The following is a 69,366-nucleotide window of genomic DNA, read 5'->3' as shown; positions in this document are numbered from 1 at the left end:
CTGACCAGTAAAACTAGCTGGTAAAAAAATGTTTTTATTCAGCTAGTGGTCAAAGAGAAACACAAGCAATAAAATCTCCCTTGTAGAGTGGATCTATTTCATCTGAGCAGAAAATTAATCTTTTGCTATGGTTTGAACTGAACAGTTTCCTGAAGGTCCACTGGTGGATGCTTCTTAAAAGGGCCTGGTGAGGTTTTGAACTGTGGAAATCCAGTAGCTCTAATGAGGATCTACGGGCTTTGAGGCACTGCGGAGCCAGACTGGATTTGAACCTAGCAGCAGCAGCAGGGTCTCCCAGGATAAGTCCCTGAAGTTGTCTGGCTCAGCTTGTGTGGCAGCAGATTCAGAAGGTTTTCAGCTTAGTGCTGTTTTGCTGTGGGCTGACTAATCCCTTCCAGGACAGTGTAGTGGAAGTGCCTGTTCATAACAGATTTACTTTTGATGGCAAAGAACTGGCAGTAGTGACCCAGCTTACCAGAAATTGTCAAGCCAGTTGGATCATCAAGGACATGGTGCCAGTATGGCATGGGTGAAATATCAGGACTTCTCTTTTTTTTTTCCTTTGTCTCTTACTGCATTAATGTTACCAGGCATTGGCCATAAATACAGTGTGTTTTATGGTCCAAACAGCAAAGTCAGAGCAATCTCTGCTGAAAAAATTGCTGTTCTGCTGCCTAGATTTAAGGGGGGTTGGGGAAAGCTCTATAAAATCATCTGGGAATCATAATAGCCCAAATCTTTTACCAGCAGTATTTGCAGGGCTAACTAACTCTATGTGCAGATGTTAGGCTTTATGGGCAAGACATCTCAACACTATGGGTGTACACCCAGCTGAGTGAAGTTACTTCTCCAGCATGCAAACCTCACAGCAGTGTGTGCAAGCCCAGCCTGTGTGGTGATTCAGCCTGCCTGCATCATGCAGTGATTCTGTGCCTTCAGTCTCTCCAGCCAGCTCCCCTGGCAGATGACCTGGCTGAGGCAGCCACAGCAGGCAGGTGTTTGCATTCCTTTGCCTGTGCCTGTGATTGCTTGCAGGTGGAAATGAAGTTATTTTTGTGATTGAAGCAGTATTTATTAGTCCTGTGCTAGCCTGGCACCTGTGCAAGCTGTGTGTGGTTGTGTAGGGGTGCTCTTCTGTGAGATGAGTAGTCAAAGTCTTGTCCAGAATACAGGAAAAAGGAAGATCCTCTTATGTGTTATGCTTTGTTGTGGTGGTTTTTTTAATATTGGAGCTGAAGGAGCCATTTTCTTTCTTTTCCTTAGCATGGCAGCTCCTTCTTCTGGAGGGGTTAGTGTAGGCTTCTCTGATTTCTGCCCCAGAAAGCAGTGTGCTGCACTCCTTGTTGGCTACAGAGAGCTAGAGTGCTTTTTTTGTTTAGCTGTTCTCTTTCCTGCTGCTGAGATCTTGGCAGTAAAGGATATGAGATGAGGAACCAGCTGAGATTAACCTTAGTGGTGGCTTCTGCTCCCTTTCTGCTGAGAGCAGTTATGGACTTGGTGTCCTGCTAAGTAAGAGAGGAATAAAGTACCATGCATCTGTGCACTGTGCTACCAGACTGAGAGAGTGCTGATGGTCTTGGGAAGTCCTGGGTGTATTTGAATTACTGATGGTGTCCAACAGCTTTGTAATATTTTCACTTGATGCCCAGTTGTGCAGCAGTTGTGATACATGTTGAATAACAGAAGTTGGTTGGCAGGCCTGCTTCATGGATTAAATCCTCCATTTACAGCCAGCAGAGTCCCCAGAAGAGCTTGTATCTGGGTTGGTGGTGTTGGTTGATGTATTGCACTATATGCTGATTTGAGGCAAGTGTCTTTGCACTGTTTTCCTCTGACTGGTTTTGTATTATGATTAACAGGATGCTTGGCCACATACCTGCTGATCCCTTCTCTGCTCTCAGTGACCTGAACTGAGACATTCTGACAGGTGAAGTTTCTCTTTTAGCTCCAACAAAAGGCAGGAGCCTCCGAAGACTCCAACCACTCCCAAAATCACCACCTTCCCTCCGGCGCCCGTCACCTGCGATGCTGTCCGCAACAAATGCAGAGAAATGCTGACAACAGCTCTACAGGCTGATGGTAAGTGCTGGGGGAAACCCTGCATTGCCTAAAGTGCTTCACAGCTCCTGGTGCATTCTGACAGAGTTCTGGCAGGTCAGTGCCAGCTCCTCTTAGATATTCTCTTCTGGAGCAGCCTTGTCAAAGGATTATTGCCATCAGCTCAATCTAGCCACTGGTCATCCCTTTGACAAACTGGCTAGCATTGCAGCATTTTTAGACACTTGCACATGGACCTGGCTGTAAAGTGAAGCTGTCATCTCTGCTTACCCTTGGGGCACAAAATGAAGCTGTAACTCAATACATGGAATTGGCTGGTAATGGTGCTTATGCCAGTCACCATCTGCTCTTAGACTCCCCTGCCTTTGCAGACTTGAGCCCCTTAAAAACTGTGTGCCTCTGTGGATCTGGGGTGGAACAGGTCTGTTTTGTGCTCAGACTATGCCATCTAAAATGAGAGGCAACTGCAGGTGCTCAGTATCTCTGAAAGTCAGATTTTAAACACCTTAAGCTGAACACATACTTGTGTCTAAATTGCTGATCCCTTTGGAAAATTGGGGTCTAAGCACTGCAGAGTTTTATTAATTTGGAGCCAAGGAATGTAGACAGCAGATGGAGAAGTTCACAAAGTCTTTATTTCTAGCCTTCCTGTGCGCATGCATGTGTTTATATATGCTGCATTAAATATTTGTATAACTCTTAGAGAAACCCTTTCCATATGAAGTCTGGGAAGGAGTCCCCTTGAGTCTTGCTAAGCTCAGCCCTGTTCTGCCCTATCTTCCCTGCTTTATGGTGTTGGTTACCATACCTGGTGTCCAAACTCATAGCAGTTATTGCTCTCTATATGATGCTGTTTAACTGCCGTGTGAAAGAAGAGGGGAGGGGCAGACAGAGTCCTGAGGTAAGAAGAGAAATGAAGGCTTGATGCAGTTGCTGCATGCTTTTTTGGGCCCTGACAGATTGTTGCTCTGAGTAGAGCTACTTCTCATTGTCACCAATATCTGATGAGACTCAATTCCTGCCTATATATGTTTGATTTCAACTATACCAAGAATATACTGGAAAACTGTATGTTCTGAGGCCAAGGTTCTTGTTAGCTTTGTCTAGTGCAGTCCATCTCCTAGAGAGGCAGAGGGCATAGACTGGCTGGATTGGTCTATTTTCATCACTGCCCTTGTCAAAAGGGTCAAAGGGTAGCTAGAGCAAAGGCCAAGATGCCATTTGATGGAAAGCGCTTGTAAATCAAAATAGCAAACTATCTAGATTTGTGTCTCAGAAATACTGAGCCTTGGGACCCCTTGCGTGGCTGGAAGTCATTGACCTCATGTTTCTCTTGTCTTACAGATGACTATATTGCCATTGGTGCTGACTGTGAGCACATAGCAGCCCAGATTGAAGAATATATCCTTACTGTATGGGGCTTCCTCAAGGGCCTGCATGTCTCCAGGCCATGAAATGAATGTGCTCTGAGGAAAAAATGGGACAGTCTTTCTTTGCATAAATGTTCTGCTGCAACTCTGCTTGTCAGGGTTCTGGGTCTGGTTCCAGCTCTGCTTGGCTGACTCCTGGGACACTAAGGAACCACCAGTGTGGTGTTGGGAGCTCAGGGCAGACCCCTTGCTGGTGTGATGGACATGGTTATTTCCTTCCTGTTCGCACCATAATGGACTGTAATCCCCAGTTTGTCCTTCCCATCAGCATGATATTTCCTGCTCTCAGCTCTGCTTCCAGATACATGCAACTTCCCTGTGCCTCCCTGTGGAGGAGAGTGTGCTGATATACACAAAAGCGATGGGAAGGATGGGGCAATGAGGATTAAGCTGCATGTTGATTTGAGATAAGGCAGGAACTTGCTTGGTTTGGGGGGCTGTGGGGTAGGAGGTGCAGCTGGGTTCTCTTAGTGGAGGGTTTTGTGGCTACCTTGCTGAAAGAGCAGGTTGAAGAACCTGAGCATAACTGAAAATAAATATTATTTCCAGCACAGTGAAAAAGCCAGAACTGAAAGCCCATGGACCCTGGGATGGTATAAGCCTGCTCTCAAATACAGCATTAACCTCCTGGAGCAGACACTATTGTTGGGTCCCAGCACCCTCATCTGTGTCCTGGCAGCAGTTAACACTCCCTGCTGTTCATGAGTGGTGTAGAAAGTGCTCAGGGGTCTCTGGGTTGGTTACAGACTCCTTGACTATGATGTACGCATATACCAAGATGTCAAGAACACTGACATGAAATACAAAAACCGAGTGAGGAGCCGCATCTCAAATCTGAAGGACTCCAAAAATCCTGAGCTGAAAAAGAATGTGTTGTGTGGGGCGATTACCCCTGAGCAGATCGCGGTGATGACCTCGGAGGTGAGGAAGCCTGAGGAGCAGGGTTTGCTGCTTACAGGGGATGTGTCCTGTGGTTTAGCTTGAAGCAAGGGGCTCGTCAGCTGCTGGGGTTGCAGATTTCTCAGCAGCTGCTGCCAGAGTGCATGGGGAGTGAGCTAGCAATGGGGTTTGCAACATGGAGAGTAGTCTGTTGGTACTTCAGATCATCATGGGGGCCTAGGTATGAACCAGAAACAGGGAATGAAAGTTTTTCTGTCTTTATACCCATCTGTTAGCCCATCCTGTCCTGTTGACTCTTTCCACTGTAGTGGGTGTGGTGGTGAAACTGGACAGATGTGATTTTATTGCTTTTTTTGAAAGGAAATGGCCAGTAATGAGCTGAAAGAGATCAGGAAAGCCATGACGAAAGAAGCAATCCGGGAGCATCAGATGGCCAAGACAGGAGGGACGCAGACTGACCTCTTCACCTGTGGGAAATGCAAGAAGAAGAACTGCACCTACACCCAGGTTAGTCTTCCTGCTCTTACAGCTTCCACACTGTTGACCTCTGCACAGGACATGATCTGTCACGGTCACGAGCTCTTACTGCTCCGTGACAGGCCCTGTGGCACAGCACAAATTTTGCCAATGATGGAGAGAACCTTTTTGTACACTCAAGGCTCTCTAAAACATACTGCTTTTGCACAATGATTTTGCACCCATTTCCTTGGAGCTTGTGTAACTTTTATTTGGCTCATTTGTACATGAACAGGGGTTGTGCAGTCCCGAGGAAGCTTTCAAAAGTAGAGTAGTGCTGCTTGCTGTGCAGCTCAGGAGAGCTGCACATCGAAAGCAGGTACTGGGAATGTGGATATTCAGACAAGAAAGGAGTGGGTAGTGTGGAGGAGAGAGACTGCAGAAACCGAGGCGGGCATGTTGATGGTATTAAAAGTGCAAATTAAGAATGTAGGTCAGCTGTGGCTGGACAAATCTCAATTAATTTAAAATCAAACAACATGAAGCAGGTGAAACATAAGGAATAAAGGAAGCAGTGATGTGAACAGGCAGAGGGGATTTTTCTTCTCGATGGACAGCTGCTGGAAGCCTTGTGCATTACCAGTGCTTTTTAGTTCCCATGTTCGCGCCAGGCATCTGGAGATAAATGTGCCTTTGCTGTGAGTCAGTGTTTTAGAATGCGCAGATACCCAAAAATGCACCAGCAACCACGCGATTGCTACTGAGTGGGTGCGCACAAACTGCATGTGCAAGCGGCGAGTGAAACTCCTTCATATGCTTGGACTTGACATGCAAATGCAGATGAGAGCCAGGCAGCTGACCAGGGATTTTCCTTTGGCTCAGCAGCAGTCTTGCATCCCACAGGCTGGCTCAGGCGAGAGACCTTGTTCTGTGAGTGCGTCCCAGTTAAGTCAGCTGTAAGCACTGCCTGGGCTGTCTCGCTTGCCTCAGCAGCACAAGGCACTCTGTCTCCACCTGTAGTGGACTGGAGTCCGACTGCCTGTAATTGGGGCAGGTGATGACAGTGTCTTCTAAATAGAAATATCAGAAGGTTTTCTGTATTTTTGTCAGTTTTCCAGTGAAATCACTGTTTGGTGACTGAGATGTTTTAAGTTCCAAGTAGATGAACTGGCATTTATGAAGTGTTGGAAGCCAGGCAGTAACATTGGGTGAGAATTACAGAATTTATCTATCCAGCATGCTTGCAAAACATGCTTAATTTGCATCATGCGAATACTGTGACTCTTGCGTATTGGGTAATTACACATGTAGATCACCATAATTACCCCTTGGCATAGTTCTGCTGACTTGCACAGGGTGTGCCAGTATTTTGAGTGTAGATCTGCATTGTGGTATTCAAATGCCATGAAAATCTGATTTTTAGCAAAGTATGTGTTGCTGGCAAGAGCCTGTCAGAGGCAGCAGTCACATCTGGGTTAAATATCAAGAGTTCCTTCATAGCTCAAATATAAAACAGACTGGAAATGTGCAGAACCTGGTAACCCACAGTGTGTTCCTGTGAGGCCAGGACATAGGACTGGTCTGTAAATGGGAATGGCTTGAGTGGGTTTTTTGTATGTGTCGCATGTGCTGGATGGGCTGGGGATTTTGTCGTCTCGCTGCTGGCTGCCTCCCTTCCCTGGGGACGGCACAGGGAGGGACTGGCTGTGGGTATGTCTACCTCTGGAGCCATCTGCGAGTGATGGGCAGCAGAGAGGGTGAGGAGAGAAATCTGCCCTAAAACATGTTACTCTGGGTAGTGTCAGGAGGGAGAGAGAGGTCACGAGATGTGTGTAAAACAATAACCAGACTTTTACAGGGAAGCTCCTTTTGCCCTCCCAAGCCTCAGTCTCTCATTGATTTCTGACAGTGTGACCCCAGCACAAATCCCTGGTGGCCAGAGGGACAGGGAGCTCCCTGTGACGCCCCCAACCTGCCACGGGGTCCTGTGTGATGCTCAGCTCTCATTTCCCTCATGTTCTCCTCCAGGTGCAGACCCGCAGCTCCGATGAGCCCATGACCACCTTCGTCGTGTGCAACGAGTGTGGGAATCGCTGGAAGGTAGCGCACCAAGGATATTACTGGCACTGAGGGGTGTTAGGGTAGCTGCACCCACGATGCTGCAGACGCTTAGCTGCTGCCCTCAGAGGTGCTTGCCAAATGCTGACTGGCTCTAGCAAGTGATCTTTCCTCCCAGCACAGAGGCAAGAGCTCCTGGGTTCATCCCATCTCTGCAGACCAGCTGGGGTCAAGTCTCACTTTCACATTCCCTGCCTCCCTCCTCACATCCCCTCTTCTGCCATGATCAGCTTCACAGTGCTTTCCATGCTCCCTCTGCCCCCTGAGAGATGGTGGTGATGACATTCAGGATTTTAAAACTGCTCTTTTATACTGCGCACAGAGCTCGGGGGTGAGCAGAAATCTCCTGGTCAAAGGCGAGCAGAAATGGCACCGCTACCAAGTGCCAAAGAGCCACAACCGATAGATTGAAACGGGAGCTCTGTTTGACCCCTACTCTGGGGGCTGAGCCCTGCCTCTGCAGAATTCCCAAGCCCTGGCCAGCTTCAGAAACAAGACCATCACCTGGATCCCAATCTTCTTCTAGGCAGCACGCGCATGACCTGCAACTCCCCTTGGCAGTGAGGTTTTCTAATCGGGGTTTAAACTCCCTTCTCTTGCAGTTCTGCTGATATGTGCCATGGCCCGAGAGCGGCAGCCAAACGCAGATCAGAGCGCAACCTCCATACGCCAGCTCCCACGGCAATTGTGTATTGTGTCCCAAGTGAGTTTGCATTGTCACGCGCTGAGAGAGCAGCTGCGGGGAGGCCTGCCTCTCCGCTTGGGTCTCAGTGGAGAGCCACGGCTGTGGGCTGACAGGTTGGCAGGAGAGCTCACTAAACACACTTAGTTGTTATTTTCTCATCTAAGCGAGTATGGTCACTTTTTCTTCAAAACTAATATTAAACATTTTTGTCAGTTTCTGACTTTTATTTGAACTGTGTGTGTGCAGCTCTTTGCTTTTTGTGGTGTGGAACTGCATGGGAGCTTTACAGATGGTCAATGTCCAGGTGGATGAGGACTGAACAGTGCCTGGACCACCAGAAAGCGAGAAGGCACTTGTAGGTACATGCTCAGTGTGTGAAGGCTTGTTCCTAGTCAACTCATGAAATCTAAAACACTGGGCCAAGTCCTGGGGTGGCTGGGTGCACAGTACCGGTCTTCCTCACCTGGCTGAGGAGAGCTGTTGATGGAACAGCTTTTGAGGCACAGATCAGATGCTGCTTTCCATCTTGGCAGCATTCATTTGATTTTTGTAGTGATGTGTACCTTGTCATCTTGGGCCTTTAAATGCCAACAGCATAGGCTGCTGTGAAGATGAGAATGTGCTGCCCAGGTTGTAACAGACTGAAAGCAGGGTGACACCAGCCACAAAAAAAGTCCCAAACTTGATCTGGGAGAACAGGACAGGGAGGAAGGTGTGCTAGGCCCATGTGAGGTTAGCATTTCCTAGCATTCCATCCCCCTGTGGAAGGAGACCCTTGTAGCCAAGGGCTCCCTTGCTCCCCAGCTGGGAGCAGGGAAGATCAGGGCTGTTGCAGGGATGGGTCTGGCAGCTTGGTGCTATTCCTCGGTGCTATTCCTTGATGTGGCCATCATGCAGGGAACCTGGGAATGGTGGATACAGGAAGGAGGTGGAGGGAATCTGCTGGCTGGTGGGGGTGTTAAAAGGGAGCCCCAGGCACTTTCCTGCTTGTGTATGCTCTGCTCTTAGCTTGACAGCTGAAAGGCAGCCTGAATTTTCAGAAGGACTTGCTGGAGAGGCTCAGGAGGAGGGGGAAATGCTGCAAATACAGGAAATTTTCCAGAGGCTTGGACCTGGAGGAGGTAGGGGTTACAAGTATTGGTGGGAGCTGTTAGCTCTAGAAACAGATGAGATTTGGAGTGAGCTCAGAGCTAGTGCTTGGAAGGATTGAGATAAAGGAGCTAGTAGCAAAGCAACTAGGTGCCTCAGGTGCCACATCTGCAAACATGACCTTGTGAAGGGGACCTGCAGGATCAGGCTCTTTCTGGGAGGTAACTAGAACCTGGTGGGGAAATTCTGTCTGTCCTCATAACAGCTTTCAGCCTGAGACTTAAAATCCCTCTTCTCTCCTTTTCCTAGCCTTTAACTGGGCTGATGCAGGATTTGGGGGACCCCAGTAAGGCCTCTGAGCTTGAGGCTGCTCAGGAGCAGTCCTGTGCACTGCAGCTCTTGTGCTGACAAGCAGTGCAGGAGCATGTGCCGTCCCATCTCTTATGGCATTGCTCCCCTGTTCCAGAGTGAAAAACAAGTATTTCCACTGGCTTTTCAGCATGCCAGACAGCAGACATTCAACAGAGACCTTGGAGATGTTTAGAGCAGAGTGAGCAGCCACAAGAAAGCAATGGAAAAACGTGCTCGCAGCCCCTTTGAGGGCTGTGCTTCTCTGGAGGCAGGGATCCCAAGAGGATCCTTTGCTCAGGGCTTTCACTTTACAGGGTGTAGCCAAGTCTCCCAAGAAGGAAAAGATTCAAAGATGCTGACAACTCGTTTAAGCCTCACAAGTCTTGTGGCGAATGGGATTATTCAAGCCAGGCTTGGTAGGGAACAGTGTCCTTGCAGTAATGCTTAAAAAAAGCTTCAGGATCTGAAACCCAAGCTGGCCAAGGCATTCTGGCTCGTGCGCTGTGAACAGGAGCCAGCTAATTACCAGTTGCTGTTGCCTTTCTTCTTGTGTTACTGTCAGGAGGGGAGTTGAGCTTGGGTACAGTTTGACAGTCCTGAATTAGGTAGGGAGAGTCTCAAGCAGAAGGAGCCCCTCAGAAGTGAGAGAAAAGTACTGTGTCTCGGGGCATTTTACAGTGCTATTTTCTGGGATAACACCAGGGAGGGGAAGGCCACTGGATAAAGAGGTGTCTCAGAAGTAAAGATTTGCTTACGAGGTGTTTAATGCTAGGATTGGGAGCAAGAGACAAACTAGATTATCTGGGGGCAGCGGGGTCTTCCCTGGACTGAGACCTCCATGGTGTGCAGAGGCTCTGACACCCCTGCTGCACTCCGGAATGGCTTCAGGGCTGTTCAACCTCCCACCCTCAAGATATTTCCTTTACCCACAGAACAAACCAAGCACCCAGAACTAAAACCTCCCCAGCACAGGGTGGGGATGCTGTGGGGCTGTAGCTGTGCAGGCTTGGCACTTGCAGGGGAAAACCTGCCAATAACAACCAAATAATAACAATACCGACATTCCTGAACAAATGAGCTATCTCTGGTCTCTCTCAAAAATACATTTTCTTGAATTGTGTTTCCAGCTTGGCAAACAACACTAACTTTACTGACATGAATTTCCACGCAGTCATGCCACTAGGAAGGAAGGAAACAAAAAAGCCGAGTGAATTTTTTGGTTTGTTTGTTTAAAAAATATCTTCAATAAAAAGAACGAGTGCCCTTTCTTTTTTCTTTGAAAGGGATGAAGAGAGAAGAAGGAGGGGAAGGGGTAGATAAATAGGAAACCACAGGCTGCTCTGGGTCAGGAAAGGCAAAGACTAGCATTGGTCTTCTGCAGCAGGGCTGAGCCGGTGCGTGGCCAAGCTGGGTGGCAGGACCCTGGCGTTGGCTTCGTTTCACTGCAGAGGGCAGGGGCTGCTGGCAGAAATGTTTTAATTCTGGGTGCTGGGCTTCAGTAAACCATTCCTCACGCCATACAAAACCCACATAGATATTTCAGATCTTCCCTGTGACATTTCCCATCCCATGTAGAGCCCTGCCTGCCCGCTGCTCGGTGCCAAACTGCTCCTGAGGGACCAGGGCAGACCCCCGGGATTCTCCCTGCTGGCGGGGCAGGCATGGGCCAGCCGGGAGCCTTTGCTTTTGGGGGTCCTGGTGCCTGTGGGTTTCTGCGGGAAGGTAAATAACACCTACATGGCCTGCGAGCATGTTTTCCCCTTCCCTGAGGTCCATAAACTGAGGGTGCAGGATGCTCTGGGTTTGGGGTGACAAGCATGTGGTGTCCCGGGGCTGGACTGGTGCTGACGTGTGCGATGGGGACCAGTGGAGGGGGCAGCTGTAGGGCAGCCCCTGCCCACCCTCTGAGCACATCCTCATGATCCCACAGTCCCTTCTGGCCCCTCCAGAGGCCCTTGGACAGCTTTGGAGATGGGGGGCCATGGCCCCAGGGTGCTGCCTGCCCTCTGCTCCATCCAGCCGGGCTGCAGCACTGCTCCCCATGCTGTCGGCCGCTTCAAACAGATGGAGGAGTGATGTAAACCTGACAAGTTTTTATATGTACAGAGATGCTTGCCAAACCCCCCCTCCCACCCCTCGAGTCCCCCAATAAAAGCCAACAAAAGAAGCATTTAAAATAAAAAAAAAAAAAAAACAAACAACAACAATCGACCTCCCCCCCACCCCCAAAAAACCCCCAACCCAGTCCCCAAGTGGGTCTCAGGTGGGAAACGGGGACATGCCGTGTCCCCAGGTGTGGTGGAGAGGGGATTTAAAGTGACCTCTTCAAAACGGGGTGCGGGTGGAGCCAGGGAGGGGGAGCCGGGCCCCAGGCGCTCTTCCGCGCGCTTCCCCGGCTCGCTCCGGCCAGCGGCGGGGACGGGGCAGGGGTTCAGTAGTACGAGCCGGCCTGGGCTGTGCTGCCGCAGCGGCATCAGCCCCGGGGACAGTCCTGGAGAACGGCCCAGAAACCGGGGTGACGGTTCATAGGTAAAAAGCTAAAAACTTGGGGAGGGGGCTGGCAGGGAGGGCAGCGGAGGGAAGGAGGCACCGAGGTGTCCCCCCCCTCACGCCAGCCACCACATCCCTGCCGACGTCCCCGTGGCCGGCGGGCGCCCTTAGGACTCCGAGGAGGAGCGGGAGACGCTCTGGAGCAGCGATCTGTATATGGCAGAGTTCAGGAAGCGAGGGTAGGAGTCTCTGTGCATGAGCGTGTAGATCTGGAGCTGCGCGTCGTCGAAGGTGTGCGAGGACGGCTCCTGCATCTTGCGGTTGATGACCTCCCGCACCCGCGAGTCCAGGCTCACCTGGGTGGCAGGGAGAGAAATGGGGGGGGGGGCGGGTTGAGGGACCCCCAACGACAAAACCCCAGTCCCAGCACCCACCCCTGCACAGGCTCTCTTGGGAAATTGGGTATCAACGCGGCACCGTGGCCAGATGCGGGGAGACCACAGCGTGTTCCACCCTGGAGTATATGTGCACCGGAGCCAGGGTGTTTTGGAGAGAGCTGCGGAGAGGTCTCTGGGTCCTCCCTGTGTCCCCTTGCTGGGCAGAGGGAGGTGGGATGGGGTGCTCCCCCCCCTGGGTGCCCCCACTTTGGGGGGATGCTCTGAGCTGGGATGCAGCATCTCCTCAGCCCGCTGGTGCCCTCGTGAGGTTTTGGCCCCGCAGCACAACCTGGCCCGTGGTCCCGCTGCCGGCCGCGTCCCGGGGTGGTTTTGGGGGGCTGGGGTTGCCGTCCCCTCCACCGTCCACAAGCATAAAGCAAACCCGTTACCCTGCCAAACTCATCCCCAAATACCCAGCCATCCCAGCCCCAAATACCCACCCCATCCCCAAATTGCTGCAGGGCTGCAGCTGGGACAGAGCCATCTCCCTAAAGAACACCCCCCCACACCCCATTTTAGCCTGAGCCACCCCCCAGGCGTTCTGCCCCGTACCTCCTTGGGCGAGAGGATGGAGATGTAGTCCTCGTAGATCATCCTGGCCTTCTCGTCGATGGTGTGCTTGTTGCACTCGTTTTTGAGCTCCTCGCACGCTAGCCAGAAGAGCATGTTCTCCTCGCTGTACTCAGTCCGCAAGAACTCCCGAAAGACGTTGCGACCCGCCGGGCTCTTCATCAGCTTGTCGAAGGACTGTGCCCAGCCCCGCACCTCCTCCGGAGTGGGTTTGGCGCTGCCAGATCCCGGTGGGAAGGCAAAGGGACAGCGTTACGGTCAGCCGGGTTCCCCGCTGCGTCGTCCCTCCCCGAGCGGCTCGGCCGTGCTCATCCCTGGTCCCATCCCAGAGGGACTGTGCCCGAACCCATCCCCAGTGCTCATGCCGAGGCCATTTCTGCTCAGGTTCTGGTTATCACGGAGGCTTTGGGAGTTCACTCACAGCATCTGTCCCGGCTCCACTTGGCCGGGCTGTAGCGCGGGCTTGGTTTCGGCTGAATTTCCCAAACTGAGGCATATTTTGGTGCCGGCTTTGGAAAAACCCAAAAGGGAGCAAAAGCCCTTCCTTTGCAGAGCTGCAGCTCTGAGCCAGCCAGGGAGAGACTGACCTTGGTTCATCATCCCCAACAGCTGGGGGAGGCAGGGAAGCTGCTCCCCAGCAAATAGCCATTACCTGCAAATAGCCACCACCTGCTAGAGCAGGGCAGGAGCAATCATTATCAGCAGCTAATTAGCATGTCTGACCCCCTAATGCTGCTGTGCCAGGCACTCCAAAGAGCACCCACAGCTGGGCTGGGGGGGGAGGGTCATACCCGTCCCCCAGGGAGTGGGTGCTCGGTGCAGGGCATCCCCAGAGCAGGGTGCTTGCAGGATGAGGCTCTGCCCTTGGGACACGGCCTGAAAGCTGCTGAGGTCCTTGCGTGCCTCAGTTTCCCTTTGCAAAGGGCCTGAGGGCCAGAATTGCAGAGTGCTGCAGCCCGTGGCTCCGGGCTCCCCGTTTCTCGGTGGGAACCAGGGACATGCTGCTGGAAGCGGCGCCGGGAACCCCCAAGTCCTGGTGCCCCGCTCCTGCTCCCCATATGTGCACCAGCAGGCAGGATGCGGGGCTGGGTGCCACGGAGGGTGGCAGCGGGGACCGTGACATGTTGTGCTGTGCAATGCCAGTCCCCCCCCACCTGCCCCCCCCGGCACTGCCCCTGCGCTCACCACGCTTCACAGTTTGGGATGGTCTCCAGTTTGGTCTCCCGGGACGCCCTCCATGCTCGCTCCCGGTCCTCGTTCCTAACGGGGAGAAGGAAAGGTAGTCAGGGGCGTTGGGGATGCACCCAGACCCCCACCTTGACCCCCCCAGCTGGCCCTGGCCACCAAATCTCCTCCATGGGCACCAGCATCCCCCCCCGTCCCTGCCAAGATCCTCCCCAGCACCCTGCCCGTCCCAGCACCCGCTGTGCCGGCAGCACCCCGGCTCCCTTGTGCAATTTTTGCCATCGTCGTGCAAGGGGGTTTCCTGCGCTCCGGCACCGCCGTGGCCCTGGACCCGCTCCACCGGGACGTGTGCCAGGACCAAGCCAGAGCTGGAGCGGCTGCGGAGCCGGGCAGCAGTAGCCGGCAGAGGTCAGTGCCGGCTCGGCCCACGGCAAAGCTGTCACGAACCGCCACGAATAAACACCAATAAATAAATAAATGAGGGCAGCTGCAGGGCCTACGGCTGCAGCCGTCGGGGCTCAGCACCGCGGTCCGCTCAGATCCCATGCCTGGTTATCCCGGTATCCAGCTGGTGCTGGCACTGGCTCGCCAAGGAAGCTGGTGGCCGGGATAGATGGAGAAAAGCGAAGTGCCGGACCCTGCACCCCCCAGGACACCCCAGCACCGGTCCAGCCCAGAGGCCGGGCGCGGGATGGAGGTGCTGGGGCTCGGGGGTGCCGGCATCCCCTGTGTCCCCCCCCATCCTTCACCTCCAGGGGTGCCGGTGGTGCAAGGGGAGAGCGGCCTCCAGCCAACTTCCCTCGAATTTCGGTGCCCAGCACTGACCGCAGCGCTTCCTGCTTGCGACACCGTCCCTCGCCGCTCGCACAAGATTAAATGTGCAAACTTCTCCCCCGGCAGCAAGGGCGGCTGGGGCGGGCGAAAGCTGCAGGCACATCCCTGCCCACGCTGGCCCCGGCGCTCGCTGCCTGGCACGCTTGAGCCCCAAAAATGGTTGGCACTGGCCACTGCTTGCTTCGGGAGCGGGATACGGAAGGGATTTCTGCCCTGTCTGCTCATGGCCTCTTGCAGAGATGGAGGAGGGACACAGGGAAGGGTCGCCCTGCCCACGACCAAATGCCACCGAGCCCTGGGCAGTGCCTGGGAGGAAGATGTTCAGGGCAGGCTGGGAGGGAAGCCGATCGCCACCCTCGCTGCCTTGCAAATGCAAGAAAAAGAGACGGAATCAGGCGAGATGGGGCCCCAAGAACACAGTGGGGGTTTGCACAGGGCCGATGCATCAGTGCTGGGGATGCGCCGTGGGTTTGCGTGGGGCTGACACGGCTGCTGGGGATGTACCGCGTGTTTGCACGGGGCTCAGCTCCACGGTTTGTTGCTCCCCCAAGCTCAGCACTACCAGTGGCTGTAAAGCCCAAAGCTGCTGCAAAGCCCGAAGCCGTCAACAATCTCAGAAAGGGCTGACGCTGAGGATGGAGAAGAGCAGACGGGCTCTCCAAAATCTGGGCTATCTGAGAATAAGGAGCTGGGGATCCTCGGAGAGGATGGGAGATGCAGCTGCAGGCAAGCGGCTGCTTATGTCCTTGGCTTTGGGCAGCACTGGGAGGCCAGGGCCAGACTCTGCTGCTCCAAGGCAGAGCTACCTGGGAGGGCTCCCACGGACGAGGGGGGGTCCACCTCGGGCAGCACACTGCAGCTGCAAGAAGGCAGCGTGACGCTCAGCAAGGAAACCTAGCTCTCCTCCTGACCCAACCTGCCTGAAACAGGCAGGAAAATCCTCCTGCCTGCACAGTGCTGCACCCAGGGGTCCCGCTGCCCAGCCTCGTCACCCTGCCCGGGCACGGTCGGGTGCCGTGGGAGGGTGGGCTGGGGAGGCAGAGGTTGGGCAGCTTGGCTAAGCACTGCGCTGTCTGCAGCTTCCCCCGCGCAGCCGGGCTGGGGACATCCAGCCCCGGGAGAGCCGTTAGCGCAGCGGGGTTCCCGGTGCCGCTTTCTGCTCTATATATTTTAAAACATTCGGCCGACGGGCAGGAGTCAGGGTGCAGTGAGGCGAGGCTCGGGCTCACCAGGCTCCGCATTGGGGGGAGAGCAACACACCGCAGCACCACCGATGCCCATCTGCTCCAAAACACCATTTACACCTTTTCTAACCGCAGCACCCAATTCGCTCTCAATTCCCAACCCAACACAAGCACACAAGCGGCCCGGAGGCTCGGCTCGGTGAGCGGGACCGGCTCCATCCCAGCCGCCCTCCCGCACCCACTGCCTGCGGGCACTGCGAGCCGCAAAGGGCTGCAGAGCACCCAGGGGTTGGGGGCTGCTGCGGGACCCCATCTCCCTCGGGAACCCCATCTGCCTGCTCCGGCAGCAGCCGTATCCAAGCGCTTGGTGCCACAGAAAGCACGGAGCGACCCAGCAACACGCGGGCGACCCTCGCGCCTCCCCTGCTTACGGGACCCTTGAATATCAAACGACGATATTGGGTGGGCGATGCTCGCCGCCCCGCGGGACCCTCGGGCCGGGGTGGGTGGTGGGACGTACCACGAGCAACTGCAGCAGCAGCACCAGCAGAAGCAGCAGGCGTTGGGGCGGTGGTTGCTGGCGGGTTGCACCGTTGTCGGAGAAGTCTCATGCCGGGACATCGGAAGGGGTGTCTCTGCGGACGCGGGTCCTGCGTACTGAAAAGCAGGAGGGCAGGGAGCGGGTGAGCGAACGATTATCTCCCACCAAGCGCGAGCAGCCCGAGGGAAACGAGGGACCCCCGTGCAGTGACTTGCTGGGATTTAGTTTTGGCTCCCGCTTGCCATCCCGGCCACCGGCCAGCCTCGAGCTGGTCACCGCCTCACCTGCGTCCCAGCCTCATACACGGTGGACGGGGTTGGGTCGTGCTTCGGGGGCTCTTCTGCTGCTCTCCGCTCCTCCCAGTCCACGGGTGAGCCGTGCCGCCGAGACCCCCCGGCTAACGTCCCTGCCGCCTCCTGGACGGAGCCTGCGGGGAGGGAGAGGAGCGGCACCACGTTACCTTCGCAGAGGGACCCCCCCCAGCTTCGAGCGGTTCGGGGAGGGGGCTGCTCCATGCTGGGGAAAGCCCTTTTGCAGGTGGCAAGCTGGGGCATGGCAGGCAGACAGAAAAGTGTGCAAGAAAAGGAAGCGAGAAGGAAAGGAGGAGGGGAAACACGGCTGCAGAGGCTCTGCCAGCCCCACGCTTCGCCCAGGACCCCCTTTCCCACGCTTTGGCAGTGCTACCGAGCCCCACAGACACCAGCGGGGCCGGGCAGGTTGTGGGGGTCAGCGCCGGCCTCGTGCACCCCCGGCCGTACCCCGTGCCATGGGGAAGCAAAGCCAGACCCCCGCCCGGCGTCTTCAGGGCCGGGATGGGGAAGTCGGAGCCGCTCCACGGCATCATGTGAGTGGAAGGAAACGGGGGGTGTGTGTGTGTGTGTGGGTAGTTTTCACAGCTCCCAGCACTAAACCAAAATTTGCCCCGTGCCAAGCGTTGGCCGAGTCCGGCGCTCTGCACCATTGCTGCAGAATAATCCCCCCATGCCCTGCCTGCACCATCAGCCCAGGCTGGAGCAGGGATGCTCCTGGGCAGAAGCGGTGCTGGGTGCTGAGCACCCACCTCCATGCAGGTGGTGGTAAGGATGCGGTCACAGCCAGCTCTGCCTCCCTGTGCCCCTCCGAGGGCGGCAGGCAGCAATCACAGTCCTTCTTCTGCCAGAAGGAAGGAACAGGAGAGGGGGGCAGCGGGCAGGGAGAGCCCCCGGCCGCCTCGACCCCAGCATCCCTGTCTTGAGCTGCCCCAGGTCTCATCATTTCCCCAGCACGGCCACCGCCTGGCAGCGCTTCTCGTCAGCTCCTCGCCTGGGCCCTTGCAAACCCTCCCGCCGGCTCCCATCGCTCCCGCAGGAACGAAAAAGGAGAGAGTCTGTGTTTCGCTCCCAATTGTCCCTATTTATAGCTCCGAGTGCTGGCAGGATGGCTGTGACCTTGTCACCCAGCTCGGCAGCAGGCTCAGCTCCCTCTCGCACCGCGCTGCCCTCAGGTCCATTTAACCTCCCCACTTTTTTCCTTTTCCTTTGCTTTCCCTGGCCTGACCATCTTCTCCTCCTGGCACCCGCTCTTCTCCCTGCCCACCCAGGGTGACATCCCGCTTCCGAGCCCGCTCACCCCACGGTGCCCAGTGCTGCTGGGGGGGCTGCAGCCCCACAGTGGTACGGGGATAGCCAGGCTTCGGGCACGGCTCCCAGCGGGGCCGCAGCACTAATTACAGCAACCGGTGATGAGGTTGTGGGAAACGGGGCGAGCAGGAGGAAAACCTGAAGGCTGGGAAAACCCTGCTTCCTCCCAGTCCACCCCAAAGCAAAGGCAGCCCCGGCTCTGCCATGGCCCCGGGATGTCGAGCGGGCGAGGGACAGGGACGTGGGGACAGCGCGTGGCATTGCTCCAGGGGGACTTCCAGGCATTTTGCTTCTGCAGCTGGTGCTAGACCTCGGCCAGAGCAGACCCGCAAGCGGCTGAGCCAAAACACCCCGGAGAGGCGGCGGGATGGAGCGGCATCCCCCAGCAAGGAGCGTCCCCTCCCCACGTCCATGGCGTGCCCTCAGCACCTGGCCAGATGCAGGATCGGCTCGCTGCTCATCCTGGGTGCTGTGGCACCCACCTCGGCTGCGTGGGCTGCACCAAGGGAGCCGGGGAAGAGAAGGGAGGCATGGGGCCACAAAGGGTCCCCCCCCGGCTCACGGCACCGAAAGGCAACACCGGCGCGCTCCGGATCGGCGCCGAAGGGCGATGCCATCGCGCTCTGGATTTGCGGGGCCGGTTTCCCACCCCTGAACGCCCCCGTAGCCCCCCAGCCCACCATGCTGGCGGGGGGGGCCGCGTGCCACGGGGCCGTTTCCGTCTGCACCGGGGCCGGCGGATAAGGAAGTGCCGGCGGGTGGTGGAAGCCTATGAGCGCCGGAGAGAAGGCGAGGGCGCGCGCGTGAGGCCGTGAAAAGAGGAAGGATGACAAAAAAGGGGACGTTTCCCCAGCGGAGAGAAGAAACGCCCCAAAAGTTGCCCTCGCCCCAACCCCGGGAGCTCCGGGAGCCCCCCGGGAGCTTTTGCCATCATCGCCTGGTGCCTGCAGCACCCTGGCTGGGAGTCCCCATGTGCTGGGTTTCCCCGGGACCGCGCCGGCTCACGCGGCCGTGACGTCCCCGCCGAGCCTGGCGCCGCCCCGTCCTCTCCCCAAACGGGAGAGGGGGGACCCCCCCACGCAACTGGACAAGACGAGTGCTCCCTAAAATGACTTTCAAAGGGAAACCTCCTCTTCCATCCACCTGGCTGCTCCCTGCGCCGGGGCGCTGGGTCAGCTCCATCCCACGCAGCCGCCCGCGAAGCGCCCCGTGCCCGGCTTAACCCCGGCCAAAGCAGTCACCAAAACGGCCCTGTGCCAGCTGCGGTGGGAGCCGTGGCATCGAGGTGCCCACACGGGCAAAAACCAAGGCGATGCTAAATACCGGCCATGGGAATGACACCGCTCCACGCATCCCACTTTCCCCCAGTGCCGCGGCCGGGGACGATGCCCTGAGCAGCACGGCATCCCCCTTCGGCCACCCCCGCCTCTGCAAAGCGGGGCACAAACCGGTGCCTACCCCCGGCGCAGCCTGTGCCGAACCCCCGGCGTGCCCACCCGACCCCGTGCCGTGGCTGCTGGGAGAACCCGGGGGGAGGACACGGGGGGAGCCAGCGGCGTTGTGTCCATACCTGCAGCCTGGCCATCACGCTGCGGCGGCGGGTGCCAGCCAGGGTGACCCCGGCCGGCTCAGGGGGTGCGCGGCATCGCCGGGTCTGAGGGCAGGGAGATGGGAGAGAAAAGAAGAGAGAAAGAGAAAAGAAAAGCGGCCGAACACATCCTCTCACAGGAAAGGGAGTGGTAAGGGAAGTGGCAAACTCAACCGAAGAGTTCAGACCTTTTTTGGGAAAGCCCCGGCAGGGCCCGGCTGCTCTCCTCGCCGCTCCGCCGCGGGGCCAGCCGCCCCGACGGGGCAGGAGCGGGACAGAGCGAGTCCCGCCGGTGGCCGAGCCGGGTCGTCCTCCCGATTCCCACCCCTCGGCCGGATCCGGCGGCTGCCGCAGGCACGAGGGCAGCTGAGCCGGGGGTCCCCGACCAGGACTGGCACTGACCCCCCCATGCCGGCTGCAGCCAGGCATCTCGGAGATAGCCCGGCCACGCCGGCACTGGAACAACCCCACGGCCAAGGAATGGGCTTTGCCGAGGAGTGACGGGCAGGATACGTCCCCAGGGTGGGCACGGGCCGGTTCCCAGTACCCAGCTGAAGCCGCTTGGAAGCGAGGGTGCTTTCCGCCACGCCGAGCCCTGGGCGTCCCCGGGGCTCCGGTGCTGCCCGTGGGGTGAGGATGCCAGCTCGGCAGCGAGGTGGGCAACGAGGGAAGGGGGCCGGTGGCCGAGGGTGGGCTGAGTCAGAGCCTCCCGCAGTGCCTCCCGGCAGCATCGTTCCTGCCACGCGGGGATGTGCCAGTCCGCCTGCCGCACAGAGCGAAGCCCGGCTCCCTCGGCCAAGAGTGACTCACAAACAAAGTTGTTCGGTTTTTTTTCCTCTTCAGAAAAAAAAAAAAAAAAAAGGAGAGAGAGAGAGAGAGAGAAATCAGACGCCCAACCTCTGTTTCCTTGATTAAACGTGCCCTCAGCACCGCTGCGGGCAGAGGGGGGCTCCGGCCCTGGCACCACACCAGCGACCGAAACTGGTTTGTGGTCTCTGCCGGTGGCTGCCCCTCGCTCGCACGGGCTCACCGCAGGTGGAAAAGGGGAGAAAAGGGGAAAAAGAGGGAGGGGGGGATGCTGACACCCCCCTGCGTGCTCCCGTGGGGCCGCGGGGCTGGGCCAGGCGCCCGGTTGCGGCACGTGCCCGTTATCAGCCTGGTCCAGCATCTCCCTCGGCGCAGCCGCTTCCCTCGCCTTCCCGGAGGATGCCGAGCTGTTATCTCCTCTCTTTCCAACAGCGCGTACCCCGGCACCCAAAAACCAACGCAGTCACACCGCCACCGTCCTCAACTCCACCCCGTCTGGATGGAAACCCCCCCCATCACCCAAAAGTCACCCTCCGCTTCGGCAGCTCCTTTTTCTGCCAACACCCACCCCACCATCACTGCTGTCCTCACGGGCGCTCAGCGGGGCTCTGTTTCTCTGGTCACCTGAACCTCATCTATTTTCCAGATGGTTTTCCAGGATTCCCTTTGCCGCTGCTGGGCAGGGCCAGCTCCAAGAGCTGGAGGCTGCCAGGATGCGGCCACGCTCCCACGGAGGACCCCCCGGCACCCCCAGCTCGCCGGCCGTGGGGCACCCACTGACACAGAGGGTATTTTTATTCTCTGGCCACCTCCAGTCATGGTATGAGGTCTCCATCCCAGGAGGGACCTCCCCTTCGTATTTTATGGGTCAAAACCTGGAGGGCAGCTTTGCTGCTCATCACAGACCCCCGTGGGGATTGCTCGGCCGGGGCGATGCACAAATCCCCCCCCCCCGGTACCGGCGAAGACACCATCCCCGGCCAAGCTGCCGGCACGGCTGAGCCCCCGCTACACACCAGCCATGCCTTGGTGGGGACCAGCGCCGGATCCGGCCCCTCTCCGTGCCTCGGAGGAGCTGGAAAACACCCGTTGCCTGCGAGACCGGCCACGCTGGATCAGTACGAGCAGATCTCGGCTGCCCCGGCTGCCTGCTGCTGGATTCTCTAGTGTCTAATAAGGGTTCAGCCCAGCCTGCAGCTTCCCCATCTCCTCCCTGCTTTTCTCCCGGGAGGGACCCAGCACCTCCGACCTCTGCCAAATTTGGCTGAAACCGGCCACCGAGCGCAACCAGACGCGAGCCAGCCCCGCGGGCGGCCCGGGGAGGCGATGGGGGGGGCCGGCACCCCACGGGCCCCCCTCTGCCAGGGTTACCCCGTGGGCAGGCACCGTCACCGAGCCCCACAGCTGCCGGCCGCCCCCGCAGCCTGCCCCAGCCACCTGCCAGCGGCACAGGAAGTTTTGGGAGCTATTTTTAGACCCAGCTTTCCCCCCCCTCCACCCCACTTTAGCAATCTATTAAAAAAAAGACCAAATTGGTGAGGCTCAAGCCTCCCGACTCTGCAGGGATGGGGTTGGGCTAACCCCGATACTACCGGCATCGAGGTGCCAGCAGTCCCGGGCACCGGCCGGGTCGGGATCCCCGGGTCGTGCCGGGACGAGGGGGTGGCGATGCTCACGTGGCCGCGTCCCCGCCGAGCGCATTGCTGTTGCTGATAACGCCAGCAGATGTGCCCGCGCACGTGGCGGAGGCGGCGGTGAGCGGATGCCTTTGGGGGAGTTCCTTTGCCCGGCCGTGATTTTTCTGCCATCCCTCGAGACTGGAAAAGCAGGTCCTGGCGATGGGAACCGGGAGATGCCGCAGCGTGTCCCAACACCTCCCCGGTCCTTCACACCGCGAGGGCCGACAGCCCCGTGGGCACCTCTCCTGCCAGTATGAGGATGATGCCAGGGTCCTTCTCCAGACCGGCCGTATCCTCTGCTTCCTGCCCCTCTCCTCGACTGTAGCCGGGGTCTAGTTCTGCACCGAGCATCCTCCGAGCCAAATCCCACCGCGAGCCTTCCCGAAAGGATCACATGAACCTCTCCAGCACCTGCTGGAAAGAGGTGAGCGGACCTGCGGCTCTGTCCCGGCACGGCCACCCACCGCGGGCTGCCGGGTGGCACGGTGGGCACAGCATTGCCAGCACCCGCCCCTCCGGCCCCGGCTCTTGCACTGAAATGCAGTTAATAGTTTCACAGCGTAAAAATAGCACCCACGACAATCAGCTGGGGGATTTAATAAGGCAAGCCCTGACAATTATGTTTCTATTAGTAGAGGTATCGCGGCGTTTTTAAGGCATTTGGTAATGATCCATGGGAAAGGACAAGAAAGATCACGGTAATCGATACTCAGCAGGGGCTACACCACACGGACGGAGCCCAGCGGCTGATGGAAGGGAAGAGGAAAAGGAGGGATAGGGCATCAGCATGGCTGGGGTAAGAGCTCAGCCGGGTGGGTGGCAGGGTGCTCCTTGTCCACGGGGTGCTTCCAGCCCAGGACCCGCTCGTCCCCATCCCAGCACACGCCAGTGCAGGCAGCACCGTGTCCCCCCGGGGACCACGGGGCAGAGGAGGGGGCATTAGTGGTAATTTGGGGGATAGGGATGCTAGGAGGATCCGAGGAATTGCCCTTTCCGAGGAAATGAGGAACCAGACAGAGAATCAAGCCAGGATCGGGATGAAAAGGAGGAACCTTGCATCACGGGGGAAATGCTGGATCAAAGGGGTCGCTTACCGCAGCTCCGGGCACTCCCTGACGTGGCTGACGGGTGATTTTTCTCCCCAGCCCCGGCATGAGACCAAACCCTGCCGGCTGCATCCGGAGACCCGCGCCAGCACGGGAACCGCCGGCCGTGCACAGGGAGATTTGGGAGCCTGCGCCGGCACGGGCGGGAGGTGGGTCTGGCCGCGCCGAGGACAGGTCTGGCCCTGCTCTCCAGCCACGCTCCCTGCCCAAAACGTGGCCCCGCATGGCATTGATGTGGTCAGGGCAGGGCTGAGCCCGGCAGCCGGCTCAACCAGCGGTGGGACCGGCCGGGCTGGGGTTACACCAGCACGATGGCTGGGGACAAGGGGGACCACCCCCGAACGCTGTACCCTGGGGATATTTGCCCGCAGCTTTTCATTCACCCGGACAGCTGTGGGCCCCGCTGCCTGCACGCTGCCAGTCCTGACGGATGTTTTTTGAGGTCTGGCTTCAGGCACATGTCACATCTCGCTGGTGAGCACCCAGGGCTGGGATGTCCCCCCGGCTCCAGACCCAGTGCCACCACGGGTCCCTGGACCAGAGCTTGCAGAGGCGAGCTGTTGCTTGTACCAGTAAGAAAACTTCCTCCCGCATCAGACTTTGGTCCTATGTTAAAACAGCGACGCACTGCAGAAGGAGTTCCCCAGGAGATTGTCCTGCAGGCAAATACCCAGGGCAAGGGGAATTTGGTGACCCAACGCCCTTTCCCAGCTCCGGAGCATCCCAAGGGACATAGGTGATCCCTGTGCTGTGGTCACCGCAGCCTCACGGGCGCCGGGGCAGCAGTGATGCTCTGCCCTGCCCCAGCCGTGACAAGCAACGGAGAGCTCTGCGAGCAACTCGTGTCCTCCGAGACCAGCCGTGCCGGTTATTTAAAACCTGACCAAAGGGGAAGAAAGACGGTGGGGTTCGGCTCAGCCATCCCTGGGGAGGAGCTGGCAGCGGGGGGGAGGAAGGAAACGCTGTCACCCTGCGTGGCCCCTGTGCCACAGAGGTGGCCGCCAGCCGCGGGACAGTGCCAGCCAGCCACAGCCGCTGCATCCCTCTCCGGCCAGGCACGCTGCTGCCTGGACAGGGCTGTGGGAGATGGCCGAGGCGGCAGGAGCCTGGCCATGGGTGGATGCCCATCGCAGGCATTCTGGGCTCAGATCGTGGTCGTGGGCCTCGCTGGGGATCTCAGCGAGAACCCCGATGTGACAGGCTGCGGTGATGCCCTTTGCCGAGCCCTCGGGATGCTGCAGGGCTCGGCTGCACCATTGGAGGACACAGGAGCTCGCCTGCCACCACTGTCACGGCAATACATTTCCCTGGCTCTAAACCCCCTTTGCGAGCTCTCTCCTCGTGGTGAAACCCACACCAGGCTTGCAGGCAGCATCTTTCCTTGTTTCTTCTTGTTTTCCAAGGCTAGCTTGAAGCTCTCCCTTCCTTTTCCGGGGTTCCTGCCCTCTAATGCCAATATGTACCTGTTTGCTCTTCTCCTGCCCTTTGCACTTAAATGCTGCTTGGGCATTTGCCTTCTGTCGGAGGAAACTACTTAAGCCCTGGGTGGGTTCATGCCTGCAGGAGGGGAAGCAATTGGAAAACCCAAACCCTTAACCCCAAACCCCTTTGCTGGCTCCCCAATCCCCTCAATACTGAACGAGCAGTAAATCCAGCTCCCGGAGTGGGCTGCCAGTGCACCCACAGCCTGTTCCCTGCACCCAGAGCCACGGCCATGCACGGGGACATCGGGGGCTCCGCTCTCCCTGTGCCCGTTGCTGTCCTGGATCCTCCGTGGCCTTTCTGCCTCCGGAGTGGGCAAGTGCTGACAAGCAAGTCTGGAGCGTGGCAAAGCTGGGCCCCCAAACCCAGCAGATCTTCACAGTCTGAGCAAAGAGCCCTCAAAAGGTCAACTGAGGCTGTTTCCAAGCGGTTAGAGAACTGGAAGGGCAGCTTGTTATAAAACTCTACCATGCATTTTCCTGCTGTCAGGAAACCCCCTTTTTTCCATGTCTAAGATGAATGTTAAAGCTGAACCCCAAAGGACTTTGTTGTTGCTTGCTGCTCCACCCTCCCCCTGGTTAAATCTCTGCTTCCACAAAACGGCCAAAGGCAGGAGGTTTTGCGGGACAGGTGAGCGGCAGAGCACTCCCACCTCTCCCAGTAAACTCATCTGGGACAGCCAAGGTCCCACAGACCCGGAGGAGCCGATGGGGTGGGCTGCGGCATCACCCTCCGTGCCCATCCCAGCGGCCAGGGAGGGGGGAAGTCACAGGCGGGAGGTCTTTGCCACCAGTCCCTGCCAAAGAAGGAACCCAGTGGATTTCCAGCCAAAAATAATAGAAATAAAATAATTCTCTGTGCTCCCAGAGAGCGCTTTCAGAGAAGGGCAAAGGGTCGATCAAAACTCAGGGGTTGCTGCTTTGTTTTACACAGCGGTCTGGATCCAGCAAGAGCCAGGATTTTGCCTTCGCTATAGTTTTACCCCCAAGCCACCCATTCCCGCGTTCCCAGGTCCCATGCAGCACCCGGCCAGGGGACAGACTCACCCCGCAACTTTTGGACTGGCACGGCCACAGCCCACCCCCAGCAAGGCACTGAGCCGGCGGCTCCTGCGGCGCACGCACAGCTGGATTTAAGGCATCTGATCCCTAAAAAAAGTTATGGGTGTCCTGAAACCCGTGGGTGTGGTGGGGAGAGCCGGCTGGTGGAGTTATTTGCTGCAAGCAATGCTGCAGCTCAATGCTACCGTTGCACGGCCGCTGCAATACGGATTCGGGACTTTCTGCAGGTCACCCTCCCTGTGCTGCGTGGGGCAAGCTGCGGCAGAGCAGCTGGGGAAAGAAATGGGCTGGCCAAGCCCAGTACTGATGGAAACGAGCTGGAGGAAGCTCATGCAGTGCTGGGTGCAGGGTGGTATGAAAAGGGAGATGCTTGTGGGGCTGGATGCCCATTCCCTGAGCCGGCTGGAGCAGGGGCGGTGGTGGCCACCGCAGAGCAGCTTCCCAGTCTGCGACAGGGCTGCTGGAGTCCCTGTGAGCCGTCGAGTTCAGTTTCTTCCCCTCTTACACCACAGAAGATATCGGACGCTCTTCCCCCACCCTGTCCCCTCCACGGGCGAAAACTATGTTGTAACACGTTGGGGGATGAAAATAACTGGTGCTAAAGTCCAGTACCTTTTCTTCCCCCCCGAATTAAGAGGTAGCTATGAAATAATGCATATAAACAACTGGCTTAGATCCACCCTGCTCTGAAGAGCTTTTGTAATGGAAATGCATAGAGAGATGTGCAGAGACGAATAAGGAACTGAGTAATAGGAAGTCTCGGCGAAGGCCGTGGGCACCGGCTCACCCGGAAGCCGCTGTTATTCCAGGCAAGAGCCCGAAGCACCGAACCCCGAGAGCGCGTGGCACGGCGGCACAGGGGTGGCGATGCCTGCCGGCCTCCCTCTGCCGCGGCTGCTCTGCTTTTGGGGTGCTCGGGCATGGCCAGGGGGTTGGTACAAGAAACCAGCCTGAGGAGCAGGAGGAGCTGGAAGGGAAAGGCAGGGCATCCCGCGGGATGGCTAAGGAGCGGCGCCGGCACCGAGCGTGGCTCTTAACCTCCTCTTGAGCTGACTTTCCATAATAATTTTATCCAGAGGATAAAAATTTGGAAAAAAAGAGGAAAAGCCACAGCAGGTTGAGCTCACGCTCTGCAGAGGTCGAGGAGCGGCGCAGCGGCCGCTTTGCCACTCCGGACCTGTTGCTCGCAGGGAAGAGCCCTGAGCACTGAGCTCACCCACCTCCTTTGAACGAGCCCAGCTGAAACTCAACATGCTGTAGCCCAAGTCCAGCCTAAAAGTGAGACTACAACCGAAGATAAGCAAAGACGGGAGAGGATGCACTTGGGGAGGTGGCAGAGATGTGCTGCTCCCGCACCTCAGGCAGACTCAGCATTAATTACTCTGCCAAGGTATTTTTCTCCCTTACCCTCTCTGGGTTTGAGTTGCATTATCTGATTATCTGCCTTCAGTTCCTTCTTTTTTTTAATAACAATACCAAAATGGGCACCCGCACCCTGATTGAGATATATTCGTGTCACTAAATTCCTGCTTCTCCACTATAATCTTATGAGGTGGAGTTTGTTTAATTGCTGAAGAACACGACTGTATTTTGATTAGCGGCTTGAGTCATTTGTGGGGAAGGGCTGACGCGGAGGAGCTAAAATCCTTGTAGGGAAATCTGATGTGGCGCTCTCCCTTGGGAGATATTCTGAAATATGTGCCCACTGGGGCGACCCGTTTTCCCAAAGAAAACGATATCCACCAGGCCAGCAAACGCCACGAGCTCCGCTCATCCAGCGTGACACGGGACGAGCGTCTCTATCGACGGGGATGGTGGAGACGCATCCAGAGGGGAATGAACTCCCCTCGCAGCAGGGAAATCCCTCCCACTCACTTAACACTTTTTGTTTAGTTTCTTAAATAAGGCCATGGATCTGCGCCAGAGCAGCCTCATGGAAGCGGCGGGGAGAGGGAGGTTCCCGGGGGAACCTCTCCGTGCCCAGAGACGCGCCGTGATCCACACGCGGAGCAGCTCCCACGGCCGCGCCTGGCCCTCTCCATCCCTCGGCCGCGGGGACGCGACGCCGAGTCGCGGCATCCCGCGACGCTGCCCACACGATGGGCTCGTGTTGGGCGATGGTCGAATGTCACATCCTTACGGGGGAAAGCCACATCCCAGACACCGTCGAGCCAAGTCCCTCTACCCAACATTTTGGCCATGCCGCTGCTGGAGGACCCGTCGGGGACCGGAGCCCGCCATCGCCCTGACCTCAGCCAACCTCCCCGAACCTCGGTTGCTTCCCGCTGTCCTGGCCGGCCGGGTCAGGGCTCCCGATGGCTACTGCTCTGCGTGACGAGGCATGGCACCCTTCTGCATCAGGGGTACAGGGAGCTGCACAGGGAGGGAGCCTGCCTGGCCGAGCCGGTGCATGGATGCTCCAGCACCGCCCTGGCACCCACCTGTGGGTGCAGGAAGGGCCGGGGCAGCCCTGGGCCGAGGAGGGGGGGAGATCCTCCCTGCAAGCTCCCCCTCCGGGCCGGGCAAACCCCGGTGCAGCCGGCCCTGCGGCTGGAGGATGCCCCCCTCCTTCCTCCTCCATCCTCCTCCTCCTTCTCCTGGCAGGAGCCCTGCCCTCCCCCGGGGTGATGCGGCGGGGACGGCCCCCTCCCTGTTCGCTGCTCGGGGTCCCCCCCAGCCCCGCGGGTCCCCACGGAGCATCCCTCTGCCCTCCACCCCCCGCCACACACACACCCCCCCAGCCCTCGCACATGGGGCCGGCGACAGGCAGCAGCCGGACAGACAGACAGACACAGCCCGACCTCGCCATCAACCCCGGCGCTCCGCGGTGCTCGGTGCGTGGCCGGGAAGAGGAACCGGGGCGGGGGGGGGGAGAAAACGTGTAAAAGGGAGGATGCCCGGGGCGGGGGGCACACGCAGAAGGGAGCGTGCAAAAGGGGGGGGGGAGAGGGGACACGGACACACACACACACGACACAACGTGCAAAGCGCAGCCCTCGGGGAGGCAGCCTGGGTTGGGTACCGGCTGAGGGAGGGGGCGATGGGCCCGTGTGTCCCCGTTCTCCGTCCCGTGTGGCCCCCCCCCCCCCCCACTCCAGCCAACCCGCCCCGCCCCGTGGCATCCCACGGGCGGCGGCGGCCCCGGGCCGGGGCGCGGGGTACTCACGGGTCGGGCATCCGCGCTGCTGCCGCCGTCCGCGGCCGCCGGTGTCTCCCCTCCCCGGCCACCCACCCACCCACCCACCCCCCCCACTCCGCGGCCGCCGCCTCTGCGCTGCCTCCGGGCTCGGCACCGGAGGGAGAAGGAGAGGCAGCGGGAGCGGAGCGGAGAGGAGCGGCTGCACTGCGCACGCGTCCCCCGGCCCCTGCGATTGACTTCCTAAAGCAATTGCAGCTTTGGCACTTCCTCACGTCAAAACACACACACACACACGCACACGCACACACACCCAGCGCCCAGTATGGGCACCCAGCACCGGTACTTGCTGCACGCACCCTGCGCTGGAACCGTGCACCCAGTACTGGCAGCCTGCGCCCAAGGCTGGCATCCAGTAGCAGCAACACGTAGCCGGTGCTGGCAACCTGCACCGGTGCCGTGCACCCAGTACTGGCATCCAGTACCAGCGCCGTGCACCCAGTACTGGCATCCAGTACCAGCGCCGTGCACCCAGTACTGCTACGCCGCACCAGCACCAGCCACCCAATACTGGCATCCGGTACTGGCACCCTGCACCAGCACCACGCACCCAGTACTGGCATCCAGTACCAGTGCTACGCACCCAGTACTGCCACACTGCACCAGCACCAGTCACCCAATACTGGCATCCAGTACTGGCACCATGCACCCTGCACCAGCACCATGCACCCAGCACCGGCACCACGCTCCCAGTACTGGCATCCAGTACCAGCGCCGTGCACCCAGTACTGGCATCCAGTACCAGCACCAGCCACCCAATACTGGCATCCAGTACTGGCACCATGCACCAGCACCACGCACCCAGTACTGGCATCCAGTACCAGCGCTATGCTCCCAGTACTGGCATGCTGCACCAGCACCAGCCACCCAATACTGGCATCCGGTACTGGCACCCTGCATCAGCACCACACTTCCAATACTGGCATCCAGTACCAGCACTATGCACCCAGTACTGGCACCCTGCACCAGCATCAGCCACCCAATACTGGATGCCAGTACTGGCACCATGCACTCAGCACCAGCACCTACTGCATGCACCTTGCACCAGCACCGTGCCCCCAATACTGGCATCCAGTACCAGCACTATGCACCCAGTATTGGCACCCAGCACTGGCACCCAGCACCCAGTACCCCATACTGGCACCCTGCATCAGCACCCAGTACCAAATACTGGCACCCTGCACCAGCACTGGAGGTCCCCTCTGCCCCTGCGGGGTCCTTGCCCATCCCTGGAGCGTGGGGCAAGGCTGCCTGTGGAGTTGCCCCCGGGACTGCTTCCCTGCTAAGGGTCCCTTCCGAGGAGTGGCCTTCCCTAAATCAGTGGTTCCTCTGCTTTTTTTTTTTTTTTTTCAAAAAGGGGGGAATTATGCATCGCTAAAAATAAAGGGTGATAAAACTTTGGGAGAGAAAGGAGGCATAAAAATTTCATGATCTTGCCAGCCAGGGAAATTATCCCACTTTATTATTTAAAACCTCATTAAAACCCATTTCCCTGGGAGAGACAATGATCAAACCACTGTCTATTTCAATCCTCGAGACGTTCACTCTGCTACATGGGGAACGTGTTTAAAATAGGCCCCTACGTGTGACAGCTCAGCGGAAAACACCAACCCCGACCCCCTGCCCATGTGAGCAGCATCTCCAAGCTGATCCGGGCGGCATCGCACGGCACCCCCTGCGCCTCCCCCCATTTCAATCCAATACTCTGGATTTTCCTCTTTTTACCCATCTGGCTCACACCAGTGGGAGCTACAGAGGAGGATCCCAGGGAGGATCTGCCCAAGGACCTCTGCGGACGAAGCAGGCTCCTTCCTCTGATTGCAACTTTTCCAAATCTTCGGAGCAGCTCCAGTGGGGAGCCAGGGCTGCCAGGCTGCTCCCTCCTGCCGTGTGACCCGGCCGCCAGCCCTCCCAATTTGCTTTAGCGGTTCATTTAACTGGAAGCTCACAAATGCCCATAAAGGCTCCCACGTCTTCTGGAACTGCTTTGTAGTGTGTGTTTGGGATTTTTAGAAATCCCCATGAACATTTGGGCTTGTGATTCCTTGTGATTCTCGAGCCAGTCTGTCCCTTCGGATGGTGAAAAGACCACGAGTGTTTGGTTTAAAAGAAGTCACCTTGTTAAAAACAAAGTGTGGATTGGGAGGAAACGTTTGGTCGGAGCTCCCAAATCACCTGCAAAGTGGTGCTGTTCAATGAGTAGCCAAACTCAGCGCAGTTTGCGCTCACAGTGCCACAGCCAGGCCTAGCCACCTCCTCTTTAAATACACGCAGTGGGGAGGGAAACGCATCTTTTCGAGCAATCACAAACGCTCCGATAAATAACCGGGGACACTGCTCCAATTCAGCTTGGAGTTTGGAAAGCTGCTTTCCCCCAGCGCCAGCCTGGGCTGTGAAGCAGGGATGGGAGCAGGAGCTCCTGGGAAGAACAGGCAGAATCCTGCCCGCGCTCGGAGGTACGGAGAAAGGACACGGCAGCCTCTCTTCAACCACGAATCGGTGGCAGAGTCCCGCACCAACCTCTCCGTCTGCGCCCCACGCTGTTACCGCATCCCCTGGCTCTCTCTCCCACCCAAACCCTTCCCGGCCTTTTCCCTCTCCGGCGGTTTTCCAGCCCCTCTCCCCGTCCCCGGCTCCCGGCGCTGCAGTAGCGGGACCCGCCCGCAGGTGCCGCCCGACTCCGCCGGCAGCGGCTCGGCGGGGCCCCGGTTCGGTGTGCCCCCCCCCGTCAGCCCCCGGCCACTCGGCCGGTGGGGAGAAGAAAGGCGTTCTGCGGGGCAGAGAGCGGAGACTTTCACCCAGCGTTGCAGGGAAGCTCCAGCCCAAGTGCACTTGGGCAGCCGGGGCATCATCCGGCTGGGTGCTGCTGTCGTGTCCCTTTGGTACCCGATAGGCATTTCCGAAAGCTCCGGAAAGCTGAGAGCGGGGCCTTGGGTGGGTGTTTTCTCTAACTTTTCGGACGGTGTTGCTGTAAGACAGTGCTGTGTGAGCAGAGGTGATCTCTGCCTGGAGAGAGTATAGCCCAAAGCAAGCACCTGCAAAGCTGGTTTTCCTCCTCACGGAGAAGTCCGGTAGCTCCAGGCGGGATGCTAGGGACCAGGAAGCCTCTTCTGCTGAGTACCTGAGAGGAGTCAGCCTGTGTCACGACTGAGATACAGCAAGGCTCCCGATGGGTCTGCAAAGCAGCATTTGATGGAGAAATCCCGTCAACGGTTGCTCAACACCCATCTCCAAAGCACTCTGCAGCATCAGCCTCGCTGGTGCGGCAGAATGGGCTGATCCCTCCCAGGGTGTTTCCAGCTTGTGTGCTCCTGGAGAGAGGCTGGCAGGTAATGAAAGAGGATGTATGAAGGCTGCTGAGATGTTTTGCTTTAGAAAAGCCTCTTTCTCCCACCAGCTACCTGGGCCTTTTAAAGCTTTCTAAGCAGCAGAGGGTAGTTTGACTGGAGTGACCAGAAAAGATGCACCTGGGCCTGGAGCTTGGAGGAAACAACAGTACTTGAGCTACTACAGCCCAAGTGGGAGTTACAGGAGAAGCAACTCAGCTGTCACCGCTCAGGAAGCGCTTGTCAGAGCTGAGATTGTAAAGGTCATGTTCATCCTGTCCCTGAATATGTATCTCCTGTCTGCTGAGGGCAGCGCGAGGACGCAGCGAGGTGATGCTCACCTCACAGGCTGTGGGTGCAAGGAGCTGGCACGTGTGGGTGCAGGAAGCAGAGCTGTCCTGGAGACCAGCCCTGCTCCGGGGTGTAAATCCACCCTGTGTGTCTCAGTCGCAGAGCTGTCTCTGCAGAATACCTGGTTTGGGCTCTGCAGTCCCATCACAGCTAAATTATTGCCTTTTGAGAAATACCTGTGCACCCTTTTCAGCTTTTTTTTGCTCGTTTAAGGCTCCAGAGCTTCCTGAGGAATGTCAGAGCCACATTTCCCGTACTGATCTCTACCTTAGCTATCAGGTGTGCTAGAAACCCGCGTATCTCCATGGCTCCCCGTGACTGCTCACATGCTGACTTAAGAGTCATTCTGGTTGGGGTCAGGCTTTTCCCACAGGAGCCTGAAGTGTAAAGATTGTCTCTCCAGTACTCAAGCTTGAAGATAAAGCAACAACTTGAAGTTCTGGAGTGTGGCGCTCTGCAGGTTGTAGAGCAAAGTTTAAAAGGGAATTTTGCACTACCAGGAGCAACACAACTATAAATTCTATCACATTTAGAGGGCAAAGGTTCGGTTATTTTGATTTCCTAATGTAACAGAGCTTATGCAATCACATTGTATATCAGCGCACTCATATTCTTCCAAATTCTTCTCTTTAAAAACTTTTTAACCCTTTGGCCAGTTTTATCCAAAACTGATAGAGGTATAAAGCTCAGTTCCTGCATTTACAAACAGCTGGGTAAAGAATGACCCTGCCAGGGCTGCAACTGTGAGAAAGACCAACACATGCTGTCAGACTTTATTAGACACTAGAGAATCTGCACAGCTCCGACATTTGATTGATGCCCAAACCATGGGAAAAGCTTCAGTCAGAGTTTGTGCCCTCTCAGGCACCCAGGTCAGTCCCTCAAGAGACGCCAGCCTGTTGAAAGCCAGACTCTGCAAATTCTGCAGCTCACAGAGCTGTTTGTTTGCTTTTTCGTGCCAAGCTGGGAGGGGGCAGGCAGGGAGAAGGAGCTCAGCAGAAGTCTTAGCCAAAAGGGCTAGTGCTGGTCTTCGAGGATAGGACTAAGAGCAGCACAGGCACTGCAGCCCCAAAGCCTGCCTTTGGTATTGTAGAGATGTCCTTCTTGAGGGAATCGCTGCAAATTATCAGCTCTGCTGCCGGGTGGTACAAGCTGGCAGGGCCTTGGGGGCACTAATCTGTATTACCACTACGGTTTTCATCTGAGCCTCTCAGTGATCTACAGACTTTCTCTCAAACTCTCATTCATCACTGTTCGAGAGATGGCTGAACAGTTGTTATGAAGTATGTCAGACAGAAGTTGGAAGTGGTGACAATAAGGACAAAACTCAGGTGGCTGGACTCTTCTGGTTACTTTTGGGTGAAATCAAGGTAGGCAGAGGAGATCTAGACAGCTGTGCCCTTTCCTTGATCACAGGATGGACAGTGGAAAAATTTGGGCCAAATCCAGTCTGCTCCAACCTATGTCTGCTGTGATAGTTCAAAAGCAGCTCTGACTTTTGAAAATGTAGGAGTTGAAAGACACTTTGGAGATCTTCCGCATGTAAAAATGAGCACGGTTTGGTCTGATCTCTGTACAAAGGTCCACAGGCAGGTGGAAGAGCTCCTGCAGGTATGTTGGAGAACTAGTGGAAAGTCTCTGCTCTTTGGCTGCAGGGGGAAGGTGACGTAGATGATTAGAGATGGGAAGAGCATGTTTGAGGGGAAGGCTTGAGAGGTCAAGGTCAAATGTCTATAATGAAAAGAAAATACTTTGAACAAGAGGGGAAGGTAAAGATATTCTTGGCTGCATAATCTAGTCCAAGAACTATATTCTCTGATTTTTATTCTACTTGTATGAAAAGCATCTCTCTGTCACTTCCTCGGCTCTAAATTGTTTGGCAGAGAGAGTTCATTAGAAATCTGCTCTGTTGAATAGCAAAGTAATGAATCTTTGTGCTTTCCATTTCCTCCACCTGAACTGGAAAGTGTTTTTTCTCACACAATCTCAGTCTTGAGCAGTAATAACAAAACCACAACTTCTGTTGCAGCTCTTTATTTGCAGGTTGGATTCCTCTGTGGACACATCTAAACACAAGTGTACATGACCTGCTGGCTACAAGACAGCAGACAAAGAAAATGATGGTTATGACTGTGTGAACAAGTACGATTCTGATATTTCAGTTTTAAGACAGCAGGGTCCAGGACTCGCTGTCAGGAAAAACTGCTCATGACTTTGAGGTTTCTCACTTATATGCTAAGCTGAGAACAACTTCTATATGCAGAACAATTTTTGTATGTGGTTTTTGGTTTAACACCATACAATCCCTATTTCTGATTGATCAGGTGACACTGAAATGGCTGAAGCTTGGATTATGGCCTGATTTATGCGCGTGCAATTCCAGAGCAAATGCAATCAAGTTGCAGGATTTACATTTACATCTTACATTAGTAAAATCCTGGGCTAACTTGTGTGGCTAACCTGCCTGTTCCTCTAGCTCTTCCACACTGCAAGCGCTGAAGGCCCATCTACTGTAGCTGAAGCTGTTGCACAGGTTAGGAAACAATTATTTAACTCGGTAGCTGAAACATCTGGCTATTCCTTGTCCCCCATCCCAATTCATCAGCTATCTTGAATTATTCTAAAGAGTTCCTCAAAGTTTTAGGGTCTTCTATTAAATAATCCACTTCTTTCATCACCTAGTATTGCCTTATGTGACTCCTCTGTAATACAAAAGCGGTGTGAGATGATGATGTAAAGGAGAGCAGGGTGCTGTGGACTGAGGAAATGTTGGCTCAGATGCTCGTTCCCAAGCTGTATCTGTCGCTGGTAGATTCGCCTCAGTCCAGGGGAATAAAGAAAAGAAGTAGGAATATAGATGTTTTCTCACTTTCCCCTCTTCTTTCTGTAATGGATATGGGACAGAGGGAAGGTATTATTATGTTTTTCATTACAGAAGTGTCAAAAATAACAACGTCCCCCCACCTTAAAATATTTGGTCCGGCACCTTGTGGGAGGTGCTGTTTCTGAAGGGAAAGGGTTTATTTTTTCTCAGTCTTGAATCAGTCTTGGCTTTCCCTGCTGTGACTGCTGGAGGAGGAGGGGAGGGCTGGCGGGCTTGTGTGTGAGGATTCATTTCCTCCAGCTCACAGAACAACCATCAGGTAGCACTAGGGTTCAGCTGCCACGAGCCCAAACTGAATTTGAACCAGAGGCTCCATATGAAATGCCTGCAGCCCAGGGTGTCTCAGGGAGGCACCCCTGCCCTGCTGCTTGCAGCAAAACCCCCATCTGCTTCTCCTACTGGAAACGGGTGTTAGGAGAGGTCTGAGCCTGTCTGGTCTGAACCCTGTTGGAGCAGAGATGTTCTCACTTTCTGTTTTCCATGACCTGTGCTGGGGACAGACTTAGAAGTATCCCTAGAACAAATTGACCAAGGTATCCTTTTTCTGACACGCTCCTGGATAAGATGAAGGGACCCATTTGCTCCTTCCCCTGCCCCTTTTCTCAGTGACACAGATATAGGCCATGCAGCTCTTCCTCTGTTTTGGCGAAGGGAGGGGCAGTTTCCTGTTTTTATACAGAAATTAGATTGATCCAGGATGCCTTTGTGCTGCTGCTGGTCCTGATGCACGCAGAGGGGCTAACAGTGTACGTGAGCTCTGTGGCTTTTACTGCAGCTTTCCTGCTTGCTGCTAGCACCAAGCCTTTGACACTCCCTGCACTGCATCATGGCTAGAGCCTCGGGGTTGAGATGTATGGAGGGCCGCCCCTCTGACTGGTGCAGGAGGCTCTCAAGCACCACTAGCAAGCTTTGCCTGCAAAAACGGGGTCTCCTTTTCCAGTGACCCATTCCAGGGTGTTTGCAGGTTTCCGATGCAGTAGTGCAGCTCCATCCTGCTCCAGCTATGGGACTGCCTGTCCAAGGCCAGGGCTGCATCTGCCATTAACATCCCAGGAATCTGCTCCAGGCAGGCAGGAATAAAGTCAAGAGACATGTTTACAGCTGCTAGGGCAAGTAGGGGGGAGCGCAGGCAGGGGAGCAGACACAGCCCAGTATAACAGTCTCACGGTCTAGCTGTCGCTGTCAAGGAATTGGTCTTGAGTAAGAAGAAATGGAGAGCAAGCAGCAAATTGGCTTTGCTCAGTGCTGTGGCTACAGTTAATAAGGAGGGAACTGGGCAAAGGTAATGTATAATTAAGTTGGCTGATAGCAGAGTTCTGTCCAGAGCAGGAATGTGTTGTATGCTGTCATGCTATAATTAGCAACATTTTGTTATAGTGCTTTTCCTTTCCTTGAAGGATCCCAAAAAGCTTCACAAAATGCACTCGGTTAAAGTTGCCAGCTCCCCTCTGGGAGCAAGGCGCCACGTCTGCAATGCCCTGATCCTGCGCGGTGGAATGGCCCGGGGCTGGCAGAGGGAGAAGGGTGAGGCTTTTCCTCCAAAGACACCCAGCTGGGAGAGACAGGGTCCCTCTACCTGGGGTAACCTGTGAAATGGGTGATTTTGCCTGTGAGAAAGCTGGAACATGGAGAGGTGAAGTGGCTTTCTAAGGTCACCAAGTGAGTCATGGGTAAAGCTAGGAATAGAAGCCAGCAGTCAGGCTCCCAGCTGCTGTACCTATGGTTATTTCTATTTATGCTCTTCACTTCTCTTGCCCATGGTTTACTGAGTGCATTCCAAGAGTAACTTGCCTGCCAAACTTCCTCCTCTTTAAAACCAGAAATGGACAGATAAGATAGTAGAAGAAATCAGTTTAACTGCTGGTATGTGCACAAACATACCTGAACCCTGTCCAAGTTATCAGCCACTTCTTTTTTAATGCTCTTTCAGGGCCGGAGAAACGCCTCCCGTCTCAAAGCGCCTATGGCAGTTTGCTGGCAGGGTATTGGATGATTTATTTCCTTCGCCTGTGGTCAAAAGGAGAAAAAATAAAAAAAAGCAAAAAATAAAGAAGGCAATTATGTTAGACAGAGCAAAACCCGGTCAAGTGACTCCAATATAAATCCCATGAAGGCAATGGGAGAATCGTGGCTCTGGGAATTAGAAGTTTAGACTGTAAACCAAAATAAAACTGAAACCCCAAATAAATGCTGCATTCTCCCCCAGTAAATTTTCCCAGAATGCCTTATCTACCTCTCAGTGAAGGCCCTGAGACTTTCTTCCATCAGCTTGAGTTGTAAATCAGATTGGGCCCAAGCCCAGAGTATCTGAAAAGTCCTAAAGCAGGGGGTAACGATTTGGCTTCTCATTATTCTTGGGGTGACCAGAATTAGACTGCTGTGTCAACTGGTGTTCAAAGGCAGCATAAAAAGGTTAATTCAAGTAGCAGAACTGACACGAAGACAGACTTATATCAAATGGAAGCATGGTAGTGGCATGAGACACCAAAAATGCTATGCTGCCAGTCTGCTATCTGAAAACAGGCACTGAGGATGGAGATAGGCTTGCCTACTTTGTGACATGAGCTGTCTAAATTCACACAAACTGCCCTTTGTCGTGGATCAGCAGATGGGCTGCCCTTGTACCCTTGCATCCCAGTGCAGTATCACATCGACTCTCACACTTCTTGGAGCTCTCTGGTCTCTCCTTTCTCCTCCTCCACTTTCTTCTTTTTGTGTTTTGCCCTGTATTTTTCTATTTGCAAAGCTTTTATTGCAGTGTTGTTTTACGATTCTCTTCATTCCCTGACTTGAGAGGTGATCTGCTGTGTAAGTCATGCAGAAGCTCCTGCTGCTGGCGCGAGTCCCCTGGAAGAGCAGAGAGGTGCCTGGGTCACTAGGCTGCCGTCTGAGCCTCAGGATGCGGCCGTGAGCTTTTCTGTCAGCAGTCTGCCCCGTGGAAGCAGGGAGCCGCCTGATCTTTGACCAGGAGGGATTCGGCATTGTGTGGTTTTCTGTGTTTCTTCTGTTCTCTACTTTGCTGGATTCTTCCCAACCTTCTCTGGGATCTTTGCAGAGGGATCAGACTGGAATAATATTGGTTTGGTCCCCAGGTATCTTGTATACACAGGCTATCCATTTCTATGAGGCGACTTTCGCAGAGTGTCCCAGGCATAAAAGCTGACCTCTCCTCTTTGCCCTTGCGGTGATTCCCTGATGTTAGAGCTGATGAGTAGTGTACAACCAAGCTCTCCCTCCTCCTGCCAGTCCTGGCTCTGCACACTGCAGTTCCAGGTCCTTTCACGGAAATTAGCATTTACTTTAAGAACTAAAATAAACAAAAACAAATAAATCTCCTAACAAAATAAGATCAATAAAAACATAGCCAAGTGCTTTGTTTTCCTTAGAAGATGCATCTTTGTGCATACCCACTTGTGTGTTGCCAAGTTTTTGAAATCAGCAAAGGCTGACATTGTTTACTGCAAATTAAAGACCCTCTGGAGACACTCTGTCTTGCTTTCCAGTGTAGCCTTGGGCTGGGAGAGTGAGGCAGTTGGACAGTAGCATAGAAGAAACCCTGTTCCAGTGTTGCTAACTATAGCATTAATTTCAGAGTCATAAATAACTTCAGTACCATGGTTACAGCACTAGCCAAGTATGATATCATTTCGTTTAGGATTAGGGAAAAATATCTTCCTTGAAGCTGTGGGTTCTAAAATAAGCAACTTTTCCAGAATGGGTTTTCTCCCAAAGACTACACAGAGAAACTCCAGCCTGTAGCTGTAAATTAGAAGGATTACTTTAGTAAAATTGACTGGATGAGAAGTGTCAGCAGGTAAAACAGCTCAGAGGGTAGATTCTTCTAAGTTCCTCAGTGAATGACAGCCTGGCACTCTGTCGGTTTTCTTAGAAAATAGTACCTTCCATGAATGACAGCAAGCATAGACTTTTCCAACCCAAGTTCTGTATTACGGAGACATGCAGAAGCATAGGTCCCTTCAGAAATCAGATGCCACTAATGACCATTAGAAAGATGGATTGAGAGATTGGTGCTGACAGTTCCCATGGCTGCATGGACAACATTATAGTAACTGCGCAAGCAAACGACAGCTAGCATGCATCCATTGGTCCAGTCGAACAAACAAGTGTGATATTTGTATTACAAAATTTACACACAATTACATGCATGTACAATTCTGCAGGACCTTAGGAGCTACAGTGAAAGGCTGTTGTGAGAGAGATCCTGACTATGTGTTACATACAGTACAGCGCTATAATGGACTACAACAAGAACTTCAAGTGGGGACAAGGGGCTCATGTGAGGAGGCATAACAAGAGAAAATTTTATGGAAAAACAGACACTTTAAATGCTGCAAAAATGGTCGTAAGTTGATGATACTGGAAATCCTGCTCTAGGGCTCCTGGATACAAAATGCTAGACCACACAACCCAAAGCACTGATCCCATTCAAAATTGTTCAAAAAGTTATGACATTAAGTCTGTATTGGTAGGCTTTATGCCAGATTAGATATTGTCTTTCTTCCTGCTGCCGGCATAAAGCCAGCATAAATGCTGTATTATGTACTCTGGCTAATTCAACAGAAACGTAATTGTGTGCCCAGGCATGATCTGGATTGAATTTGTTCTGCTAAATGATTCAGTAGTGCTCAAACCTGGTATAAAGGACCATAGAATTTGGTACAAACTTCCATTTCAAATTTCATGTCTTCTCTAATGTAAGGCAAGACAATTTTGCCACGTGCAAATGTCTATGATAATTGTTGAAATGTTTTCCCTCAGTTTAATGCCATTTCACAGCACAGATTAGAGGGTGCCCCCCATGAAAAGCAGTGGAGAAACTTGAACACATGGAGAAAAAATAAATGTACTTTTTACTTCTGCTCTTCCTGGTTCTAATTGTACAGACAACATCTGAAAAGTGACATTTCAGGATAGGCTGAACAAGTTTGATGATTGATACACTGCATTCATTAGCCCTGCCTCTCACTGCTACAGCCTGATCCCTGCTGGGAGATCCTCTGGTGGTTAACTTACCCCAACTCCTGATAGCAGAGTCTCAGGTTTCGAGGTGAATGTGGGCTTCTGCAGCTCTGAGCAGCCTGAAGACGCTGGCCTTTTTCTTTTGCTCTTTGTCTATGCTAGGCTTGGCTTCTTTGAAGTAACTGTTATCCATCATGAAGATGTGGGAGGCCAGCACAGTTTTCATTTTCTCAGCAGTGGATTTAGGGAAAACCAGATACCTTGGCCTCTCTTGGGCTGTGTTAAATGGAGAGATGCTTTTGGTTTGGGAATAGTCCTCTGTGTGTGTGAGTATCTCTGTTTTGAAGTCATCTTTATTTCAGCTGTGAACTGCAAAGCAACCTAAAGGGGAAAAAAAGAAGATGATCACAGGAGAATTATATTTGTGTATGAGGACAGAGGTTTCGTGAGTTACCTGGTATACTTTACATGAAAAAATATAAAGGCCATCTGGCCAAGGGAGTGGCTAGAAGAGATCTCACTAACATTAGTACTAATTTACAGTACCAATAGTTTCTTTAGTATGGCCAGTGAATAAAAGTATTGCTTTCAGGCTCAGAAGATACTCAACTTGCACGTGGCTTTGATGCTGACCTGTCCTTTAACCCTAGCAAACTCAAATCTTTGTCATTTCTCATACTATGCCTGTTTTCTCCACCTTGATTGCAGGACATCTGTTCACTGCCTAATAATACCGGACCCTGACCTACACTGGGAATTTTACCACCGCACAGGGCATCACTCTTACAATGACCCAGTCTTATTTTATCAGGGTTATTTAGAGCTTCACTGTTTTGTTCAAATCCTCTGCTGTCAGGGAAAAGAGTCAGGTCTGGTCCTGACAGCTTTTGCAGGTAGTTGAGCTGCAATATGCCAAAGAGCCTCGTCCGTATTTGGGATGAGGCCTGGCTAGTCCAAGGACCCCTCTCTCCTACAAGGAGAAACCATCTGCCAGAGCTGTGCGTGCATCTCTACTTGGAAGCTCCTGGAAGCTGTTCCCAAGTGTAGTTTAGAAATATGCAGACAATTACATATCACTGCTGTTGTACTAAGACTGCCAACTGTGGGGTCAGGTTGTCCCCTTTGTTTTCCAGTAATTACTATTTTTAGTTCAGGTTTCATTCGAGTGTAACGTTTTTAGTTGAGCCCAAAGGTCCTCTGGCTGTGCTCTGTACAGCTTCACAGAAGACAGATGGGCCATTATAGACACAGTGTACTTAGTCTCTGCCACTTCATGAGATTCAAAGTCCAATTCAGTTGATTAAAGAATGATGTTTTCAAGTTCTAAGAAAAGCTGTCTCAGGATGGAAACAGGATACCTGCAGCAGAAACACAACTTAACAGGGAATAATTTCACCTGCACAGTAAAACAGGTAGACCGTAAATGTTCAGGGATCACACGAAAAGTCTTCTATGGCTTGTGTTTTGTTTTAGTAGCTCAGACCATGTCAGCTTGTTAAGTGTATCTTGAGAGATTCATGGCCTTCCTCAATTCCAAGGCAGTCCGTGACCTAAAACAAACCGAAATCTAAGGAAGGAACTAGGCGGCCAGGCACTGGCCAGAGTAAGTCAGTGCAGCTCCACAGTTCACATCAGCAGGGAAGCCGGGCCAGGCAGCGTTCCTGGAACTGTGGTTCAATCTCAGTCCAAATGCCGAGGTTACCAGTGGCCATCCCAGCTGCAGCATGAGCTGAGGGCATGAGTCAAAGCCGCAAAAGGCTGTGAATGACCTTGCCAAGTATAAAAAGCGCAAAGATGCTAGGTACTGCCTTGCCTGTGCTGATTACTTCTGGCTGAGAGCAATGAAGAAGGTACAAGGCACTGCACGTCAAATACCCAGGTGACCAAGAAGTCTCAATACATCTGTTGTTCAGAAAGCATCATATATATTCTAACCTTCCACATACATTAACCAACTGATCCTTATAAGAGGCCTGGGAAGATCCCAAGTAGCACCATCCTCATTTTACTGACACCACAAAGGGTAATTAGCTGACTAAAGATTGCAAACATCAACACCCATATTCAAATTGGGACTCGGAGAGGTCTTATGCTCATCACTTGCTGCTGCTGCCATGTACCTGCAGCACACACTGCAGCTGGGGAGCACTGGCCAGAATCCCAACGTTGAGAAACCACAGCTCTTGAATAAAGGACTGCCACACAAACATAGGGGTCTCACATTTAGGATGCCATCACGACAGAGAAGCCCAGACAGGCAGGTTTAGGTCAACAACTTCTGAAAACAGTCAGTATAAAATAGAAACTACTGTTGAATTTAGCTTGTTGCTACCAAAACAGGTTACTTGCAGTCATACCAGTATTCTAGAATAAAACCTGAAGTCTAGCTCCTGGTTTCAACCCTCAGTGTAAAACATAGCTGACTGCAGATTAGCACCAGGTGGCCAATGACTGCAGGTAAAAAATATACTAAAGGTGGATTAAACACAGTATTATGGCTGAAGTGTGGCGAGGTGCCTGCCAGAGCTGAAAGACCCGGGGAAAATGAGTACAAACCCATGGACAAACTATGGGAGCCAAGACTGTTTTTCACCAGGCCGTGTGAACCAAACCTGTCAAGTTTCACACGAAGGGCAGGCCGAGACATACTCGTTTAGTTCTCAGAAACTGGAATTTGTGCATAAATATGTGACAGCCTGTGGTAACCAGAAACTATTCTTATCACAGGAAATGCTGTTGGTCAGGAGCAACAAATGTGTTTGGTCCCCACAGCGCTAACAAGCCTTCGACTTTGTCTATGCTACACAGATCCTCAGGTTTATTTCATTGACAATGTTCTTAATAACAAAGGAGATATTGAGTAAATTAGTTTGACTCTAAGCAGACAAGCCAACAAGACACAGAGAAGAACATGTTCAGAGCAGAGGGATATGGTGGCATATAAGCAGTATGCCTTTGCCTCAGCTGGGTTCTCCTTAGATTGATTTGTACCCTGATGAACATGACTAGCAGGAAGGTAAATTGATTTAATTTACATATTAACACAAAAGAAGAAAGTTTAGGGTGTTTGGAGGGTTTATAACACACAATGGAAGGTGGGTGGCAGCTTAAGTGAGACTAAAAGAATCTTAATTGAGTGTAAAGGAGGTTAAATTTCTGCCAAAGCTCAGTTTCAGGAGCTGCCAGAAGATGCCAACTTACCTCAGTTTAAGATCCATCAAAGTAGCATTAGAGTTTGGCCTTAAGCATTGAGTAAGCAGCTTTACATGCCTGTGGGAGGGACTGATATCCTAACAATACTAGGAATGGTGCATGGTGCATGCAAATTACTCTGAATACATTTGCTCTTCACAGTGGATTTTGGATGAGGATGGAAAGGAAATTAATTTCTTTTTGAAATAAAGCCCAAAATGTTGGTAGTCATTAAGATCAGTAAGTGATTTAAGTGAAAAATTAGCTCTTGTGCATGCAATAAAAACTTTGCTGTGCTGTATCTCAGAAAATATACTTTGTAAAAGAAGTAGTGAATTTGGGGATTTCTATGTGAACAATGACTATATTTAAAAAAAAAACAAACCACAAAACAAACTAAGAAAAAGCCAGGAAAAGGACTTTGACTGTAGAGAGAAATACTCTGAATTCCAGGAAAAAAAAAAAACAACAAAGGAAAAAAAAAAAGAAAAAAGAAAACCTGCTAGAAAAATGCTTTAAAGAGGGGTTCTGTAAGTAGATTTAAAAGAAAAGCCGCTGAAGACAGAAAATGGCTTTCTATAAATGAGGAATCCTTTCATTTGTACTGCTCTTACAAAACAATGCAGGAAATCACACAGGATGCTGCTGATGAGAAGGAGGAAGTGGTTTTAAGGATGACATTGGACTCTGCAAGTGGGATGCCAGACATACCTAAGCGTATGTCTTTCTACCAGTTTATTATACCATGAACTGCTTCTGCTTTCTCTGCCTCTGCTGCCAGAGGAGCAGTGCACACTACAATGAACAACTCGGGAAGCTCTATTTGAAGCCTCTGTGGCTCATGACTCAACACAGCCAAACTGTCTTGTAATCTCTTGCTTCAGGGTGTTGTTACAAAACCTGTTCAGGAACTGAAACTTTTGAAGTCTTAGCGAGCTGCCTGGTGAAGGCCCCACCTACTCAGAGTCCTGTTTGACTCACGACACTTCATGTGGGGAGCAGGCAATGCATGAGAAGGCCTTATTATATAAATAGGGCAAAGTACTTGACTTCTGCAGAACACAAGGCTGCCTTTACCATTTTTAAGTGGTTACAGTAAACAAGATAATCCATGTTTACTGAGGTCCTTGGCGTGTTATTTTCCTTTCACTCTTGATGTGGTGTACAGGTTCAAAGGCACCAGCACAATATCTCTTTGCCTCAACAGAAGTTGCATGAGGCGGTTTCTAAGAAGGCTGCATGTGCACAGCCTTGTGTGATTGCTGTGATAGTGTGTGCATCTACTGTAACTGCAAATGAAAACAGTTTCAGTTCTAGCTAGTCATTTGCTACAGTTTTGAATACACTTAAAAATAACTGTGCACACAAATAATGCATACGGATGCACCTACAGAATTTGTGTACAGATTTGTGTATATCTATCTATCTATATATTTGGCACACTTTCAGTGAAGGTGCCTGTGTATTTCTGCATGAAGTCCATGTCCATGCTTCTTTTACTGTATAGGAAATGTAGCTCTGATTATTTTCGGCTAATCTATATAGCTTTTAAGCAGTTAAGTTCAGGTCAGTAGCCATATGAAGCTGAAAAATCTTAAATTTCTATCAGTGCCCTTAAATAAATCTAAACTCAGAGTAAAATAGTTATTCATAAGGCTCGCTCATAAATGGTTCATTAAAACATTATATTGGTGAGCCTATAACAAAATGCAGGCTTTCACTTCCACGCTGTTTGTCACTCACGGACAGAAATTCAGGAGACTGACTCCACAGTACTTAATCAGAGCCAGTGCAGATCTAGCTGCCTGTTCATGTGTCTTAAATCTCCAAACGCAGTAATGCATCAATTCTGTCAACTCCTGCTACAAAACGGAAATGTATTTTCCTGCTAAGTGTCACCTAAGCATCAGAGGGATGAGTCTCAGAGAGGCAAAAACCCTGCTCAGATGTGTGGCTCAAAAGGTCCCTTGCTTCAGCAGCACCTGCCCTACCTGTCCTCGTGCACGTGAAATGTGCTGAGTGCCTTTGTCTTCCATGCAAAATGTGGCTTCATTTCCTGACTTCTGTAGTGAAGCAAAAAACATCTTAAGAACTTTGAGGGGAAAAGCTTTTGCATCAGTGTGAAAATATTATGGACAAATAGAAATAAAAATAGTCACGTTTTACATCTGAAATTTATAAAACACAACTCAATTTCAAATCTGCTGAAAAAAAAAAAAGTACCCTTGCCTAATAAACAAGGTCCACCTGCAGTTTGGCTTTTTAGTTTCAAGGTTTCTCTTTGCTGATGGAAGTGGCCTTCGTGTGGGTTAAAGCTCTACAAATGGTTGCACATTGAGGTTTAGCGCTTATCCAGTTTCTCAAGAGGAGGTCAGCCTCTGGTATTCATGTGGTCCAAGGTAAAACAAGATTGGTTTTCATGATGGTAGAAATGAGACAAGTGAGGTCCTTTTTCTACAACACTACTCTAAAAGTTACCAAAGAGCCCTGGAGCAGGAAGACCTGGGGCTAAGGTTATCCTCACAGATGCCTTTCCTGAGCTAGATCCATTCTCTGGGTGGAAGAGTGGAGAGCAAGGATTGCTGCAGTGCACTGCACTCCCAGACAGAAAACACTTTTGCAAATGAAGAGAAGACAGATTTCCCTGAAAACACTGCATCACATTTCCTAGGCTAGTGCAAAATACCTCCTAAGACAGTCTGGATTGCTGCTGCTTTGGTGTGGATGCAGCCACACAAGTTCGATCTGAACACAGGCTCCCATTGTGAGCATCCTGGCTGTCTTGACTCCCCCAGCTGGCTTTCCACCCCAGGGAAGTCTCAGGGTGAAAACTTCTCAGAGGGACTCTGTGAGGCCCTGGGTATTGCCTGGGTGGGTGGAGGCCCCATAGCCTCACAATCTGGCCCTGCATGAGGCTTGATTTTCAGAAGAGCTAAGCTGCCATCTGCAAGCTTGCTTTAGCGGTCAGGCTTTGAAAACAGCTCAGCTCTTTAGAGATTGAACTGTCGAAAATCTGGTCAGTTGTGTAACAAAAGGAGCTGCCACATGCTAATTCATAGTCATTCGATCTCTAAGAAAAGCTACTTAGCAGATCCGGACAAGGGCTGAAGCTGATAAGGAAAGAACTCATTAAATTGATAGAATTAGCGATCTCTTTTAGCCTTCTCTCCAGCATGTCATTTGCCACCTGTCACTCACTCTGTTGCTTCAGTAACTTGGAACAGTAGGTTTTGGGAGCAGAGATTGTGTCTTCCTACATCTTCTGCTCAAGGTTCTTTTAACATTACGTAATTACCAATAATACAAAGGGAATAGGGTATGAGAAGAGAGCTGCAGATATCCAATTTTTGTGATGTTGCTCTTGACAGCGAAAAGCCCTTTCGATCTCAAGAATCTTTTATAGTAAGTATGTCTCCTAAATAAAACATGATAAGACTCAAAAAAACCCCAACCCCGAAACCCCAGCAAAGCTCTCTAGAAAACCGCTGTAACTAACACATTGCTGGAGCTAGCCACAGGCAACCTCACAGGCCAGTCTGTTGACTCAGACAGTGCTAACTCTGCCTGAGAACAACCCCAAGAGCAGACATTTGGGTTCAAACACCATGAGTCCAATTTCCAACGGACACTGAAGAAATAGGCCTGAAGTATATTTTCTTAAATTATTCCCCCCACCCCACCCCAGGAGGCCCTGGGAGAAACCACAGATCGAGGAACACAGCCTGGTTCAAAATTGTTGGGAAATTACCTTTTAAATCCTGGTATCCCACAGTTCAGTGTCCTGGGAAAAGGCATTGCAGGGACATCTCCCTGCTGCCAGCGTTGGGCTGAAACTCTGTATAACTGCAGAGGCTTTTGCCCACCATTATGCAGACAATACATTTATGTAAAAAGAGACAAAAAGGAAGCTCCTTTTTGGGGACAGGACCTGTCGCCCTGATGTGGTGTACCCGGACCATGGCACGGCAGCTCCGTGCAACACCCCTCCACACCACACCTTCCCACCCCAGGGTCTCTCTAAGAACCCTGTCAGCCAGCACAGTGCGGCCTGCTGCGGTTCCCCACGCCCTGCCTTCCCCACACACAGATTTGGGGTTTCCTTTGAGGTCTAGACACGGTAACAGCATTAGCACCTGCCTGACCGGCCCGCCACAGCGCTCGGGGAGCGAGGCCCGGGCTGCTCCCGGCCGCAGAGGGGTTATTTTCTGTCAGGGTTTTCCCTCCTCTCCTCTCCCCGCTCCCCTCCCTGAACTTCAGGGCAGTCCAAGGAGGCCTCAGGGCCTTCGGGGACGGCAGCGCGCTGGGCTGGGCGGTCTGTGCGCCCTTCACCGTGGCCTCTGTCCCGCCGGCCGGTCCCCCGAGGCCGGCTGGGGGTCTCCGGTGTCCCCTCCGTCCCCAACAGCCGCTCTTACCCGTCCCCCTTCCCGCCTGAGCGACCCGCCGCGGCCTGCTCCCGCCGCCTGTGTACGGGCGCTGCCATGGCTACGGCGCTGCTAGGCAACGCGGTCACGTGACGGCGGCCGCCCCGCGGCGGGAGCGCGGCGTCGACAGAGGGAGGGGGCGTGACTGAGAGGGCGTGGTTAGACCGAGAAGGGCGTGGCTGCGGGGAGGGGGGCGTGGCTCGGCGTTGCTAAGGGGGCGGTTGCTAGGGGCGGGGGGGAAATGGCGGCGGCGGTGTGGAGGGGAAATGGCGGTGGGTGCTGGGGCGAGGCCTGGCCTAGCTGGCTGCGGGGTCTGGTCAGCCGGTTCGCCCCACTGGCCCTCTGGGCTGGTCCCTTGATCTCCCCTGGAGCCTTTATCATGATCCTGATAATAATAATGGACGTTGTTGGGCTCAGGCAGGGCAGGCTGCCCCTCAAGTGCTGCGCAGGCCCCAGTGTGGTGGCCCAGCTCTTGTTGGCCCTCTCTTGGTGCTTAGCAGCAATAATATTTCATAATTACCATTATTTTCACGGGCAGACTCATTTGAATTTTTCTCATCTATCGCTCTCTCCGCTGCCCTCTTATTGCCAGCAGAGATAAGAGCCACTTTGTATGATTTAATTTACTGTGTACTGGAGTTTTTTAGAGAGGTTTCCACTAGCGGCTCCTGCTTGCAGGCCTGGGCTGTATTTAATATTCTTGACTCCCTGCTCCGAGCCCCAGCTGTGGGGTACTTTCATTAAGAGGCTCTGCAGCAGGGTGTCTGTGTCAGGCAGCCTTTGTGTCCCTTTGGGCAGTTCACAGCCATCTTGTTTTTCCTTTGCATGTTATAGCTGGAAGCAAATGGCTTGTCTAGCAGAAGAATTAAGGTCTTTTTTTATGTTAGCTAAGTGCTTTTTTATATTAGGAAAAGGTGTACAGTGAAAACTCGGTAAACAGGTACTGAAGCATGCTGCTTCATATGCCTGATTTGGGGTTTTTTTTATTATGAAGACAAATGCTTGCAGGAACTCCATTTTTATTTCCCAGCTTCTTTCATTTCTTTTGGCTGGGCATCATCAGCCAAATAGGTATAATAAAACCATGGAAGAAAGCAAATGCACAAGAGCGTGTTTTACCTGAGCAGATGTAAAATTGCACTCATTAAAGAGCATATTTAGGCATAAAATGCAGCTCAAAAATCTCTGTAAGAGCTTCCACTAGGGAAAAAGATTGCTTTGACCTTCAGAGATTGACGCAATGTGCAATGTTTATTAATAGTTTTAGCAAGAAAGTAGTTATATGGGGGGATGTCTTGCCTTTTATTTGACTGATTTTAAGAGTGCCCTTACCATTTCCTGACTTTCCTGCTGAATAGGGTTGATGAAAAACTCCCCTACTCTTAATGTCTTGGCTGCTGGCTTATACTAATGTCCATCAAAAGATTTCTCTACTCCTCTGATGATGAAAGTAGCACTGTAAATGCTGCAAGACCCTGTGCTTAATCCCATTCACTGCCTTTCCAGAAATGGGAGGTGGCTCCAAGGCTCCCAATAGCAGTTCTGTGTATGAGAAACGCTCTCTTGAAGCGTAAGGGATTTTCTTGCACTGGGCTTTGCTCAACTCATCAAAGAATATAAGGACCTCACAGGAAAACAGAATGCTGTGGGGTCGTTTTTGGGATAGCATAATGCTGGGACCCCTAAGGCTGATCGAGTCCTGAGGAAGAGTTTGACCCCCACATCCTGCTCCCACCCCCAAATACCTGTCAATCCACTGGCAGAGTTTTTAACACTTCCCATGGGTGTTGCTTCGAGCTGCTGCCGTGCCCAGCAGCAGCAGTACTGCTGTCTGAGATTGACTTGAGTCGCGGTGCTGGGCTGTAAGGGTCGGCAACACTTGTGCCGTGTGATGGGACAGAGAAGTACGAGGTGTGTCACAGCCGCTGCGTTGTGGTGTGTTTAATGGTTGTCTGTCACATGTATGAAACAAAAATGCAGCCTGAAGTCGGAGAACATGCCATTGAGATTCTGCTGTGAAGTGTGTTTCTTGACACGGGGCTTGGGAAGGGACCTTTCTGAAGCATCCCCTCGTTTCTCCTTGGGAGACGCTTTCTGCCCTTTAGGAGGTTTTCTATAATCAAGATTTTCAAGATCTGCTTTCATGTTTTTGCTCACAATTTGTCATGGGCGTAATTACTCATGCTGCGGGTCTTCCTTTGAACACCACAGCTCAAAACCATCATCAAGCCCATCTCTTTGCTGTGGACATGACTTTCAAGTGTAAGAGTTTCTCCATCTAAAGCAAAGATTACCTGAATTTTACCAAGCCACCCATTTCTTTTCATTGACAAGACTCAGCATAACCAGGCCATGAGGAATAAAGCTGGCAGAAGAATGCCACTCTCAGGTCTTAACACTCACATTTAGTGAAGCCAGAGCCTGGGGAGGGTTTGTGGTGTGACATTTTGCAAGCAGTTGGAGCAGGGATTTGTTTTTCCCCTTCCCCAGCAGCCTCTCCTCCAGCCCAAGTGAGCCTGCCAGCAGAGGGAGTGCAGCACATGGGCTCACAAAAATAGGAGCTTGCTAAAAAAACCCAAACAAACCCAAACAATTAGCAGAATGATTATGGTCTTTAGCAGAATAAACAGAATAGTCAGAAGTCAAAAGCCTTTCCCCGGCAATGAGATCCAGCTGCAGGCTGGATGGGGAACAGGCAATGCATCTGGCAGTGATCATGTTCCTCTGGCGGGGAAGTCCCCATGGCGAGGATGTCCCCGTGTATATCACAGGGCACTGCTGCTGAAGGCAGTGGACCCCTGTCCCTTTCTTCACCCTCCTTGGTAGATCCACCTCTGTAATTCCCCATCAGAGCGCAACAGTTGTAGATAAACCAGAATGGAGCTTCCTCTCCTACGGTGCAGCAGGAGACCAAGTGAAGGGCACAAGTACAGGCGGTGGGCAGGGTGATGGTCTCAGAGCTGATGGGGTGTTGTGCTTGCTCGTGCTCCGGCCATGCTTCAGTTTTTGGCCAGAAGCTGGGAAGTTCGGGGCTTGCCTGGAAGGAGTGCAGTTCCTGCAGACAGCGGGCTGTGCTCAGCATGGGAAGGTGGAAGTTACCCCGGCTGTCTTAAAGAGGATGATAAATAAAGACTAATGGGAACTGAAGGTCTCCCCTCAGACTTTATCGTCTGTTGTTTATGCTACGAATGGGCTTTTCCAAAGGCTTGGGCTAGTGATGCCCTTGGTAACCTGCCTCACCTGCAACGTCCCCCTTGTGTCTGGGCATGGGGGGACTGGCAGGGCTACTCCGGCTTGGGGAGCTGAGGACCCCTCTCCAGACCCTCCTGCTTCCCACTCAGACAGAGACCCTCTGGACCCAGCTGCATCTGGAGAGCATCGCAACAGTGCTGGGCGATGTTAGCAGGCTGCCAGGCACCGCAGGAGCCCCATGCTGCCGCAGTTAGGTGTAGGGGAAGCAGAGCACATAGGATGTATGGCTGTTTGGCTTGGGGGGCAGCAGCAGCTTGTCCTGCTGAAAGCATTTAGCTCTGGGACTTGCTGCTCTCTCCCTGCACTCACTGGGGTGAGAGACAGCTAAATGACTTCTCCCATATCCCTGCCAGCATCTGAGCCCTCTACGTCAAAGTCATTGCTTGTGTAGTGTCTCAAAACAGGACGAACTGCACATCCAGACTCTGATCCATCACCCAGAAGGAGGGGGGAGTTTTGGTGGACTCACTTCAGCACAGCTGTGATATAGCTGGGATCTGAATCTGGCACCAAATGACTTTTATAGCAGGTTGATCATTAGGAGGAACTCAGTGTTCGCAGGGTATTTCCACGAGAGCTCTGCAGCCCTTAAAATTCAGCGCACTACTTTCATTGTGGATTAAAAAATGTAGTATCCAGCCAGGCTTTGGTAGTTTAGTTTTTAACAGGGATTTAAGCATTTTAAATCCTTTCAAAGCTGTAAGTAAGAATCATAATTTAAACTCTTGTAGGCAGATGTCATGGGAAAAATATGAAGACTATTTAAAAGCCAGCCTGTCTGCTTGTCTGTCTATCTATCACCTTCTAATCTGCCTGACATGTGCAATCGCCTTTCTCTTTCAAAACGCTACGAGGCCAGGTCTGCACAGGCGCGTGTGGAGTGACCTGAGTTTCCCCAGAGTCCTGCACGCTGCCTGCCAGCCGCAGCCCAACAGCGGGCACGAGCTGATGCTCAGCCTTGCTGCAGAGGAGCCTGTACCTGCCTATACCTGGTGATGCAGGCTTGCTCTAAGGGAGGGTACAACCCATGAAACAAACACCCGCAGATTTGGTGGAGGAACTTATCCATCCAAGGCACTCTTCCCTCTGAAGTGAGTGGGAGAAGGGAAGATATTTAACTTACTACCAGATAAACTTTCTTCCCTACTTGTCTGGGGATGAGCATGACATTTGCAGAAACTCAAGCACCCTTTGGGAACAAGCAACACAGGATGATATTTTGTTTTTTTAGGTGACCCGATTGTATTTTGCTTCCCCTCCATTGTAGAGAATGAAGTGATGCTCAGCCAAGTATATCTCTTACTTGGTCAAGCTTTTCCAGCTGTCCTTTGCTGGCCGGGGAGCAAGTTGCCTTGTATGGGAGCCACGGCTTTCACAGAAACCCGCTTACTGCCTTGCAGATGTTTTTAGGGGAGGCAGGAGGAATCGGCAGCTTGGGCTGACACACACACATCTAATTCTGGCATTGCAGAGGAGGTCGAAGGCAACGAATGACATGGGGATGGCACATCTGACTTCTGAGGCTGGATTTACATGAGTGAAAAAAATGTGGTCAGATAACTTGTCTGAAAAAGTTTGGGAAAATTATCTTAAGGGATTTTTGTAGATAAATGAACCGAGCCTAATTCTGTCTTAAGAAAACCATTTTGGGGCTGAGTGCTGAAATGCCCTTCATGTCAGTGGTGGTTTGAAAGAGATCCTGAGTGTATGTGGTGAATTTAATGAGGGGCTGGGGGGGGTCTGAGCAAGAAAGTTCGTTGCAGAAGTTCCCAAGGCTCAGTCATCGTGAGCTGCTATGGCCGGAGGAGCATTTCCAGTAACTGGTCTGGTATCTTTCTGCAATGAGAGATGAAAGTGCCCTTTGCCATTTAGCTTATCAGAAAGATTTGATTGTGGTGCTTGAATAATGTTGCACAGGAGTAGGAAGCTCTATAATGTGACAGAGTAGGTCTTAGTAAGGACCAACATCTGGATGCAAAATGCAGATAAGTTCAAATTAGAAATAAGGCAAGCATTTTGAATAGCGAGGGATTTAACCACTGGAGCACTCTGCCAAGGGGAGTGGGGAGTTTCATTACCTCTTAATTCTGAGTTAAGGCTGACCGCCTTTCTAGAGGTGCTTTTACCCATCACAAGTTCCTGGGCTCAGCACAAAAATAACTGAAGAGGGAGAAAATGTAGCAGTTTCTTTTGGCCTTAAGGTCTCAGAAAGGTTGGAAAGGGCAAGATACACTGTAAACTTGCCTTGTGTTACTGAGATTATCAGAGAAGAGAAAATGGTCATTACTGTCCAGGCTTTGCTACTGACTCCCTGCCGTGCTTTTTTGCTGACTGTGGTCTGTGCCCATCCTTGGGTGTCGGGAGGGTTAATCAGTGTTTGCAGAGTGTGCTGGGTGAATGCTTTGGTGAGGAGGGAGGGCATCATTTATTACTGCAGAGATTGGAAACTCCCTGATGTGATTATAACGTGTAGTGATGGAGGCTATTTTTATTGTATGTTGTGAATATTTCCTTGTATGGAATCACAAGGAGCTTGCTTGTGACTTGTAGCTCTGTTGAAAGCTCTAGCAATGAAGTTCCTGATGTCTTTGGCATTCCCAAGGCAGTGCTGCATGCAGCAGTGTTAATTAGCCTTGGGGGGCAATGCATAATAGTGACGAGATAATGAGTAACTGAAAATGTCTCTGGCCTCTGCTCTTTGCAGAGGGAGAGGACAGATTATCATGGTCTCCTCTGCATTTTAGTACCTGGTGTCTTGCACCAGGAGTGTGTAATCCCCATCGAAGTGGGAGGAAACTCTTATTTCTTGTTAGTGATCCAGACTGCTGCTCAGCAAATCCCCTCACCATTGGAGCTGCAGATATGTAGCTGTTAACGAGTTGAAATGGCATTAAAGAGGAAGTCAACCTTTTGCACAGTTTCCTCTTGGAAAGTGAGTGTTACTTCTAATTATAGCGATTGCAATTTTTCAAATGCTCTCCCAGGGACCAGAACGCCGGGGGTGGGGAGGGATGGCTGGAAATGCAGACGTATTCCTCCGCTCCATTGATTCACGTTAGTTATCTGAAATGGGAGCAGAGAGAAACAGTCTTCTACAATACCAGCTCGGCCATTCTCCCCATGCTAGCCCTGGCGTTGAGCATGACCGTGTCCCTGATAGGCATCGGCCTTGATAGCAGAAACGGCTCTCCCAAGTTGTGGTTGCTTTTCAGAGAAGCTCAGTCAGTCTCTTTTTCTGCTCTTCCTCCAGCACTTCGATGCTCTGGCTTCCTTTTGAGCTGATGGGTTAGAACTGCGTTACCAGCGATTTTGTCCCAAGGCCAGACCCTCCAGCAGAAGAGGCATCACCCATGGACGAGTTGAGCCTGCCACCTTCTGGTCAGACTCTCCAGGATTAACCACAGCTCGGGGCACGAAGCCTGGGGGCAAAATGCTTGGGTGCCAGGCCCAGAGCACCCTGCACGCCCTTCTTCCTACCCCTGCCTGGAGCAGGAGAAGAGATGGCTGTTCCAGGTCCTGGAGATCAGGGAGGACATGCTGGAGGAGGAGGCCAAGAGGTCTCAGTCTCCATCAGCTCTGCTCTACGTGGGGTTTCTGTTCCTGGCCAAGTGGCGATGGAGCTGCTGTGTCACTTCACAGCAGCCTGTTTCGGCACTGCTCTGGGGTCCCTCTTGCCCCCTCACCCTGACCCCAGCGGTCACTTCGCTGTCTTGGGATTTTCCCTCGTGGCTCCCCTGCGGGGTGCGAGCGTGGGGTTCTCCCTGTTTTGCAGAGGGAGGACTGAAGCTCAGCTCTGTCCCCTTTGAAGTGCTTGAGTTTGGTGTCTAATGGTTTGGGGACCTAGATTTTCTGCGTGGCCAATGGAGTAGGGATGGACATCTTCTGAAGAGAGCCCAAATCGCGCTCTGGGGGCCAGGCAGGGCCGTGGCTGTGGTCTGGCTCTAAGCCTTGCCTGGAGCGTGTCTCAGTTTTGGCCACTTGTTGTCCCCCTTGGTGGCTAACGGCTGGGCTTTTGCCAGAGGCTTGTTTGCCCCAGTAGTTCACAGAGCCGTGTCCCTCCTTCTGTGCTGTGTCTCTGGGTAATCTCATTGCAGCTACACTCAAATACCATCTCTATGGTGATGACTCACTCAGAGGCATGCATCCCTACTCCAGGCTCTCCTCTCCCTGTCCAAATTCGTATTTCAGAGGAGCTCTCTGACATCTCGTGAATGTCTCGCCACCCGCTCAAGCACAACATGGCAAAATCAGAGCTTTTGACCTCTCCTTCTCAGCTCAGTGTTTCCGTGAGCTCAGCAATGCCAGGATGCTGCTCCTCTGCCAGAACCTGAGTGCTGTCTTCATCTCCTGCCTCCTCCTGTGTCTTCATATCCTGGCCACCTCAAGGGCTTTGCGTAACCTTGCCAAGCCTTTCCTAAAGCTAAAACTCCCACCCGCTCTTTCATCACATCCCCCTCTGCTTGCTGCAATATCCCTTTTTTGGTCTCAACAAACTCGCTGTGGGCCAGCTTGCATCCACTCGGATGCTGCTTCGGGCATTGCTTTCCCACCTCTCCTGCTTCTCTGGCCTCAGCCCTCATGCGCGCAGCCATCCGCTGCCTCCCCTCGCTTCCCACCGGTGCCCGGTGGCTGCAGCCTTGCTCAGCCCATGGATCTTGGTGCCACTCAGGTGTATCCTCCCGTTAATTGCTCATTTTGTTTCTTAATTGTAAGCTTTTGCGGTCAGAGGCAGCTTTCTTTGTTCCTCTTCCCACCATCGCTAGACTATCAGGCTGCCGGCATTTGAGCCAAGGTCCTATTAACGAGCACAAATGGGAAAACGTCTTGCTTGCGAGCAGGGAGGAGGCCAGTGGCTGGACAGGGCAAAGTATTTCCCCAGAATCTTGTCTGGGACTTGGTTTGAAGGCTGCCCGGCTGTGTCTCGTGGTACCTGGTCGGCAGGCTGGGAGACACGGGGCTGTCACGGGCTGCTGGTGGCAGCGTGCTGTATCCCTGCCGAGGACACGTTTTTTTCCCTATGGCTGTGGGAGTGGAGCTACCCCAGAGGCTAAATAAGCTGCTAAAGGGGACTGGCAATGGGAGACTGCTTCTGGGGAGCAAGCAGGGGGTAAAGCCTTTGCCTGTGAAGGGAGTGAGGCTGGGAAGACGGCTTCTGCCCCAGGGTCCGTGCTGTCAACAGGGGCTTGCTGCACTGATGGGTGTTAATGAAATGATGGAGGGCCCGGAGCTGGCTGGACTCCCGGGTCTGGTCCCCATGGTGGGTGGTGAGGACGTTGTTTCTACCGACGTGACATGTGCTACAGAACGGCTCTGGGCCAGCCTCAAGGCAGCGCGTTGCAAAGGGGACACCGCAGAATCAGGGCAGAGCTGCTGCGGCGTCCCAGAAGGGTGTCGGCAGAGCCCATCTTTGCAATTTCCCTGCCAGCTGAATATTCATTTAGGCAATAGCAGAAAGCTGTGATGGGCCTGCCGAGATCTGCAGTGCCTCCGTTCGAAAGAAAAGGCAGTTCTCTTTCCATTAATTTATTGATGCTGGGCTCCAGCGTCATCCCTGCTCACACAGAAGGATCAAAGTGGCTCCTTGTTCTCTTCTGGCAGGAGTGAGGCAGGTGTGTGTCAACAGGAGTTTTGTGTTGAGATGTGAAGAGCTTATTTCTAAAGCAGCTCATCCCCAGCTCCCCTGTGCCGGTGCTGATGTGCAGCCCTGCGTGCTGATGTTCGCGGCAGCTCTCCGGGCCCCTGGACCGTGCTGTGTGCCTCACTGCAGCTCTCACAAGAGCTTCCCTTCCCAGATGAGCAATCCAGACAAAGGGTGGTTTTAATGTGGCCCCAGAAGAGGCACGTCTGCACCTCTTGCTGTGATCCTGTTTCCTTCTGGGGAAAGGTTTTCAGGAAGGTCTTACTGATTTCTCTGAGATTTAAGGGTGGAAACAGTAACACAATCTTACCGCTGCCTAGCTGCGCTCTTTCTTCATTCCCCAGATCCTCCCAGCTGGGATTTCTCCACTTTTGCTCTGTCTTAAGTGGGTTTCAGCTATGGCACAGCAAAAGCAGCGTCAGGTCTTTGTTGTTCCTGGGAATTCATCCTATGGCCATGGTTTGCCTGGGGTTAAAAATAGCTGCTGGGCCCTGGGCTTTGCTTTGCAGCACATAACAAAGCAGAGTTGCTGGGAGACACGAATTGGTGATGCAATCCCAATTTCGGAGAACTTGACTTTGGGCCACGTGACGCCACCCCAGCAGTCAGTAAAAACGCTGGACGGGAAATCCCCATACGTTCCCAAGTCCCCGTAACGTTCCCATAGTGCTGGCCTGGAGGGATGCTGCAGGTCTGCCTGTCTCCGGCCGGGGAAGGGTACCGCAGCGTGGCCAGGTGCCCGTGTGCTTCTCGGGTCAGCTCTGCCTGCCCAGAGCCACCCAAACCCCCGGGGTGACCCGGCTGATCAGTGCCAGGCCAACTCAAACAAGCCTAAGACAATTTGGATGGGGCTTTCTTGGCTATCTGATGGTCTGCACTTGAAGCATCTTTAGTGATTACCTGAATCAACAAGGTCTTCTGATTGTGTCTTGACACATTTACCTCTTCTCTACTAAAGAGGCCCTGAAGCTCCCCTTTACTCTCTTAATTAAAGAGAAATAGGCTAATGGGCTCTCATGTCTGTCCCAGCCTGTCAAAGCTCTTCCCTTTCCTGAGAAAACAGTAGAGAAGTTTCTGCTAATGTTCTCCATCTTCCTAATGCACAAATTGCTGCAGGATATTACTTAGCATTAGCACCTCATTCACAGATATGAGCACTAAGTAAGAAATATTCATCAGTCACAAGAGCCAGTTCTACTGCTCAGAGTATTAGAGTGAGTCAAAGATGACCTGGCTCTTCTGACACATAACACATATAATAATAGTAAAAAAAGCAAAGTTCCTTGTTAAGCATTACATTATCTTCCAGGAAAGTGCTCTGCAGTCTGCAGGCAGCAGCTCTCTTATGCTTTATATGAAGGCAAAGCAACACAAGGGAAGAAACCAGCTTGCTCCAGAACAGCTCTCACTGGTCCCCATGCTCTGCTGCTTGTAGGGCAATTTGTAGTGGCCAGAGCCTGTTCATGTGGAAGGACAGGGCTGGATGTGGAGACCTTGTCCTTGTCTTCATGTTATTCGGGTCTTGAGGAAACAAGGAAGATCTTCCAAAGCCAGGAGCCACACCAGGCGTGGACGAGGGCTGGGATACAGCTTGGGCAGAGATGCCGTGTGCGGGAAGGATGGCAAATGCTGCCCAGCAATGGGGAGATGAGTGGGGTCCATCCATCCCCACTCACCTTCCAGCCAACACCACAGACAGTGAGAGCTCGCACTGCTTGGAGAAGAAACTGGACCTAGGAAGGGGTCAGAAACACCAGGAAGGTGCCAGCAGGGAGGCCAGACCAAAGGAGAGTCCACAGGTGCTCAGCATGGAAAACCAGCTCTGCTGTGCTGGGGGATCCAGGGCTTGCTCAGCCCTTGCTGAGTTCACTCTGCTAAAAAATGAGGGTCTTGCTATTTCCACTGAAATTAATCCTCATGGGAATCTGGTCTCCGATGTGATGCTCTGCAGGAGATTTCTTTTTCCCATCACTCTGCTTATTTCAGCTCGAAAAATAAACAGAGGTGAAAAAGAAATAGGCAGTAAAAATATCTAGGAGCTGCTGGAAGAGTTAATTGTTTGCCATCTGTCCGTGGGGAATGCGCCACGATGGGTAATGCAGAATGCTGACTCAGCTGCCATACTTCAGCGATGAGAGCGGAGGGAAAGACTAAACAGTGCTGCCTCGTATTTTGGCTTGGAATTACATTAGAAATAACAAACATCTGAGCTCTGACTCTCAACTGACAATATCTCTAAATGGAAGGGAATGTATGGGATGGGAACCAGCAGCGAATGGCCAAAAGGAGTAAGCAGCTACTGCTGCGAGCGGAGAGTGTGGGTAGGGACAGCACGGCTGGAGAGGGCAGGGGAGGGGGCTGCCGGGGGGCTGGGGGTGTCTCAGCTTATGGGATGGGGACCAAAGGAGCCTGCTGGAACATGTGTCCCCCTAAGGATGATGGGGATTGCGAGGTGGAGAGGAAGAGGAGGAGGACTGTTGTGTTGCTTCACTGCTCCGTATCTGGAGCATATCTGAATTCTGGGCTCAGGCTTCAATTAGGACCCGAAAAGTGCTTCGTGTCCAAAGTGTTTGGCCTGAGGCTCCTTCTTGTGCTGGTCCGCTGCCTGCAGCAGGAGAGAGCTGGTGTCTTGGGGATTTCGGACAAGCCCTCGTGAAGCCCATGGCTGCAACAGTCTCCTGCATTTGCATTGCAGCTCCAGGGTTGGCCTTGGGCTCCTTTGCTTTGGTGTTGCTTTTCTTGCCATGGTACCTTTGCTGCTTTGGTGCTGAGTCTATCTCTCCCCCACCCTTGCCAACCCAACACAGATCCCCTTGGTGATGAAGTCTGCATTTGAGAGATTTTTTTGAACTCTTCATCTTGGGAACAGCAGAGTAGAGATGAGTGAAGAGCAGGTTTCCTCATTCAGTGGCTGAACTAAAAATATTCGGGGAAAAATTCATTTGGGGTTGAGCTGAGATCTAAAATATTTGGTGTGTTTTGGGCTTTTCAGACAAAATGGAGAACAGTTCATTTCACTGTAATTCACAGCAGCTCCTGGCTCCCCAAAGGAAATGTCTTTTTCCACTTGGAGGGTGATAGTGTCCTTTTTTCTCCCTCTTTCTGTTAAATGGACACATCTTTTCTAATTGAGAAAGATAATTTCAGTATAAATATGTTTCAATGCCATGTTTGACCATTTCCAAAATAGGAGGTTAATTTTAATACTACTGGGGCTGAACCTTCCATCACGAGTTGGGAGAAGGTCACCCTTGCTCTTGGGTGGTGCTGCCTGCGTGGTCTTGCAAGACACAAGGGTCCTCCCATCGCAAATGCCATGTGCAAGGGATGCAGTGCTAGAAATATCACCTTTTTTTGTCCCTATAGCTTCAGCAACCCGTGTGTGCTGGTTGAGACAGCTCCATTCTGCCCTGGTCACAAAAAGCCTTGTGTCTCAGCTAGGGCAAGCTGGAGGTGTGTGATAGATGGACTGATGCTTGGGGACTAAACATAAAAGGTGCCACTTTTCCAGTTGCTTCCCCATGCTGTTTTCATGGTTCCAATTTGCTTTTTTTCCCATCTTGGTCATAATTTTGTCATTTCTGTAGGGCTAGAGACTTAAATGTTTTGCTTTAAGACTCTAGAAAAGAGACATCTTTTGCTTGGAGAGGTTGATGACGATGTGTGGCTCAGGTAGCATTCACGGGACAGCATTTTTGCATGCTACTAATGCCTCCTGCTCCCCAGCTTTTCCATGCTGCGCTGGGGCTGGCCTTTGGGAAGCGCAAGGTGCTTGGGACAGTCCCAGCCTCTGGAAATCGGTGGCATTGGGCTGGATGACACTGAGATGGCTGGTGCTAAGCCAGGTTTCCAGTGCCTCCTTGCATGTTTCTGCCTGGTGTGTGGCCTCTTGGATGACGAGAGGATTTTGCCATTTTTGAAGGGAAGATGGAGGCTCTGGGAGCATCTGTGCTGGCTGGGGACGTCAGTCCAGCTTCTCTGCAGTGCTTCTGGGAGTCTGCAGGAGGCAACATGCTCCCATTGCATAAACCTGGAGTCAACTGCTATGGCTCAGTGGTGGCTCTTCTCCGGAAGGATGGAAATATAAGGAGCTTGAAATGGGAAAGGCTCCCTTTGGGTATGCCGAAGAAGCCACATGAGTCAGCTGAACACCTCCAGGAGCTGGTGGCTGCTGGCCTGCAAGGCTGGGCAACCTCGTGCCTGTCACCAGCCCCATGGCTAGCTGGTGTGGGAGAGCTGCTCTGCCTCGCACGCCCAGGAGGAGTAGCTGCCCATGGCCATGGGAGCTGACTCGGCCTCTCTGTTGCTTTTTCTTCCGGGGGTTGTTCCTCTGAAAGCTATTTGTGGCTCTTCTTCTCCATCTCCTTCTCTTCTGGAGGGTTCATCCTTCATCCCCTGCAGACCATCCCTGGTCCTGCTTTGAACCTGCCGGATCAGAGAGGCACCATGGGGAACCCCCAGAGGTTTGATGTGTGAGACCAGAGAAGGCAGTGCTGAATGTCACCCCCATGTGAGATCTGATTTCCCAGGGAGGGAGGAAGAGAGAAGCTCTGCAGGTGTTTGTTGGCTTTAGGATGGTTAAAACACAGATCCACGTGCTTGGTGTGCTCAGGGTGGGCACATCTGGGTCCTGGCGGTTTGCTGGGCAGTGTGACCTGCAAGTCCAACAGCAATAAATGCAGAGGCAGAGCGGGCTCACCTCCATCTCCTCCTCCTTCCTGACTGTAATTTCCTGCAGCGAAGCAAACTATCTCTTCAATGGAAATAAATGCATAGCAGGCGCATGTCTAATCTGAAACCCGATTTATCCTTGGAAGCACTGAGAATGGGTCCTTGGGACATCTGTCTTGTCATGGGGATGCATGAATAGATCCATTCAGATGCAAACACAGGCCAGGTATTGCCTCCTAAATATGGTTCCATTCACCAAGAGATGGATTCCTAATGAAATGAGCTCGATGAGGCAGGCAGTAGAGCGCACTGGAGATAATAGCCTGAGTGAAAGAACTAGCCATGTATAGGAATTTTAATTAAACCTGACAAAGCCTGAGAGGAAAAGGGGAGAGATTGAGGCCAGCTGGCATAAAGATGCTGAACGAGTTGAGTTTGGTGAATACGGTTGACCTGCTGCAGTTTAGGAGGACTTGCATGTCTCTGGATGCACGGGCCAGGGCCAGGGGCACGGGTCCTTCCACCGTGCCGGGTCGAGAGAGATGCCAAAGTGAGCTGTAATCATACTGTGCCTTGTACAAATTCATTAGACCTTCCTTGGAAGTTAATTAGCACCGGGAAGCTCTGCCCTGTTTCTGGCAGCACCGGGAAGATGGGGTGTGAAGGGAAAGGCTGGCGGGAGCTGCTGAGGATTTTGTGCCACCTCCTCGTGGTGCAGAGGGCGTCGATCCACCCGCCGCAGCCTCCAGTTGATACTGTGCTGCCAGGCGCATTTTGGGACCCTCTGCCCTTTGCTGTGTCCTCAGCTCATGCTCCTGGGGGAAGGCAGGGCCGTGCAGGACCTGGGAGCAGCCCTGGCACCCGGAGCCTTATCACCGCACAGAGTTTCAGTAAGATTGGCCTTAAACCAAGCAGAGCTGCTATCTTTGCACCAAACTTCCCAGGGACACGCAGACCTTTACAAGCTGGAGCTCAGAGGCCAGCTCCACCGTCAGCGTGGGCAGCTAACCCGGGGCCAGGAGCGGTGCCGGGCGGGCGACACAGGCTCAGCAGCTGGCTGGAATGTCAGCAAGCTGGGAATAAACCAGGAAAAGGGCTGTCAGAGCTCCCGGCCCCTGCACAGCGCCTGGCTGCCTTTGCTGAGCTCTCTGGGGCATTTGACACATGAGCCGAGCCAGCTTTAACTCCCCTTTGGGCTGTTAGTGCAAACCGGCAAGGCATTGGTGATACGTTTTAGTTTAGCTAAAAAAGCCTTCAGAGCAATGCTGAATAAGTATTAAAAGGCCATTTAATATATTTTTTTTTTCTTTTGCAAACACAAGGAAAATTCAAACCAGCTGGCAGTGGCTGGTGGTTTAGAGCCATTTGCAGCAGCCCCTGGGATTTCCCTTGCGTGCTGTGTCTGCCTGGGCTGAGAGGCTGGGATAAACCAGGTAAATTGGGCTGTGTCCTGGTGCTGTTGCAGGTGTGGGTGGCTGGTGGGAGGCTCTGCTTTCCCTTGCCCTGCAGTGAAGCCCTCTGCCATGTGCAGCAAGCATCGCGCTAGGTGTTTCACCTGCCTGGGGTAAAGATGGATCCCTGCCCAAACCGGGGAGCCAAGGGAACAGAGCTGAAGAAGGCAGGAGAGATGCTGGAAAGATGGATTTTACAGTGTGGATCCTGCTAGCAGCCAGATATATCCCCAGGCATCGCTCACCTCGCCTGGATGCCCAGCATCTTTGGCTCTGCCATTCCCCTTGCCCCGGCAGACCCAAACCCTCCATCCCTCTCCCTTGCCCTAAGGAAACCTGCTTTGATATCCCGGCCTGGGGACCTGCTGTTATTTCCCAGCCCCATATGTGTGACTTTGGGGCTCCTTTCTTGGCTGTTTAACCCAGCTGGGAGGATACTTCAGGCATTGCTCCCATATCTGCCCTGGCCGACGGAGCTGGGAGCTCAGCCTGCTCCAGCCCTGCCTGGCCACGGATCTGGCCACCTGGTACTTAACCTGGTTTCTTCGCACCTCTCGATGCTCCCTGTCCAGCAACTCATGGTGAGACGTGTCTCACTAGTCCTGAAATGCTTTTTTTTCCTAAGTGCAAATTCCATCCAGAGTAATTGCTTCTTTATTGCAGCTATTGTATTACGCAAAATAATAAAACTCCATTAATTAGGCACAAAGTGAGAGCAGCGGAGGCTGGAAAGAGGATGCGCATTGAACAACTGCAATGTCCCACGTAGGATGCCACGTTTCGCTGCCACTAGCACTGCCTGCAGGAGGAATCAAGGCTCAGCTTTCTGCAAACCCCCCGTGGGGCTCTCGGGGTGTCCTCCAGCCCTCCCCGTGCCTCTGCCTGGCGTTGAGCTGCACGCACGGACGAGGGCACGTCGCCGGCGCGTGTGCCAGAGCCCGTCTTCACATGCCTGGAGCACTCTTGAAATAATTGTGCCGAAACGTTTTGACTTAAGTCCTTTGCTGTCCCCTCCCTGCTAGCATCCCAGCTCTGCGGTATCCCTTGGAAAATGCTGGCTCTCGCTGTGGGACAGGCTCTCCTGCCTGCTCCGCCAGGCGCCGGTTGGTTCAAATTAACTTTGCAAGCAATGCTCTGTCTCATTTTCTTCTGACTCCAACAACCTCCAGGCTGCTCAGCGCCTGTGTGGCCTGTCCCCCTCTGCGCCTTTGGGACAGATATAATGAAAATCATTCTGGGTTGAAAATCACAGCCTGGGAGACTGGGTTTCTCCTCTTCTCACCAGTAACCTGGCTGGAGAGCCCAGGCGGCTGAGCGGAGGAAACTGGTTTTGGGGACCGGGTGGGGATGGGGACTAGGGCTGGGTGCAGGGCTTTGGGAAGTGTTGTAGCTGGGAAAGGGAGATCCTCTGCAAAGCCATGCAAGGCCTGAGCTTTTCTTTTCTGCAAACCATGAGCGTGGGCTAGATATGCCAGCTGGAGAGGCCAGGGTGCAAGTAGTGCTTGAAATCCACTTTGCACCAGAGCAGGCTGCAACCACCTTCAGAAATTACCTAGCAAACTCTCTGCCTGGGACAAACCGTGGCACAGGGAACAGGCTGGGGGGGTCCCAACACATCTCAGGTACCTGCAGGGATTTTAGGGGGAGCTGGGACATTCCTGGGAAGCCTTGATCAATGAGTGCCACACATGCTGCCCATCGGTCCTGCAACACATGGGCACCAGCCTGCTAATTACCTACCCCTGCATCCACACATCCCCATCCCTAGCTTCCACAAACATGACTGTGAAAGCAGGTTCACTAAGGAGGGGATTTATTAGCTGGAAAACCAGCAAAAATCCTCAGTCTGCAGGGGTTGGTTGGCTCTTGGGATGGCAGTGGAGGCTCCTGCAGTCCATTTGGGCAGCTCCGTCAGGAGCATCCCTGCCTCTGTGACTCCGCAGGCACGGGTGGACACAGGACTGTAATTACATTTCACATTGTTTTGCACACACTGTGAAATTAATGCTCCTGAAAATGAGGGCTAGTTGCGCTGGAGAAGAGCTGAATCTCAGCCTGGCTGAGCCTGGCCTCCTTTCCTTGGTTTGGTGGAAGCAGCAAGGTGGGGTGAGCAGAGCTGAAATGCTCCATGCTCCAGTTTAGCCAGGACCAACGGAATGGGCTGTGCCGGCTCCGAGCTGTGTGCCTGGCCTCCAGTCAATCCCATCGGTGCACAGGATCACACGTGGCCATCCCAGCTCTGCCACAGGACACGTCCCGCTGCCCCGCGGGGCTCTACAGCCTCCCAGCACAGTCCCCCTGCGGCTGCGGGAGGAGAAGAGCATCGTCTGGGAGCACAGCAGTTCTCTTGGCTAATGCAGAGATATCAAAAAGCTAGAGCTGATCCGCTAAGTGCTTTGGCAGTGCCCAGCATATCCGCTGTACTTCATCCCCTACGGGCATCTGGCTGCCTTTCCCAAGGGAGTGGGTGCAACTCCGCTTCAAGCAGAGGAAGGAAAGCAGGAGAGCGGAAAGGATGCTGCTCTCTCCAAAGCTGGCTCAGGAGCTGGCCGGGAAGATTTCTTTCTGAAATGTTGGCACAAGTTGCAGGGGAAATCACCCAGAGAGGAGAGGCTGGCTTATTTCTAGATTTTGCCTGGGTTTAGGTAACTCACGTTTATTGGTGGTCACTCAGGAGAGTGTATTCATAACAACTGCACTCTGCAAGGAGCGGAGCGTGGAGAATTAACTGGTGTGTGTCTCCTGTGACGGCTTTCAAGGGGAAGAAATCCACTGTCAAGCACAGCCCAAAGCCCAGAGGAGCAAAGTGATTTCACTCCTGCATTTTCATCACCTTTCTGTCAGTGACGGACTGGAAGCACTCATGAGGAACTTGTCAGTGATGAGCTTCAGGAACAATTATTTCTGCACGCTTTTCTTTCCAAAAAAAAAAAAAAAAGCTTCTCTTTGAATTTGCTGGGTCAGCGCTTTGGCTGCTGTTGGTTATTTCAATTTATGCTTTTCTCCTCGTTAAATCCTGCCCTCTGCGGAAATGTGTGAGCTCAGGAACTTTGGCACACTCGGTCCCTGCCAGGGTCCTGCCACCAAGTCTTTTTGTGATTGATTACCGCGCGAAAGGGTCTGCAGATGCTGTGGTTACATGTAACAACAGGGAGCTGGTTTCTGTGGTCCAGGAAGATACTATCTGCCTGGGATTTGCCTTGGATAAAGCCCCCCCAAGGCCTCCCCTTCAAGTTGCACAACCAGCTGAGGCCACCCCAGATTTGGCTGTTTCTTTGCATAAGCACTAAATGGAACCAAACATTCTAGCAAGCCCCTTTGGACACGCCGCTCGGTGAGAAACTGGGCAGGAAAGCCAAAACGCACATTGGCTGCCTAAATGCAGGGAGACGGGCTTTGGTCAGACCTCTCCTGGCTGAAGAGTGTCTGAATTGATTGAACCGTTGAAAAAACTGAGGTGCAGAGTTGGTGATCTCTGGACCCCCGACAAGGGGAGCTCTGGAAGCTGCACGGTTAAAGCCTCAGTGTTTCCCCCCCCAGACCCTGCAATGGTCGCTTGCTGGGCTGAACTGGGTGGACTTTGCCATTTGCCCTGGCTCTAGGCAAGGCAGAGCTGCTGCCTCCTGACCTCTGCGGGACTGTGTCCATCAGCATCTGCCTTTTCCATTTTTATCTTTTTTTCTTTGTGGGTTGTGGTCGAGATACAGATTTCCAGTCTGGGGCCTCTTATTTATATACAGATTGTTGGGGGGGGAGCTTCCCAGAAGGATGGAGCCCACCTCCCCCCTCCTAAACACACAAATACATGAAAAAACTGTTGCTGCTTTGGAGTGTGAAGCAACCCTGCTCAAATGTGTTGTGAAATCAGGTAGATCAAGTCTTGCCTGCTGTAAACAGCTGGTGTCTGCTGCAAGATGCTTTCTTTTTCAATTTGCGGTACCTGGACAAAGCAATCTGCCGGGATTTGGTGAGATGCGATGCCCATCCATCAGCTGCTGTCGCCTTACGCGGCGTCTTACTTTATCCCAGGGAATCAATCCTGCCTAATGTATAAATATTAGATCTGGAGTCTCAGCTGTAGAGGAGAACACGGAGCTGTCAGATAAGCTGCAATTAGTGCATTTATCTACTTTATTTTCCTGTCTCTTCCCAAACTCCTTTTGCCTGCCTGCTCTTAATACACATTATTAAACCTGCACTAAATGTTGATTAAAGAAGCAGAAATCCCAAGTGTTTATTATCTTACACTGCTGTGACATGCAGTCTTCAACTGCCTTGTGTAAATTTTAGTTTTTAGGGTTTCCCCCTGCCTTCTAAGTACATTCATGCCAGAGAAATGGCTTTTTAATAGGGGATTAGTGGGTCGACCTTCTGATTTGCTTTCTGATTTGCTTGGCTTCACCGGAGGGGTGACAGGTTTTGTCTTTGCAGTCAGCTCTTCTGTCTCGGAGAAGCATTTACCCCGCTTCGCCAAGTGCTCCGGAACCTCTTTAAGGAAAATACTGCAAAAGAGATAGATATATTCTTATTAGTCTCGCAAGAGAAACCACAGCAATCAATCCCAGTGCTAGACTAACTCCTTCCCTTTGTAGTTCAGATGTTTAGAAGTAATTTGGGGAGTAATCACTGCGAATGGCAGTGTGGAAGTAAATGCCTGCAATAAAACATTGCGGGGGTGACTGTTATCCTAATGATATTTCCAACAAACATTACTGAAATATGTTTTCTTCTCTAAAAATGGCAACAGAATTTTAATGTTCTTAGTGCTAACATGGAAATGGAGTAAAAATTAGCTGGGTTGGTTCTGAGATGATTCTTCTTTATTATTGCAAGGGTGAGGTGGGTTCCCCCCTTCCTACTACTCTGCCTATCCAGGAGTACGGCATTATTGTCTCCTTCACGATCTGCTCGTGGTTTATTTCATGTTACGAAGCCCCTCTCCATTAAACCAATATAAATAATTGCTATATTCTTTCACAGAGTAAACACATACGTTGCAAGCTGGCAATAGCATTAAAGGAAAAAGCTGCTGGCCTGATCCCAATGGCCTTTTCTCCTTTTTTCCAGATGGGTTCATCTCTTACTCTTCGTGAATAATTTATCCAGGCATGCCTGGAAATGTTCTCTAAAGAAATTACGGCTGTCTTAAAACATCTATGCCGGTGCTGCCTGTTGGTGCTGGAGAACCTTCCTTTTCCCCTTCTAGCTAAGTGGTTTTCTCTCCATGTGTAAGCAAGCCTGTGGTGCTGGGATGAGCTGGGATTTTGGGAAAGGAGCCTGGGAGGGTCGGGAGCTTGAGATGGGCAGTGATGGCATGGGCAAGGCACGTGGTCCATCCAGCCATCATCTAACTGCGACGTGGGAGGGTCGCTGAGTCGTGCGGGGATCCAGTTCGGCGTTGGGCAAATCCTCCAGCGCCTGCTAGATGCGACGGTGCATGTGTGTCTGGGTTGATATCTCTATCTAGGCCACTTTGTAAAGATTTCGAAGGAAAACCTTTCCTGTAGGCAAACATTTCCAGGGCAATTCAGTTGTATTTGTAAAATTTGCCCTGTGAAACCAGAGTAACTTCAGCCTCCACATCTCTTGATTGAAGTAAAACTGCTTGCTGCGCTTTGGTTGAGTATATAGAGCATCAGAGCCCAGTGTGCAGGGCTGCAGGTGGATCTGCCCCTGCCTTCTTTTGATGGATGGGTGCATTTTAGGTGCCGCTGCTTGCAGATGGAGCCTATGGTGGCCAAGTCTTGCCAGCCAGTTTCTTCCTGTTATTCAGCATTTGCAAACCAAAGTGGAATGGATGGAGAAGTGGTGCCAACCGTTGTTCTTGTGATCCTGTGTCTCCATCTGGCCAAACCTGCCGAGAGGGATTGGAGGCCAGAAGGAAAAACTCACCGTGCTCATAATCAAATCATCCGAAATCCCAGGATATCATGAACTACGGGGAACACAAGGGAGGAAGATTTGGGGGAGGAGAATTTGGGGGAGGCTTCAGACGTTTGCTGTGCCTGGTGCTCCCGCTAGGAACGCAGCCAAGCTTCATCCTCCATCAGAGGCACAGCAAAGCCCGACAAAGCTACACGGCGAACACCTACCAGTTAAATGCTGTGTAAAATGAAAGACGGGGTGTTGTTCAGCCCTCGTCAGTCCCTACAGAAGGGTGGGCTGCGGTCATTAGCGTGTTAGCAGGACTCTGCCGCTCCCTAAGAGGGGGACCTGGCTCTTTGCTTGGTGGCTCGTAGCAGCTACCGGTGTTTGGGGCTGCTCTTTTCATTGCATGCCTCTGTCGGATGCAAAGCTATTAAGGCAGGTGATTAAATGCGATGCCTCTTTATTG

The 69,366-nt window shown here is 52.9% G+C and overlaps 2 protein-coding genes and 1 long non-coding RNA gene across 6 annotated transcripts in view; 1 reads left to right on the top strand and 2 right to left on the bottom strand.

The window, feature by feature from the left end:
• The window catches only part of TCEA2 (transcription elongation factor A2), a 17,334-nt gene extending 9,455 nt beyond the window's left edge, over nt 1-7,879 (top strand). For 2 of the 3 annotated variants that reach the window (XM_075021022.1, XM_075021032.1), the window contains 6 exons: nt 1,946-2,079; nt 3,403-3,459; nt 4,255-4,409; nt 4,749-4,895; nt 6,873-6,944; nt 7,565-7,879. In XM_075021022.1, the coding sequence (XP_074877123.1) occupies nt 1,946-2,079; nt 3,403-3,459; nt 4,255-4,409; nt 4,749-4,895; nt 6,873-6,944; nt 7,565-7,573 (574 nt within the window). In that variant the 3' untranslated portion in view covers nt 7,574-7,879. The other variant, XM_075021042.1, reaches the window with a different exon arrangement.
• Nucleotides 7,880-10,452: 2,573 nt separating this feature from the next.
• On the bottom strand, nt 10,453-28,898 carry RGS19 (regulator of G protein signaling 19). 2 transcript variants are annotated; one of them, XM_075021009.1, is made up of 6 exons: nt 28,837-28,898; nt 16,613-16,755; nt 16,308-16,444; nt 13,770-13,844; nt 12,567-12,801; nt 10,453-11,933 (listed from the first exon to the last, which is right to left on the bottom strand). In XM_075021009.1, exons 3-6 carry the CDS (start codon nt 16,406-16,408, stop codon nt 11,745-11,747), a joined length of 600 nt encoding a protein of 199 aa, XP_074877110.1. In that variant the 5' UTR covers nt 16,409-16,444; nt 16,613-16,755; nt 28,837-28,898; the 3' UTR covers nt 10,453-11,744. The 2 variants fall into 2 exon arrangements, with proteins under 2 accessions (XP_074877110.1, XP_074877103.1); XM_075021002.1 differs by lacking the exon at nt 28,837-28,898 and adding an exon at nt 19,518-19,672.
• Nucleotides 28,899-34,574: 5,676 nt separating this feature from the next.
• On the bottom strand, nt 34,575-40,615 carry LOC142028766 (uncharacterized). The gene is made up of 3 exons (XR_012649690.1): nt 40,462-40,615; nt 37,309-37,434; nt 34,575-35,427 (listed from the first exon to the last, which is right to left on the bottom strand). It is a non-coding gene; the product is annotated as an uncharacterized LOC142028766 (long non-coding RNA).
• Nucleotides 40,616-69,366: the final 28,751 nt, after the last annotated feature.

The sequence above is a fragment of the Buteo buteo genome, chromosome 2, assembly GCF_964188355.1.
Source record: "Buteo buteo chromosome 2, bButBut1.hap1.1, whole genome shotgun sequence".
Taxonomy (NCBI): Eukaryota; Metazoa; Chordata; class Aves; order Accipitriformes; family Accipitridae; genus Buteo; species Buteo buteo.
The sequence above is the reverse complement of the archived record's forward strand: the minus strand, read 5'-3'. Positions and strand labels throughout refer to the sequence as shown.

Bases quoted from the DNA above. Each gene is read 5' to 3' on its own strand.
- RGS19 (XM_075021009.1), bottom strand. From the start codon at position 16,408: ATGTCCCGGCATGAGACTTCTCCGACAACGGTGCAACCCGCCAGCAAC. The intron at 13,845-16,307 runs GTACGTCCCACC...TCTCCCCGTTAG, and splicing joins TGCTGCTGCAGTTGCTCGTG to GAACGAGGACCGGGAGCGAG. The intron at 11,934-12,566 runs GTACGGGGCAGA...CCTGCCACCCAG, and splicing joins CCATCCTCTCGCCCAAGGAG to GTGAGCCTGGACTCGCGGGT.